This window comes from Chelonia mydas, chromosome 1 (assembly GCF_015237465.2).
Source record: "Chelonia mydas isolate rCheMyd1 chromosome 1, rCheMyd1.pri.v2, whole genome shotgun sequence".
Lineage (NCBI taxonomy): Eukaryota > Metazoa > Chordata > Testudines > Cheloniidae > Chelonia > Chelonia mydas.
The window spans coordinates 306,800,357-306,872,445 of NC_057849.1; the positions used below are offsets into that span (position 1 = coordinate 306,800,357).

At 42.8% G+C, this 72,089-nt stretch overlaps 1 protein-coding gene across 2 annotated transcripts; it reads left to right on the forward strand.

Moving 5' to 3' along the window:
• Nucleotides 1-1,992: 1,992 nt before the first annotated feature.
• On the forward strand, nt 1,993-54,288 carry LOC102931926 (ADP-ribosylation factor-like protein 8B). Of its 2 annotated transcripts, XM_037888989.2 has the most exons (7): nt 1,993-2,343; nt 10,204-10,284; nt 38,428-38,501; nt 46,249-46,342; nt 48,809-48,876; nt 51,256-51,326; nt 52,365-54,288. In XM_037888989.2, exons 1-7 carry the CDS (start codon nt 2,221-2,223, stop codon nt 52,412-52,414), a joined length of 561 nt encoding a protein of 186 aa, XP_037744917.1. In that variant the 5' UTR covers nt 1,993-2,220; the 3' UTR covers nt 52,415-54,288. The 2 variants fall into 2 exon arrangements, with proteins under 2 accessions (XP_037744917.1, XP_037744918.1); XM_037888990.2 differs by lacking the exon at nt 51,256-51,326 and having other exon boundaries at nt 2,036-2,343.
• Nucleotides 54,289-72,089: the final 17,801 nt, after the last annotated feature.

Here is a 72,089-nt window from a genome sequence, read left to right on the forward strand (position 1 = left end):
AAAAACATCTAGTTAACCACAGGCTAGCATGTCACTTCAAATGGGTATCACCAAAACATGAGTCTCAAAAAAGAATCTGAATGAGAGGATAGAGCCTTGTGACCAGAATTGAACAACTGTTCTCTACGTAAGGGGTAGTATGGGAAAAGGCATTCAGCTGGCTATAGGAGATTGACAGAGGGGAGAGGTATTCCAACTGTAGACTGACCCCCAAACCCAGGGGTGAAAGTAAGTCTAGGGACTCACCAGTATGGGGCTGGGCTGGGGCCGGCTCTGGCCCCTGGAAGGGGCGGGGCCTCGGGCAGAAGGGGTGGGGCTAGGGGAGGTCAGAGGCAGCCCCGGCCCACCCTGTACCCGCAAGTGCCTCCTTCCACCTCCCCGGGGTAACAGCAGCAGCCGGGGGCTCTGGCAGCGGTTTAAAGGGCCCAGGGTGGTAGCGGCGGCCGGAGCCCTGGGCCCTTTAAATCGTCCCCGGAGCCCCGCCGCCACTTCCCCAGGGCTCTGGCAGCAGGGCTCCGGGGACGGGGCTCCAGCCGCCACTACCGCCCCGGACCCTTTAAATCGTCCCCGGAGCCTGCAGGAGTGCTGGGAAAGTGGCGGCGGGGCTCCGGGGACGATTTAAAGGGTCCAGGGCTCGCCTGCCGCTACTGCCCCAGGCCCTTTAAATCGCCTTCCAGCCCCGCCGCCGCTACCCCAAGGCTCTGGCAGCAATTTAAAGGGCCAGGGGCTCCAACTGCTGCTCGGAGCCGTAGGCCCTTTAAATTGTGGCTGGGGAAGCCGGTCCACCCCACTACAGCGCACCGGCTCTTGTACCGGGGCATACTGGCTTACTTTCACCTCCGCCCAAACCTAAAGACAATGCCCCCAGCATGGACCCCAGGCCATCACCTGTCACATCACATCCTCCTCCCCCACACTGTACCAGTCTTGTCTATCTTATGTACTTCTCTGGCCCCTATCACTGTAATATCGGAGTGCTTTACAATGTTAATGTATTGATTCTCCCACTATTTTGTGAGGCAAGGCAGGTCTAAAATCCCCATTGTACAGATGGGAAACTGAGGCACAGAGGGGCTAAGTGACTTGCCTAAGGTCACACAGGAAATCAATGGCAGAGTGGGGAACTGACCCTTGATTCTTCCAAGAACTAGGCTAGTGCCATAAGACCCCAAGAACTAATTTGCTTCTGCTGCACAACACCCGTATACAGAGCCAGTGCCTTGCCCCGCAGTGACCCTCCATGAAGACCCACCTTGTCAACCCTAACGATTCCCCTACCCCTCGGTGTCCCCCTTGTGAGGACCCACGCTATGGCCCCCCACATGATCCCCACCTCTTTGCCAGGGCCCAACCCATAAGGATCCACTCTTTCGCTCCTTATGTGACCACACCTCCATCCCGCCACCCACCCTTCAGTAATAAACTCCTTGAAGTAGGTTTCAGAGCAGCAGCTGTGTTAGTCTGTATTCGCAAAAAGAAAAGGAGTACTTGTGGCACCTTAGAGACTAACCAATTTATTTGAGCATAAGCTTTCGTGAGCTACAGCTCACTTCATCGGCTGCATACGAAAGCTTAAGCTCAAATAAATTAGTTAGTCTCTAAGGTGCCACAAGTACTCCTTTTCTTTCCCCCTTGAAGTAGGGTTGCCAACCCTTCAGGATTGTTCTGGAGTCTCCAGGAGTTAAAGACTAATTTTTAATTAATGATTATGTCATGTGATGAAACCTCCAGGAATACGGCCAGCCAAACTTGGCAACCCTACCTTGAAGGGGCCCACCCTATCACCCCTCATATGACCCCCTCAGTAACACCTGCCCTCTGACCCCCTCATGTAATCCCCACCGCTCAATGACCCCCTCCCCCCAGGACCCACCCTGCCAGCCCTCATGTGATTCCCCGGCCCTCACGTGACCCCCCCACCGCCCCTCAATGACACCCCCGCAGAGACCCAGCCTATCACCCCCGGCTCATCCCCCCCCTTTTCCCGCAGCCCACGTGCCGCTGAGACCCGCCCGGCCGCGCCGTCCCGAGCCCCTCCCAGTCTGCGGCGACTCAGCCAGCGGCAGCCTGGGGAGAAGGGCGGTGGCTGGGATCACGTGCGTCTGCCCGCTCAGCTGCTCCGACTCCGGTGCTGTCCCCAGCGCAGCCGCCGCAGCGACCGGAGCCGCCGAGCCCGCGGTGCCGCCGGAGTTGGGAGGCGGGACGGGGGCGCTGGCCGGGATGCTGGCGCTGGTGGCCCGGCTGCTGGAGTGGCTGCGCTCGCTGTTCTGGAAGGAGGAGATGGAGCTCACCCTGGTGGGGCTGCAGTACTCGGGCAAGACCACCCTGCTCACCGTGCTGGCGGTACGGCGCCCGGCCACGGCCTCCCCGCGGCGTGGTTGTCGGTCCCCGGGAGAAGGGGGCCATGGCGCTGGCCCTCCGGCGGGATGGGGGGGGGGGGGCTGTGTCTCGAATGAGGCCGGGGGGGCTCTGTCTTGTGGCTGTGCCTTTAATGAGATGGGAGAGTGTCTGCAGGGCAGGCGGGGGAGCTCTGTGTCTGGATGGGTGGGGGGCGGTGTCTCGGGTGGGGATGGTGTGTCCTTTAAGGAGGCGGCGGCGGGGGGGGAGGCTGTGTCTGGTACCCTGTCACTGGGGTTGCGGGTGTGTGTCTCTCTTTAAGAGGGCAGGGGGACCCTATCTGCTGCCAGAGGGCCGTGTCTGGGATTCTCTCTCTTTAGGGGAAATGGAGGCGGTCTGTCCCTGGGTTTGGATGCAGCAGGCCCCCAGCCCTGCCTGCTGGATGAACCTTGCCTGTGGTTGGTTTCCCCCCTTGGGAGTGAGCCCTTGGGACGGTGCGTAGTAGTACAGTGGTTTGGGGTCTGCGATCCCCTGGGGGGAACGGGGGGGGGGGGCCCGCGAGCAGGTTTCAGGTGGTCTGCCAAGCATGGCTGGCATTAGACTTGCTAGGGCCCAGGACAGAAAGCCGAAGCCCTGCCACAGGGTATTGCAGCTCGGGGCCCCAAGTCCCCTGCCCCAGGCTGAAGCTGAAGTCTGAGCAACTTAGCTTTGTGGTTTCCCCTGTAGTGTGGGGCCCCAGGCAGTTGCCCTCCTTGCTACTCTCTAATGCTGGCCCTAGCCTTTATATGCAGAAAAACAGTTATGGAACAGCTGGGCCGTGAAGTTTTTATAGCCTGTTGGGTGAGGGGGCCCCAGAAGGAAAAAGGTTGAGAACCCCTGTAGTAGTATATGGGGGGAACATGGCTTGTATTTGAGGCTGGAAAGCAGATGGTAGCTAGAAAATTTGGTAGGATTTCTAGTGCCTTGTAGCTGAATGCCTGGCACTGCTCTTCCCTCCTGCTCACCTCCCCATGCCCTCAAGAGAGAGGGTTATTGCCTGTGGTGAAGTCCTCATCCTGTCATAAGATGTTTGTAGCGAGTGGGGGATGGGAAGAACCCTGGGACGGTGACCATTTTGCAACTGCTTTAATATCACACCAACAACAGATGTGAGTTTAAAGTAGGTTAGAGATGAGAAAATAGCTTTTTGATTATCAGGTTCATCTATCTCACTCTGAATCCCCCAGGCAAAGGATATTCGTACATTATACAAAGTCACTTTTTCTACAATAAAATAGTGTTTGTTTTATATAAATCATCACAGCAACACCGCCTATCTAGCCAAAATTCACCTGATAAAATAATGTTCTAGTCTGTCACTGAGACTTTATCACCACCTTCACTGAATCCCTTCAGTGACTCCCACTCATCCATCACATCAAGTTTTAAACTTTTTTCACGTTACTTTCAATAGGTTTACATCAGCTTGTGTGTCAGATCTGCAGTATTATTGTGTCCTCCTCACATGCTGCTGCCCTTAATGTCCTGTTCATCTCCTCTTCTCATTTCCACTTACATGCCCTTTTCCATTCTGTCCCTGTGCTTAGAATGCCCACTCCATATCAGTTTGTCAAGCCACCACTCTTCATATCCAAGTCCTTCCTAAAGATTTGCTTCCCTGATGCCAAAAAGATACACATTGAATATTAGAGCTGTTTGGAACATGGAGTACCTATTTTGTAGGAAATCCCAAAATCTATGTAGAATAGGAATGTAACAATAATTTTTCAAAATGTTCATTGGAGCAAAATTCTGTAAGTTCATTTTGGAAGAATCCAAATGACATTTTATTTAGACTGTGTCCAAACATTTAGTTTTGACTTTATAACATTACATAAAAGTCTTGTTGATTGTAATGGAATATAAAGATTGAAAGATTTTTACTACTATGTCATGGCAGCCAAGGAGCTAGGTAATAGGCAAGCTGGCCAGCAGGTAGCGATCTGAGGAGCTGACCAGTGTTCCTTCTTAATTTTTTCCACATGTGTGCAGAATGAATTTTGTTATGTGCACCAGTATGAAGGTGATGTGTGACCCATCACCTCCATATTGGTGCACATAACAAAATTCATATGGCGGGGGTGGGGCTGAGGGGTTCAGAGTGTGGTAGGGGGCTCAGGGCTGGGGCAGAGGGTTGGGAGGTGGGGGGGGTGAGGATTCTGGGGTGGAGCCAAGGATGGCGGGTTCAGGGCTGGGGCGGAGGGTTGGGGTGTGGGGGGGGGAGTGAGGGCTCCAGCTGGGGGTGAAAGCTCTGGGGTGGGCCCAGGAATGAGGAGTTTGGGGTGCAGGCTGCCTCAGGGCTACAGTGGGGAGAGAGGACTCCTTCCAGTTCTCTCTCCCTGCAGCACCACCTGTGCTGGGGCTGCGGGATAGGCTCCTTTCCCCTGGCTGTGGCAGGTCCAGGCCAGGGCTAGGGGAGGGATGCCTCTTCCCCTGGCCACAGCAGGTCCGGGGCTGTGCTGGGTTGGGGCTGGCGGGGAAAGGCATCTCTCCCCGCCGCAGCCCTGAGCACCTGCGCAGCGCTTAATAGGTTGCTGTGCAGCTTTGAGGGCACTTTGGCAACCTGGCTGGTCAACTCCTTTCTGCCTGATTTCTTTCGAAAGTTTCAATGGACTTGACACATTCGTATGGAACACTTTGATTCCATCAAATCAGCATTTTCTGGTGGAAAATGTCGACCAGCCCTACCTGTCAATATGTACTTATCAGCTAAACTATCTATCTATCTTATCTGTTTGTCTATCTATTTATCTATTGTTACTCAAAGTTAATCTTTCCTTTGTGCTTCCTAATGGATCCCATTGTCTCCATTTTGCCTGTCATTGTTACTTTGATAAATGAGAGAGGGGTAGCTCCCTTTTGTGGACACGCAGCCGGCCAGTTAGCTATAGAATCCCTCTTGGTAGCTGTTCTCTACTTGCTTTATCTGTAAATGGTTAAAAAGTCTGACTGCATGCATAGGTAAAGGAAAGTGAGTGGGCACCTGACCAAAAGAGCCAATGGGAGGGCTAGAACTTTTTAAAATTGGGGAAAAAGCTTTCCCTTTGTCTGTCTTTTCTCTGGAGAGAGGAGACACATAGCAGCAATGCTATAAGAAGCTTTAAGCCAGGTATGGAAAATCATCAGATCATATCTAGAACTACTTATCTGAACTCCAGATATGGGAATGTCTAGGAAAACGCGATTAGAGTTTTCTTTTATTTTTTTATTGGCTCGTGGACTCCTCTGTGCTAACCCCAAATGCTTTTGTTTTGCTTGTAATCTTTAAGCTGGACCTTAAGAAAACCATTCTTGATGCTTAATTATTATATTTGCTCTTTTTAATTCTAGCAATAGCCTAAGTTCCAGATATATTTTCTTTCTTTTTGTTTTTAATAAAATTTACCTTTTTTAAGAACAGGTTTGGCTTTTTTTGTATGTCCTAAGAGGTTTGTGCATATGGTGTTTAATTAGCTGTTGGCAACAGCTGATTTCCTTTGTTTTCTTTCTCAGCTCTTCCCCAGAGGGTAGGTGAAAGGGCTTGAGGGTACCCCCACAGGAAGGAATTCCCAAGTGCGCCTTCCTAGGTTCTCAAAGGGGTTCTGCACTTGGGTGGTGGCAACATCTACCCATCCAAGGTCAGAGAAAAGCTGGAACCTTGGGAGATCAATACCAGCGTGGAGTGGTCAGTATTAATATTTAGAATCCTTGTCGGCCCCCACCTTCTGCACTCAAAGTGCCAGAGTGGGGAATCAGCCTTGACAGTTACTACTAACTTATGTTGCGGTATCATCCATATAGACACTTGATGAGTCAGTCCCTACCCTGAAAAGGTGGCAGTTTAAGAAGACAGAAAACAGAGGAAGCATGTGAGGAAGGGATATAACATATAAGCAAGTGATTGGGGTGGTGGTAAGCACACAACTTCAGTCCACATTTGTTTCTTGTTTTACTTTATAATATGGGGACCAAGGTGCGATGAAGGGAAATGGCAGCGGGGGTGAGATCAGAGGAGGAAGGAAGCAGGATAGAAGAGGAAAAAGATGAAAGGATGAAGAGAAGCATGCAGGTATTGGAGAGTGAGGCTAGCAGTGGGGCCACTGGGAGGGTATGTTGCGGGGAAGATCATCAATCAGCAAACAGAAAAGGACGTCTGCAGTTCAGATTGTAAAAGGCAGTTTGCTAACATATCTGGCATTCAGGTGATCTGATGATATGGGCCTCAGCGGTGCTGCTGTTAGTCTAGTCTCATTCTGCTCGCAAGGGCTTGCTGTGCCCTGGGGAGTTCTTGCTTGGCAAACAATAAATCATCTTGCCGCTTGCAACCATTGCAAAAATGGAAATAGTCTTACAATAAGACAACAGCACCAGTGTAATGATAAGTGCGGGTGTTAGTGCTTAATGATTTACAAGGAGGTCACTTCCCACTAGCAGTGTGTTTATGGTGCTCTGTGCAGGTACACTGGGACTGGCACAAACTCTAAACCTTCTGCTGTAGGTTAGAGGAGAACAAGTTAGCTAAGAAATAACACCTTTTGGTCTTGGGCTGCATTTACATTAGCAAACTCTGTGGCTATAAGTCATCACGTCACAGCTCAACCAGTGGTAGCGATGTTGGAAGTGGAGCACAGACAGGACCCTCAACTTCTTGTTGTCATGTTATGTAATTCTACTCAGAATGGGCTAGACAATATGGTGGTACAAAATGGGCTGGACAATATAGTGGTACTGTGTATGCTACAGTTTCTGCTATTATTATAATCAGTGGAGAGGCAGTACTGAAAAATTACATGTCTAATTTCTGCCAGCACAGATGCAGTCTAAGAAGAATGTTATGAGATGAATCACTTTTAACCATGTTTTCTGATTTGGGGAAGGGCACAGATTGCAGCTATGGAAAAGAACATGTATTGTGTCCTTCAAGTTGGAGATAAGGTATCATGATAGAGAAGGGTTGTTTGGGAACCAGTTCTGAAGTAAACAGTCCATGATAAGTGGTTCACAGTGGATTATTCTTGAATACAATAGACCTGAGGGGATTGGAAGTGTGTGGGCAGGGGGAGGGGACAGGTTGAGTGGGAAAAGAGAAACCATCATGACAAAGGACTGAGTGTATTAAACTCAAACTGTGGTGGACCATAAAACATAGGGATAGGATGTTGTTTGTATTGCAGTAGCTTCAGAGATCCTTGTCAGGGTCCCACTGTGCTAAGCCATGTACAAACATATTGTGAGACAGTCCTTGCCCTGAAGAGCTTGGACAAGATTTTGCCCTGCTCTACCAGTGTAAATCCAGACAAATTCCACTGTATGTAAAGGAGTTATTTGGGATTTGAGCCTGTATTTGGGATTTGAGCCTTTGAGCAGAATCTGGGCCATTGTTAATGGTAAGAGTGACTGTTAATGAAAATAGTCCATGTAGTTAACTCGGGTTTCAGAGTAGCAGCTGTGTTAGTCTGTATTCGCAAAAAGAAAAGGAGTACTTGTGGCACCTTCGAGACTAACCAATTTATTTGAGCATAAGCTTTTGTGAGCTACAGCTCACGAAAGCTTATGCTCAAATAAATTTTTTAGTCTCGAAGGTGCCACAAGTACTCCTTTTCTTTTTATAGTTAACTCAGTATTTGGAGGTATTTAATTCAGTATGCTAAAGCATTTATAAATTTGTAAGCATGTATAACACAGGCACTCAGACTAGATGATCACAATAGTCACATCTGGCTTTGGAAGCTATGAAAAATTCATTTCAAAACCTTCAAGCATCAAGTCTTTTGTCTCCTTCAGATTGTCGTTTGTTTTATTGAAATATGATAGAATAAGGATGTCTGACTGCACACCCCTGAATATTTACAAAAACAAGATATGTATCTTGTTTTATCAGACTTATTCTTTTCACTTCAAGGCTCCTTATAGTGCTTGAAACAAGTAATCTTATCACAACAGATTCCTTGATAAGAAACTAAACTGTAGCTCGTGAAAGCTTATGCTCAAATATATTTGTTAATCTCTAAGGTGCCACAAGTACTCCTTTTCTTTATATGCTAATTGGGCAACAATTAGTAATTCTCCTCCGTCCCCACCCCTCCCAGTCTTTCAGCTAGAAAGTCCAAGATTGTATATGGAGAAGAGAACTATAAAAATGTCTAGCTTGTAACTGTTTCCTTTCTACCATAATAGAAATATCTCAGAAAGATAAAACCAGATATCTAAGTAGGAGACATTAACTGTTTGTGGACCCCAATATATACATTGTATCTCCAAACCAGGGCAGTTATGGCTTTTATTTTATTACGTATGTCTTCCTTTTTAATATGTCTGATGTATACTTTGCTAATAAAAATGGAAGACTTCCTTTCTTAGGATTAACCAAATTCATGGTTTTTAATGGATTCCTGGCATAACTTTCTAGTTTTTTCCCCAAGATTCCACTATTTGAAGAATAATCACATTTCTTCTGGTTTCTCGCTTTGAAAGTCAGTTCAGCATAAAATAATTATTCAGCATATAATATTGAACAAATTAGACCAACATCTTTACCAGAAGATTGAAACTAACTAGGCTTTGTCTGATTTTATTGGCATTCCAAATTTCTGCTTCTGTTGCTGCTAGGCATGTGGTTTTATATAGGAGCACAGGTACAATTGTGTTTAGTGATGATTTTTGCATGTGGAGGCATTTATAGAAAGTGAATGAAGCAAAGAACGAGAGAGGGGACATACAGAAACAAAGGATGGGGGCAAAGCACGGGAGAAAATTTATCCATAAGACTGCCTATAGAGAAGTTTGGTGTCCTGGGAACAATATACCCTGAACAAACCAAGGAACTAACTAATAGGAGTTGTTTTAATCTGAAAGATAGAGAACATTAAAAAAAAATCATCAAGTGAGAGTAACAGATCTTTATTGAAAGTTTTGTGACTTTTTGAGCCCTAGATTAACACTGGTTTACCATAGTTGGTAGATAAAGGATAGAGCGATGGAATCTTATCCTCTCAACCCCAGTTAATGAAGGGGAAAGATGTAGCAAGTCTGGTGTGACCAATGATAACATTGGGAATCAGTCAGTTGTCAAATGGCATAGAAAATAGCTCCAGTGTAACGTTGTTAGTGGGAGAAAATGCCGACTATATTTATTAAAGGTACATTTTTGGAGGTGATGGGTGGAGAGGGCATAATGAGTCCTTTACTTAGGTTGTCATTTTTGACCTCCTCCTGTCTCATGGTCTATTTTAGTGCTTTGGTACTATGGTAAAGTGCGCTTTAAAAAAAAACCTAAGTTCCTTTATTGTAGCAATGGTCATTTCAACTGTGAGGCACTGGACAGGACTTCCCTTAACCTTGTGTATGAGAGAGTATTTTCCTAAAATTTCCCAAATTATCACTCACTCAGCTCCACTTATTGCAGGAATAAGAACCTGAGAGGAGGTGGTGCTTCCAACACCACGCTACTCAAAATATCAGTTATTCCCTGCAGCACCACCCACTTTCACCATTGTTACCTTTGGTGGAGCTGAACCTATGGTAGGAACTTTAGGAGAAATATCCTTTAGTGTTGTCAAGGCCTCATAGTAATCCAACAATGCTGCCCCCAGTTTAGCTAAAGGAACCAGATGAAGTGTGTTGAGAATTTCTTTGACTGCTCAGGATAATCAATCTAGGAACAAGAGGCCAGACATGAGTCAGTTTTCTCACAATGGCAGGACAGTGTGTTAATCAAAGCATTGATTCATATTATTTTAAATAATTTACATAATTCTCAATTTATGTTGTGAAAATGAAAGATTATTTATATTACAAATGATGAATGTATTCTTAATTATATTAATTATAACTTTTTTTTTTGGTTAGTCAGGGCAGTTCACAGAAGATATGATTCCTACAGTAGGCTTCAATATGAGAAAAATAACAAAAGGAAATGTCACCATAAAGGTAAGTGTTCTTGTTTGAATTATACAAAAGAGGAAATAACTATTAAAACCAAATATTTTAGCATGGAGTGTGTGTGTGTGTGTGTGTGTGTAAAATATTTAGTGAGCATGGTGAAAATGGCTGCAGTTAGAATAATTGATGACAGCTGTCATTTTTTGTCGTGTGATATAATAGGATGGACTATTCTTTTTAATAATATTTATTGAGACGTCTTTTGAATATGCACTCTGGTCAGTTATTTCAAGAAACCAACAGAAATATGTTCACTTTTATGAAAACAGTCCTACATAGTGAAGAACACATTATTAAAGTAATCAAGCAAACTTAACTCAGTCTATTTAAAAAAGAAAGTTAAAACTATTTTCTACACCTGCCACTGCATCTCTTTCAATTCTTGTGACTTTTCAATGACTCTTATATGTTTGAACTAATCATCTTCTCTGTGCTCTCTTGCTGTGTGAAAAACAGGAAAAATTTACTTGACAATACAAGGATGTAGTGAATCTGACTATATGAAGAGCTGTCCAATGCACAAATTAAACTGAAAATTATGATTTTTTTCTCCAATCTTTTTCAAATATAGTAATCTTACAGTTAAAACATCAGTGCAGGTAAAAAGCAGACAAGTGTCTAAGATGACAATGTTCTTTTTTAGATGTTTCAGGTGAAAACATGTCATCTTTTTTTCCAATAAATACATTCTTATTTTATTTGTCACTGGGAAGTCCCTGCCATGCCAAAGCCTTCCCTCCATACTTCTTCAAATGGAAGAAGTTCAAAAATTATAGGATGGGCTGAAGGAATTTCTTTTGGTTCCAGCTGATCTAAATTAGAGCAGTATTGAATATATTGAAATTACTGTGCTGTCTCATATGTAAACAGTTAACTGCTACTTCTCCTTTTTTCCTGGACCTGTCTTCTCTGTTCTCCTTCATCCTTTCTACTCCATTTCTTGGAAATTGTCTCTCTTCCCTCTGGATTTGTGGGATTCCTGCACCTGGTTGAAAGCCTTGCCTACTTAGGAAAGTTTGAGAGGGTTTTTCTTTGCTTGTTTTTTAATAGTCTAAGATATTAATTTAAACAGTTGTTAAACTGCCAAAACCTGTCTGTACACTCTTAGGGTACGTCTACACTACGAAATTAGGTCGAATTTATAGAAGTCGGTTTTTTAGAAATCGGTTTTATATATTCGAGTGTGTGTGTCCCCACAGAAAATGCTCTAAGTGCATTAAGTGCATTAACTTGGCGGAGTGCTTCCACAGTACCGAGGCAAGCGTCGACTTCCGGAGTGTTGCACTGTGGGTAGCTTTCCCGCAGTCTCCGCTGCCCATTGGAATTCTGGGTTGAGATCCCAATGCCTGATGGGGCTAAAACATTGTCACGGGTGGTTCTGGGTACATATCGTCAGGCCCCCGTTCTCTCCCTCCCTCCCTCCGTGAAAGCAGCAGCAGACAATTGTTTCGCGCCTTTTTTCTTGAGTTACCTGTGCAGACGCCGTACCACGGCAAGCATGGAGCCTGCTCAGGTAACTGTCACCGTATGTCTCCTGGGTGCTGGCAGACGCGGTACTGTATTGCTACGCAGCAGCAGCAACCCCTTGCCTTGTGGCAGCAGACGGTACAATAGGACTGGTAGCCGTCATCATCATGTCCGAGGTGCTCCTGGCCACATCGGCCAGGAGCGCCTGGGCAGACATGGGTGCAGGGACTACATTAAGAGAATGATCTGGTCAAGTCACTTCTTAGTCCTGCAGTCAGTCCTATTGAACCATCTTATGGTGAGCAGGCAGGTGATACGGATGGCTAGCCGTCCTATTGTACCATCTTCTGCCGAGCAGCCATGAGATGTGGATGGCTTGCAGTCCTTCTGCACCGTCTGCTGCCAGCCAAAGATGTAAAAGATAGATGGAGTGGATCAAAACAAGAAATAGACCAGATTTGTTTTGTACTCATTTGCTTCCCTCCCTCCCCTGTCTAGGGGACTCATTCCTCTAGGTCACACTGCAGTCACTCACAGAGAAGGTGCAGCGAGGTAAATCTAGCCATGTATCAATCAGAGGCCAGACCAACCTGCTTGTTCCAATAAGAACAATTACTTAGATGCACCATTTCTTATTGGAACCCTCCGTGAAGTTCTGCCTGAAATACTCATTGATGTAAAGCCACCCCCTTTGTTGATTTTAATTCCCTGTAACCCATGTCGTCAGTCACCCCTCCCTCCGTCAGAGCAACGGCAGACAATCGTTCCGCGCCTTTTTTCTGTGCGGACGCCATACCAAGGCAAGCATGGAGGCCGCTCAGCTCACTTTGGCAGTTGGGAGCACATTAAACACCACACGCATTATCCAGCAGTATATGCAGCACCAGAACCTGGCAGAGCGATGCCGGGCAACGAGGCGACGTCAGCGCGGTCATGTGAGCGATCAGGACATGGACACAGATTTCTCTGAAAGCATGGGCCCTGCCAATGCATGCATCATGGTGCTAATGGGGCAGGTTCATGCTGTGGAACGCCGATTCTGGGCTCGGGAAACAAGCACAGACTGGTGGGACCGCATAGTGTTGCAGGTCTGGGAATCATCCCAGTGGCTGCGAAACTTTCGCATGCGTAAGGGCACTTTCATAGAACTTTGAGACTTGCTTTCCCCTGCCCTGAAGCACATGAATACCAAGATGAGAGCAGCCCTCACAGTTGAGAAGGGAGTGGCGATAGCTCTGTGGAAGCTTGCAACGCCAGACAGCTACCGGTCAGTTGGGAATCAGTTTGGAGTGGGCAAATCTACTGTGGGGGCTGCTGTGATGCAAGTAGCCCACGCCATCAAAGATCTGCTGATATCAAGGGTAGTGACGCTGGGAAATGTGCAGGTCATAGTGGATGGCTTTGCTGCAATGGGATTCCCTAACTGTGGTGGGGCCAAAGAAGGAACCCATATCCCTATCTTGGCACCGGAGCATCAAGCCAGCGAGTACATAAACCGCAAGGGGTACTTTTCAATAGTGCTGCAAAGTCTGGTGGATCACAAGGGACGTTTCACCAACATCAACGTGGGATGGCCGGGAAAGGTACATGACACTCGCATCTTCAGGAACTCTGGTCTGTTTCAAAAGCTGCAGGAAGGGACTTTATTCCCAGACCAGAAAATAACTGTTGGGGATGTTGAAATGCCTATAGTTATCCTTGAGGACCCAGCCTACCCCTTAATGCCATGGCTCATGAAGCCGTACACAGGCAGCCTGGACAGTAGTCAGGAGCTGTTCAACTACAGGCTGAGCAAGTGCAGAATGGTGGTAGAATGTGCATTTGGACGTTTAAAGGCGCTGGCGCAGTTTACTGACTCGCTTAGACCTCAGCGAAACCAATATTCCCACTGTTATTACTGCTTGCTGTGCACTCCACAATATCTGTGAGAGTAAGGGGGAGACGTTTATGGCGGGGTGGGAGGTTGAGGCAAATCGCCTGGCTGCTGGTTATGTGCAGCCAGACACCAGGGCGGTTAGAAGAGCACAGGAGAGCGTGGTATGCATCAGAGAAGCTTTGAAAACCAGTTTCATTACTGGCCAGGCTACGGTGTGAAAGTTCTGTTTGTTTCTCCTTGATGAAACCTCCCGCCCCTTGGTTCACTCTACTTCCCTGTAAGCTAACCACCCTCCCCTCCTCCCTTCGATCACCGCTTGCAGAGGCAATAAAGTCATTGTTGCTTCACATTCATGCATTCTTTATTCATTCATCACACAAATAGGGGGATGACTATCAAGATAGTCCAGGAGAGGTGGTGGAGGAGGGAAGGAAAATGCCCCACAGCACTTTCAAAGTTCACAACTTTAAAATTTATTGAATGCCAGCCTTCTGTTTTTTGGGCAATCCTCTGTGGTGGAGTGGCTGGTTGGCCGGAGGCCCTCCCACCGCGTTCTTGGGCGTCTGCGTGTGGAGGCTATGGAACTTGGGGAGGAGGGCAGTTGGTTACACAGGGGCTGTAGTGGCAGTCTGTACTCCAGCTGCCTTTGCTGCAGCTCAACCATACACTGGAGCATACTGGTTTGATCCTCCAGCAGCCTCAGCATTGAATCCTGCCTCCTCTCATCATGCTGCTACCACATTTGAGCTTAAGCCCTCTCTTCAGCCTGCCACCTCTCCTCCCGGTCATTTTGTGCTTTCCTGCACTCTGACATTATTTGCCTCCACGCATTCGTCTGTGCTCTGTCAGTGTGGGAGGACAGCATGAGCTCAGAGAACATTTCATCACGAGTGTGTTTTTTTTTTTTTTCTTTCTAATCTTCACTAGCCTCTGGGAAGGAGAAGATCCTGTGATCATTGAAACACATGCAGCTGGTGGAGAAAAAAAAAGGGACAGCGGTATTTAAAAAGACACATTTTATAAAACAGTGGCTACATTCTTTCAGGGTAAACCTTGCTGTTAACATTACATACATAGCACATGTGCTTTCGTTACAAGGTCGCATTTTGCCTCCCCCCTCCCTGTGGCTAACAGCGGGGAACATTTCTGTTCAGCCACAGGCAAACAGCCCACCAGGAATGGGCACCTCTGAGTGTCCCCTGAAGAAAAGCACCCTATTTCAACCAGGTGACCATGAATGATATCTCACTCTCCTGAGGATAACACAGGGAGATAAAGAACGCATGTTGTTTGAACGCCAGCAAACATACACTGCAATGCTTTGTTGTACAATGATTCCCGATTATGTGTTACTGGCCTGGAGTGGTAAAGTGTCCTACCATGAAGGACGCAATAAGGCTGCCCTCCCTAGAAACCTTTTGCAAAGGCTTTGGGAGTACGTCCAGGAGAGCCGCGAATGCCAGGGCAAATTAATCCTTTCACATGCTTGCTTTTAAACCATGTATGGTATTCTAAAAGGTACACTCACCGGAGGTCCCTTCTCCACCTGCCGGGTGCAGGAGGCAGCCTTGGGTGGGTTCGGGGGGTACTGGCTCCAGGTCCAGGGTGAGAAACAGTTCCTGGCTGTCAGGAAAACTGGTTTCTCCGCTTGCTTGCTGTGAGCTATCTACAACCTCATCATCTTCTTCTTCTTCTTCGTCCCCAAAACCTGCTTCCGTGTTGCCTCCATCTCCATTGAAGGAGTCAAACAACACGGCTGGGGTAGTGGTGGCTGAACCCCCTAAAATGGCATGCAGCTCATCATAGAAGCGGCATGTTTGGGGCTCTGACCCGGAGCGGCCGTTCGCCTCTCTGGTTTTCTGGTAGGCTTGCCTCAGCTCCTTCAGTTTCACGCGGCACTGCTTCGGGTCCCTGTTATGGCCTCTGTCCTTCATGCCCTGGGAGATTTTGACAAAGGTTTTGGCATTTTGAAAACTGGAACGGAGTTTTGGTAGCACGGATTCCTCTCCCCGTACAGCGATCAGATCCCGTACCTCCCGTTCAGTCCATGCTGGAGCTCTTTTGCAATTCTGGGACTCCATCATGGTCACCTCTGCTGATTGAGCTCTGCATGGTCACCTGCAGCTTGCCACGCTGGCCAAACAGGAAATGAGATTCAAAAGTTCGCGGTTCTTTTCCTGTCTACCTGGCCAGTGCATCTGAGTTGAGAGTGCTGTCCAGAGCAGTCACAATGGAGCACTCTGGGATAGCTCCTGGAGGCCAATACCGTCGAATTGTGTCCACAGTACTCCAAATTGGACCCGGCAAGGCCGATTTAAGCGCTAATCCACTTGTCAGGGGTGGAGTAAGGAAATCGTTTTTAAGAGCCCTTTAAGTCGAAATAAAGGGCTTCATCGTGTGGACGTGTGGTGCAGGTTTACATCGATTTAATGCTGCTAAATTCGACCTAAAGTCCTAGTGTAGACCAGGGCTTATTCTGGTATGAGTACCTTTTTTTTTGGTTTAGTTTGGTGGGTTTCATCTAAACCAAAAAAGCCACTCTTCTACTAGAATAAGTGTGTCCACATGAGTGGGCTATAATGGTATAGCTGTATCAGTATAACTGTCAAAACTTTCCCATGTAGACAAGTTCTGTGCTTGTACAGCACCAAGTACAATGGGTTCCTGGTCAATGACTAGGACTCCTAAGTATTAAAGTTATACAAATAGGAAATAAGACTTTAAACATTGCATTTCAATGTTTTAATATTTTGCATTCAATTTTTAATGTTATTAACTTGTAGAATAATCATAGGGCGAGCTGTTAGGTCCCAGTATATTGAGGTTACCTAAACAATTGCATTATAAAAGATTCTTGCCAACTTTTTCTGAGAAGATCTAACATCTCAGTTTTTGCAGAAGGCCTTTGAAATTAGGCAGAATGAAAGCTCTCAAGCTATAGAAGTGTCCTTTTTTTTTTTTTTTTTTTTTTAATGGTCCTTGAAATTCTGTTCAATTTTGGCTGAGATATAAACTTAAATATCACAATCTTTCTGCTGTGGTTTGCACTTGTGGGGAAAATTTTGACAGCATGCCAAATAAATAAACATGAACATTCTAAGGCTGGGTCCACACCAAAACACAGCAGCTCTCAAAGTTAGGAAATGTGAGCTTTGCAGTTGCCTGTGAAACCTTAAATCTGCCATCTTGTGCATAAACTTTATAATACAGCCTTTAAATTACATGACCACAAACTTTTTTTCTGTACGATCCCTGTCTTTGTTAGTGCAGCGGATGGATGAACAAGGGGCAAGGGGAATCTGGTATTTCCTAAATACCAAGTGTTTCAGTTTGCAACCTAAATAACATTCTTTCAGCATAGGGGTGGCTTTTTTGGGAGTATATGATACAATGTATATTACATGAACACAATAGCAGAATATAATACAAACTAGCCAAATCTCTTTGAAACAAAAAAGTTCCCTCTGAAGATATGACAAATCTTAATCGATTTGTTCCCCAAAATGGGGAACAGTCTTCCTTATTTAAAGTTTTGAGCAACAACCACATTCTGCTATAATCATAAGGGAATATGTGCTATTTCAAAATATTTCAGAAATACAAAATACTATATTTTTGGAATAAAATGCCTGTTTTTTTTCTTCATATTTTAGAAAGAAGGGTAAATGTTGGGCGAGTTATAGAACAAACTTCCCCAAGTTATAAAGAAGGGAATGATCCTATTCTATACTGGGAAATGCTGTGGGAATGCTCACATAGATATTGGGAGCAGCCCAAGAAGAATATTTCTGCTGGCCAGAAGAATATTTCTGCTGTCCAGTTCTCCTAAATTTCATAGCTTTCCCAGAGTTGGGATAGAGACTGGATGAGCCATTTACCTTCACAAACAAGCACTTGTCATGCCGTTCTGTTGTATGCTATTTTCTCAGATACCAACTTTTTCAGCAACATTGTACTAGACTTCATTCTGCTTCTATCAGTAGCATGACTCAGAGCAGGTCTTCCTATTAGTGGTCTGCGGCAAACATGTGAGAACTGGTGGCAGTTTGTGCAGATGAGATTGATGGCCAGATAAACTTAGTAACTTTGGTGTGGGACTGTCTGAGCAGCTAGCCAAGACTAGCATTACCTACAGCAGCAAGCAGTACTCAGAAAAGATAGAGGAGCTTAAGCTCCTCTATGACAAGGCCTGTGACAATAGTAATAAGCCTGGAAAATATGTCTGGTCTATGGAGAATTGGACCAGATCCTCAGAACTCATCCCTCCAACCAGCCCAAAGTGCTATAAGGTTCATTTCATTGCAATGGTAAGGGACAAAGAGGATCAGAAAGAAAACACTAGCTCCGTGAATCAGAGGAGAGAGAGAGCCAACTGGGGGGTGTCTAAAAAACACTACCAGAAACTATTTTGGGGGACCTAGGATCCAGAGACAGCGGAGGAAATAGCAACTGAACTGGGAAGAGGAAATAGTGGTTGAGGGACCATCACCTGTGTACAACAGGTATACTGCTTTTTATTCTAAATGTGTACCATGGAGACTGACTTTGTCATCCCCCCATCCCTGACTTGTGTATTTGTTATTTTCAGGGGTTTTATGGATGCTACCATTAGGATAAATTAAAGGCTAGCCATAACTTCACATCAGTGTCACTACCTGTCATGCAGCACTTCCAGCCATTACTTCCCTCAGCTTAAACCGTTCTCCTTACCTTCCCCTTCCCCCTCCACCCCTTCTTCATGTCTACAGCACAAGTAGCAACTGCCAAGCCCCTGTTTGTCCCACCTGGTTCTACTGCCCCACAGTCAGCATCACCCTTGGTAATACTCAGCCTTTGGCTACATGATCTCGCCATCCCCAGTTAACGTGGAAGTGCCCAGATGAACATGCCCAGCGGTGCTGTGGCAGGTCATGTGTCTGGACTGAAAATGTAGGACAAGAACAGAGAAAAAATATTTTTCATTTGAATAGAAACTGCATTATAAAAAAATATACGGATAGGAAATTTTTTGAAAGATTCTTCGTATCAGTCACTGTAGCTAAAATACTCGCATTGCATTGCATGTGCCAGGCCATTGCGCCTTATTTAGCAATCACAGTTCACTTTTTCTGTTTGATACATGAAGTATTCCCAGGCATTGTGAGAAACAAAGGCTAATTAGGGGGAGCTGCTCAGGCTTTTAGGTTCACCAGCTGATGTCCACCAAGGTCCTCAAAGGTTCTATACCCTTGTTTGCTCATTGAAAGTAATGTGGCTGAGTGTTCTATTTATACATTTTATTTTTGATTAATTGTTTTAATAAAATCGCAAAAACATCCCCAAAGCTAAGATACTGTTAATAATATTCAATAATACTAAGACTAAAGCAATACAACTTTCAAATAAAAAACAAATCGCGGTTTACTCAACAAGTTAGCTTCAATACTGGATTGGAATTAAATAATCAAATTAGTTAGTTGTAAGATTAATACAAGAAGTCTAAATTCTAAGAAGGAATTCAAGGAGGTGGCAGTCCATTTGGCTATATACCCGTTATACGAAGTTTACCAAAATTGGTTGTATCTATAACTTGAAGATGGCTAAATATTTTGATAGTGAAATGAAATTATTACTTTAAGTCTAAACCACTATCTTAGAGCTTCTTCCTTAGATTTCAGTTGCCGTGTAGTGGCTAACCCTTTCCTGCCCTACCCCTAAACAGAGATAATACAGCCCAGACCTAAAAGAACACTAACAAAACTCTTGTTTAGCAGTTGACAGCTGAGAGCTTCAAGTTTCTTAGGACACTCAAAAGCAGAATGCCGAGCACGCTTTAGTGAATATCTTTTGAGATTGTTTTAGGGCCGCTTAAATCTAGGGAACTTTCCTTATGGTGCCTTCCCTAGGTGGCTTTTTACAGGCGCTCATACACCCATGCATAAACAACCCTACCTTTCAACCCTAAAAACTAGAGAATAAAAAGGCTGGGATGTCTCCCAACTAATAAAAACAAAGACAAAAATAGAAAAAGTAAAAATAAGATACTGAAGATTAGGGTTTCTTTATTCATGGTCAGCAGTTTACAATAAATCTGACCCAAAATTTTATAAAAATAACTGGAAAGGTCCTAGCAACAACCAGCCATTCAACATTCATCCATCAACAAAATTAAAAACAAATTTGAACATATTATGACCAGATATTGTTCTTGCAAACAATACAATTTAGTAATCTTGATATTTATGACCTGGGTCAGAAATCAAACAGCTTATCTTTGAAAGTGTCATGTTGATAAAGAAGCTGCTTAAAACCTCTCAAGAAATAAAAACAACTAAAGTTTATAAAAGGTCTCTGTTCGCATATATGCTATTTCTCTCACAGGATATTATGCTAGAAAAGTGTCAGTTCACTTATTCCCCCAAACCTAATAGTCTATCTTTCTTGTCTATTTTCAAATATTAATTTTTTAGAAATCTAGTGGAGATACTAATGAATCTGAACATTATTTTTGCTCAATTTTCCGCAATTATGCCCTAGAACCTTTCATAAAACGAGTGTTTGACTTTTGTAATCGAGGCAAAGTTCCTTCCATCCCCACAGAAACTTGCACAGCATTTCCCTTCAGAGAGCTGATTCTGTACTGTCACCTGTATGAATAATTCTAGTACGAATTTATCGATCTTTCCCCTCTCTCCCTTTCAGGTGTGTTCTGCAAACTGGGTGGGGGTGTTTTTCTGAAGCTCCTGTTTGCTTGCATTAACATTTTAGTCCTGTTACACTCACCACCAGCTGTCCCCTTCAAAGATGTTTTTTCCCACCTTCGAGGATCGCTTTCTGATAACAATCTAGCACCCCCAATTACCCCTATAATTATGTGCTAATTTTAATTTTAGGTCCTTAAAAGTTCTAGGCCAAGGAGAAAGGGTATTGGAATTGAAAACTGAACTGAAATTGTTATATTTCTGTGGTTAATTGTGGTCATTTCATCTTTCACTGAAATTGCCATGGCAGTGCTATGGACTTCTCTGAACAGTGGTGGGGAAAGGAAATGAGAGTCCCAGTGATGAAAGCGTTATGAAACAGAGGGCCAGGGAACAAATCGAGTAAGGAAGACCTACTTCTGGACACACACACTGACATTAATGGGACTCTGAATGTACTGGGTCAAGGAACCCAAAAAGAAGATTTAGGCAAGAGGACAGGGAATTGATGCAGGACTGTTGGGGCCTGAGAGGGAAATTGATTCTGTTGAGTATATGAGAAGTCAAGAAAACCTGAGTGCCTAAGTGGAAAATAACCACAGGGAAGGGTACTGGAGTGAGTGAGTGAACCCTGAGGTTGGTGGGAACATGGAAAGATGTGGGGGAATAGAGGAGCCTGGGGGTGGCAGGCAGAGGTATTGAGGTGAGGGGGCCCAGAGTGGGGAGATGTTTGGGGGAGGGGGATAGAGGGAAATTGAGGGAGACCCACAGAAGTGGATTAGAGGGAATTGGAGAGGAGATGTGTAGCTAGGATGGTGGGGTGGCAGCTGTGTTGCCAGCTCTTGTGGTATTTTGGTGAGTCCAGCAACTTTGCAGCGTGGGTACTGGTCTATTGCAATCTCATTGGAAGATCCTGGGAACTCTAACATTTTTGCCTGAGCTGTAACTGATGCTGCAGTTCTGGCTGGAACCACCAGAGGCAGGCACTGGCAGGTAGAGCTGCAGTTCTAGCTGTTGCCAGCAGAGGGGCTGCCCCTCCACTTGCTGTGGAATCTGCTCCCTCAGTTGAGCTGCTGCCTATGCAGTGCATGGAAGCCCCAGGGGAAGGCAGCTCAGGGAACCAGTGCCGGATTAAGGTATAAGATAACTAAGCTACTGCTTAGGGCCTCACAATATGAGGGACCTCTAATAAAGAAAAAACTGACTCCATTTCAAATTTTATCAAAATCGGTTGATGAATAAAGGAGATATGGGAAAAAGAAGATGCTCTCTAAATATAGACATTTTCATTCAAATATGACAAATATACACTACACAAATACCCAGACCCTTCACTAATTGTTCATTATTGACAGGCAGGAGGCTGGGGCTGAGAAAAAAACAAAAATTGCACTTGTAAAATTAGTGTTTCTATGAGTAAGTCTGCTATCAGTCTCCTAAGGCAGTGTTTTGTTGGCGAGCGGCTACTGGTAAAATTCTGACCGTACCGTCATACCTTAGTTAAATAAATAGATAATCTCACTGCCGATAAAATCGAGAAGAATGTGAGGGCAGAGATGGCAGTGTTGTGAAGCAATCCTGCCAAGCTCGTATGTTAGTGTGTTCTTTCTTCTTTTGATCAGTACATATGTACAATTGCATATTTAGTGTGCACGCCGCTTCCTGCTTCATGAGCTATCCAGGCTTCACATGATTGAGTTTGCAGGTGATCGTCTTATGGACTTGGGTCGAGTGGATCTTGAGGATAAATTTGTGTTGGCTTCCCTCCGTCAGTTTCGGGAACTTCACAGTAAATATCCGAGAGTGCTGACGAAAGGATAGAGGGTTTTGAGAGAAATGAAGAAAGATATCATATATATCAAAATATTCTGAGTACTTGGTGAGCAAGTTATTTCAAACTATGTGCATGTATGATTTATAGGCTATTAAAGCCTATAATAATCATTATATTTGCTAGAATATAGGCTAGTTTTTCTCATTTTCTCATTGCCTGTCTAGAGATTACCGGTCTTTTTTCTAGTACATTCTTTGTCTCTTTCGTGCATATAGCTTCTTGTCACTCTGTATGTCTGAGGTGTTTACTCAAGATTAATTAGTGGTCCTGGGGAGACAGAGTATAGAGAAGCGAATGTGAAGAGAGGGGTCTGCCTAGAAAAAAGACTGAGATTTTCTGCTCGCCAGGTTTGGAGTGCACAAGAGAGCATACTACCTATAATATATTATGTAAAAATTCTTATATAGACTTATATAATAGAGTTATATAGACTGGAGTATGGTGTCCAGTTCTGGGTGCCACGTTTCAGGAAGGATGTGGACAAATTGGAGAAAGCCCAGAGAAGAGGGACAAAAATGATAAAGGTCTAGAAAACATGACCTATGAGGGAAGATTGAAAACATTGGGTTTGTTTAGTCTGGAAAAGAGAAGACTCGGGGTGGGGGGGAGAGAAGAGGGCGGGGACGATTACATAAATGAAAACTTATGTAAAAAGTTGTTACAAGGAGGAGGGAGAAGAATGGGTTTTCTTAACCTCTAAGGATAGGAAAAGAAGCAATGGGTTTAAATTATAGCAAGGGAGGTTTAGATTGGACATTAGGAAAAAAATCCTAACTTTCAGGGTGGTTAAGCACTGGAATAAATTGCCAAGGGAGGTTGTGGAATCTGCATCACTGGAGATTTTTAAGAACAGGTTAGACAAACACCTGTTAGGAATGGTCTAGCTAATATTTAGTCCTCCCATGAGGCAGGGGACTGGACTAAATGACCTCTCAAGGTCCCTTCCAGTCCTATGATTCTATAAATCACATATCCTATGCATAATAGATTGTATTTTTAAGTATGGCAAAAGAAAAATCCCAACAATTCATTGTTTTGTAGCAAAAATTAAATTGGAATAAACGTTTGTAAATATATTTTATATATAGCCTGAATAAACTTTGTGTTTCCCTAGCAAAATTAATCAAACATTTTTTCATTTATTCATGTGAAAAGAATAATAATTTTCCTTATTCATGGTGTAAAAAAATTATATATCCTCTCTTGTTTTCCTGTGAGCACATAGACAAAATAGCACTAACTTTCACAGAAATATCCTGGTAAAATAACACAAGTTTTCAGCATATATAATATATATATATATATATATTAATAAAAATATTATTTTTGTTGTATAGATATATAAATCTCAATGTTTATAATATAACATTAAATTTTTTACTTGTTACAATAAAAACTTTCTGCTACTAATTTTAGTACCAATCTTAGATAATTCAGCATAACCTTCTATAAAAACAAAACAAATCAGTTTATTGGAAAAATACAACCTGCATACAATTTTCTGATGGCTTGCTTATTACCTGGGTGTAATTCATATCAATATAACTAATAGTTGAGCTTTAAGCTTATGGATTATCCGCATCCCATATCCTTTATTGCCTCTTGTTGCCATCTTATATCCTCTAAGAGTCTCATTACGTATTCAGACAATGAATTCCACAATTTAAATGCCCCAGCAGAGAAGAAAAAATTCCTGAACTCTTCTAGTAAACTGTATTATTTACTGTATTTTTTATTTAGTATTTGTGTATATTGTATTATTTACTTACATATGCAATTAGTTCAAAGAATTTGTCTAAAATTGATTTCTGTCATGTCATCGTTACAGAGAGGGCTACTGAAAATGAAGATTATTCTGTTTTTACAATTTAGCCTTTGTATAGATGCAAATATAAAGCTTTCATGTTTTATATATTCAATGTCCTTTCTGTGAAAATAATAAATTCTTTTTTTTTTTTTTTTTAATGGTATGGGGCTTCTTATACTTAAAATCACACAATCATAGAATATTAGGGTTGGAAGAGACCTCAGAAGGTCCTCTAGTCCAGTCCCCTGCTCAAAGCAGGACCATAGCTTAGGGCCTCAGCGTGTCATAATCTGGCCCTGGTTGGAACAGAGGGGTGAGAGAAGGAAGTGATCCTAGGTGTGTGTGCTTCCCATCTTTACATCCTGTGGGGATCCAGTTCCTTTGCTGCAACTGAGCTACAGCACGGAATGGGCCAGGCAGCGGCCGTAATGGGGAGTGGAGAGGGATCTGGGCAGGGATAGTGATTTGGGAGGAGGAACTGAGCAGTGTGTGCCAGGATTGAGGGGAGAGAAGGTGCTGGGACAAGGCCAACATCTGGTGATGGGGGAGGCGCAAGGCTGGGTCTGTGCCCAGTGGAAGTGGAGAGCATGAGACAGAATAATGCCCATTGGATGGAGGGGCCTATAGGGAGTAGGGCATGGATGAAGAACCACAGAACAGTGTATGGGGAGGGGATCAGGGAAAGGTGTTGAAGTGTCCCACCTATCAACTAGGAGTAAAAGGAAGTAGGTCCTCCCAAATGTGAAGTGTGCGCGCACATCTCCCCCCTCCCGTACCCCCACGAGTTCAGAAAATAGACCAAAAAGGCAATGGGAGTATAGCTCAAAAACCGTGAGTTTTGTAATCTCATGATTTTTTTTTTGTTTTTGTTGTTCTGTCATGACTTTTCAGCTCAGGGGTAGTCAGTACTGGACTAGGTAGAAGTGGGTGGATGGAATAGGGGGGAACAAAGCAAAGGAGGAATTTGAGAAGGAGAGACAGGGTGACCAGAAGTGCCCCCCACCCCCCCTTCCTGATTCCTATCCTATATAATGAGGAATTTTGTGGATGAACAGCTAGGGCTTGGGCCATCAGAATGTAGTGTTTGGTCTTGGGGTTATGGAACAGAGAAATATGGGATTTAGGGAGAGAATGTAATTGATGGAACTGGGGCACAGAATAGACTAATAGCCACTGGGGCACAGTGGCTCTCAACCTTTCCAGACTACTGTATCCCTTGCAGGAGTTTTGCGTACCCCCAAGTGTCACCTCACTTAAAAACTACTTGCTTACAAAATCAGACATAAAAATACAAAAGTGTCACAGCACACTATTACTGAAAAATTGTTTGCTTTCTCATTTTTACCGTATAATTATAAAATCAATTAGAATATAAATATTGTACTTATATTTGAGTGTATAGTATATAGAGCAGTATAAACAAGTCATTTTATGAAATTTTAGTTTGTTCTGGCTTCACTAGTGCTTTTTATATAGCTTGTTGTAAAAGTAGGCGAATATCTAGATGAGTTGATGTACCCCCTGAAAGACCTCTGTGTACCTGCCCCCAGAGGTATGTGTACCCCTGATAGAGAACCACTGGACTAAAGACTGAGAACTGAACTGTTGGAGGGGGAGGCACACAACGGATGAATTTCAGAGAAGAATTGGGTGGAGGTTCAATCTCAACTGTCTCGGGCCTCTTTGCCCTGCTGAACTAGGCTATGGGTGGGGGGGACAGAGAGTGAGTAAATCCTGAGTTCGGCCCCAGAGGCAGGAGCGGGAGAACTACTCGGTAGACCCCAGACCTGAATGGGGGGGAGCAACTGTGGGCATGTGGAAAAAGTTGTGAATAGAGCCCTGCGTGGGTAGAAATTTATACCCGTGAATGCAGATATCCTTGGATAGAAATCGGTATCTGCAGAACCGCAGGGCTTTCCCAGGAACCACAGCGGTGAAAGGAGCAGAATGTGGGGCTGCCACTCCCAGGAGCCAGCAGCCCGTGCCGGCAGTGCCTCCAGCACAGCCCACTGGGACAGGCACCAGGCTCACTGGCAGCTGTCCCTGGTCACGCTCTTGTGTTCAAGCGGTGCACACGCCCCCAGACAGGAGATGCAGACAGCTGCATAGAAGGGCAGGGGCAGGGACGGGGCTAGAGGTGGTACAGCCGTGCCAGCAGAGCTGCTGACTTGGGGCGCTGGCTCCATGTTCGGCTCCTTTCACTGCTGTGGTTCCTGGGAGAGCCCTGCAGTTCCACGGATACCAATTTATATCCACATTTGCGGATATAAATTGGTATCAGCACAGGGCTCTAGTTGTGAACTGTCCAGGATAGCTCAAGCTGGCATTGCCAGCCCTCCTCCTCTGACTGCTTAACTACTGCTGCAACAACTTCTCGTTCCCATGGAGTATATAGTGCTGTGAGTCCTGCTGCCTTTTCACTGTTGTTTAATAATAAAGACCTCATCTTTGCTTTAATATACATTATTCAAAACTCAGCAGACAAATTGATAATCACTACATTAATTACTGACCCATCTCTGTAGGCCAACAGCCCTTCCTGTCCTGCTTTCAGTCTCCCAAATAAAGCTGAGCGAATAACACATTTTTTGGTTTAGGGTGGCCAAATTTGCAGGGGAGGAGCAGGGGAAGAGATGGGGGATGGATAGGTTCCTTTTGAACCGAAACTGATGGGTGGTTTTTTTGTTTTTTTTCCCCCTGAAATGAAAATGCAACAAATTTTTGTTCGAGTTGAAATGAAATGTTTTGAATGTCCAAATCGACACTTCTAAATGAAATGAAATTTTGAAATGGTTCTGCAGATTTCTTTTTTTTAAATGAACTTTTGGCGCTTCTGAAATTTTTATTTTATTAACTGAATCGGCATCTCACTGGGTTTATATAATCTAGGAGCAGTTTCATGAGCCATGGCAAAAGTGGGTATGCATTGTCACCCCAAATCAATGTGGGTTGAGGCACCATTAATGTCAATTTTGTTTAATGGCAATAGAGTTTCCTTTTGTCCCCTCTGAAAAGTCCAGTTTTTGAAAATTCTGGCAGCATGCCCTTTTTCTGGCCACCATACATGTCCATGATGATGCACTAAGATCTGCATTGACACTGAGTAATACCGCTTTCTGTTAATGTACTCTTGGCCTTTTTTTTCAGGAGCTTTGTATGCTCAGCTGTTTTTGAGACTCAGGCCCTAAATGTGTTTCCATTTGATCATTAGAGAAGAGTATCATGATTAAATTTTAAAAATATAGTGCATAAAGTGTGTGTCTGGGAAAATTAATCTTGTTTCTCTCAGAAGTAACACAATATTGCTTATCTTGTTACCTAACTGGAAAAATGTCATAAAGTTAGGGCTTCATCCACCTACAGAAGATTGACGGCAGGGTTCTTCAAAGGGCCAGGAATTATTTCAAAGAACATAGTGTTCTCTGATGTATTGCCTGGTGGAAATGTTGTCATGTGAAATACTGTTTTCAATGTATACAGAGCTAGTCATAAAAGGAATCTACACTGCAAAAGGTGAGATGATAGACCATTAAGAAGTACATCTGGCACATCATTTGCATCGAGCAGGGGAGTGTATCTTCCACAGCAGCTAATTTGGCTAGTACTAAAAGAAGGCATCTCTTATTAGATACCCTATATACCTATCCACAGACATGATTTGAAGGAAATTTCTATTGTTACTTTAATTTAACTGCTTTTTCCCATTTCCTTGACAGTGAAGTTGAGTATTTCCTGAGTGCTATTCCCACTGTGCTAGATGGACAGTTACTGATAATTACTGCCTTTATATTGTGACTTTGGGAATTGGCATTAAATATTATAGGTGTGCCTAGGACCTCTGTAGAAGCATCTTATTCCTCCCTACTTGTCAGTGTACAGTATAATGTTGTCAGAAATTGCTGGTGTATGTTGTCCTGTGAGCAGCACACTAGAAATCTGTGTAATCTCTGCATTGTTCAAGGATTTAGTCTCTCCCTGTGGAGTTTGGTTCCCATCTCTGTTTCTACAAGATTTACTGTTTTTACTTCTGAAAAGTTTTTTTTTGTTTAAACGCTGTCTGGTTGCAAAGATAACCTTCTGAGTAGAAATAAATGTGGTTGTATGGAGGCAGACATTGAAAGAACAGCATAAGAAAAAAAATACCCTTTTCCCTCCTGCAACTTTCTATTACCGGTCAAATCTTTCCACAATAAACGCTTATCAAAAAACCACCAGTGTATTGAGTCCCTAATCCACCTACAGCTTTCCACACTCTTAAGCCTGCCTCCAACTGCATTCCTGCTCCCTTGCTAAAACTTTCCTGTGCACAAAAGGGAAAGATTTTCCCCTTAAACCTGTTATTCAGTCTGATAGCTGGAATTTTAAGAAAGAGTTTTACGCCCAGATAAAGTATGGAAATTGGACAAGAGGGATTCCTGTTTTTGAAGAATTTGATTTAACAGATCAGTGTAAGGACACTAAAAGGAATGGTGAATTTAAAGCATACTGATTATCCTAACTTGCTAATTAAAACATTAACTAGTGTTTGTACTGGACAGCCCTCTCAGAATATGAAACACTTCTTATATGCTAAGAATTATTACTCCACAGAAACAGGAATGAATGAAACTATTTATTTATAAATTTCTGTGGGGAATATGATCTGCCTCTGAGATTTAGTCTGAACAACATCTGCTTAATGTGATTTAAATATCCCCTTTAGCAATGCATCCACCTAGCAAAGAATCTTCTTCCTTATTCTACTCCTGGGGGAATTCTGCACCTGTGCATAATTAATAAGCCATGCGTACTTTTAATTTTTGCACAAAAAAAAGCTGTTGCTGAAAAATTGCTGCAGTTCCACCTTTTGCCCACCAGCGGGCACTGTGGCAATAGAACACAGCAGCTGTTCCCAGCCAGCTAGGGGGGAGAGAGTCTGCAGAACCTTCCTCACAGCGCCTGTAGGGCCAGGTCGGGAGATGGGCTTTGGGGAGACAGTGTCAGGCTTCTGGGAGGTCAGATGGGTTCATAAGGGCTAGTGGGGGAGGACAGACTGGGGCAGGGGCTGAATGGGAGTGGAGGCACAGGGCCACATGGGGCGGGGATGCAGAGCCACTTTGGGATGGGGAGAGTGGGTGTCTGAGTGGGAGTGGAGGGACACTTATGCCTGATTGAATGGGAGAGGCTAGGGGTCAGCCAGGGTCTGCATGGGGGAAGCTCCCTAACAGTCCCTCCCCACCCACCCCCAAAAACCTGTTCCATACTTTTCCCACCCATACCCAGCAACCCTCCAAGTTCACGCCTAAGCTTCTTCCCAGCAGTTATTTCCCTCTCACTCCTCTGTCACCCCAACTCTCCCCAGACTTTGCACTGATTCTGGGGAATGCGGGAAATATGGTTCTCTATTGTAGTTTAAATGAATCGTTACTCAGAGTTCTATATTAATATGCCTACTAAGGAATCTGTTTTTCAAAAAACATTTTCTGAATCTTTTTTGTTGTCTGCATTGTTACAGACATACTTGCTGACGGGTATTTTGAAATAAATGACCAAAAATAATTGAAACTGGTGTGATTATATTGTGTTATTTTTACAAATACAATATGCAGAATTTTAAAATCTTGTGCACTGAATTTTTAAGTTTTTGTTGCAGGATTTTTAATTTTTTGGTGCAGAATTCTCCCAGGAGTAGTATTCATTTTGGGCATACTCCAGGGCATTTTCCAGTTCTTCAGCTGTGCTGGTCAACTTGGGATAATATTGCCTATAAAATGTGGCCATTCTAGTCATGAGGGATCAAAGAAGACTGCAGTAACAATTTAAAGTCTAATCAACATTTAATATCACCTAGCGCAGTGGTTCTCAACCATGGGTCCGGGGCCTCCTAGGGGGCCTTGAGAAGGTTTCAGTGGGGCCTGTCAGCAGGGCCAGCATTAGACTCACTGGGGCCCAGGGCAGAAAACTGAAGCCCCACCGCATGGGGCTGAAGCCCAGGTCCCTGAGTCCCGCCACCTGGGGCCGAAGCCTGAGCAATGTAGCTTTGTGGGGGCCCCTGTGGCATGGGGACACAGGCAGTTGCCCTGCTTGCTACCCCCTAACGCCGGCCCTAGCTTTTATATGCAGAAAACCAGTTGTTGTGGCACAGGTGGGCCATGGAGTTTTTATAGCTTGTTGGGGGGGCCTCAGAAAGAAAGGAAAAAAAAGAAAAAAAAAAAGGGTTGAGAACCCCCGATCTAGACAGTCTGATTTTTATAGTGAGTTGTATCTTGTGCTATTCAGTCATGGCTTCCCTCCTTTACCAGTATAAACCCAACACATATGTTTTCCCTGTATCAGCGGTCCCCAAATTGTGGGACGGATCCCCCTAGGGGGGCACAGGGGAACGTTTGGGGGGTGGGGGTGCTCGGCAGGAGTGCCACCCATCCCTGCACTGTCACCAGGTCTGCTCCAGCCCCAGCTCAGGCCCGAGCCCGAGCCTTGGCTCCTGGGCCCTAGCCTCCAACCCAAGGCCCCGCTCCCAAGTGTGGCCCCAGCTCCCGACCACAACTCTAGCCCCACTCCCAGCTGCAGCTACGGTGGTGGGGAGGGAGAGAGACATGAACAGGTTCCATTACAGGTAAGGGAAGGCATGACTGAAAAAAACTGGGGACCACTGCCCTATACACTGAATACTGTGATGCAAAAATGAGTTATGTACTCCGCATACAGGGCATGCACAAGAATACATTTCTATGACCAAGTCGAATGTATGTCTTGAGTCACCATCTAAGCATGTATCTTTAACCCATGTCTTTCCTCCCTTTTCCTCTTCCTGGTGTATGTTATATCCTCATTTGTCTGTCACATCTGTCATTTGAATTGTGAGCTGTTTGGGGCAGAGGCCTGTGTTTTCTACGGAGTACCTACCACAGTTGTGGGCTCTGTAAAATGATAAATAAGCATAAGAAGGATGGTACTAGTATGAACAATAGTTACCTAATCATTTTTATTTGGATAGGTAAAGGGGTACAGATGGCAGTTCATACACTACCCATTTTTCTAGTTAATCAATTTTGTCTGTTTTCTTTCCCTATTAGCGATAACGTCAGTGTCTCCAGTTATAGATTAAATGTTTTCCAAATCCTATCAAATACATTCGTACCATTTTGCATCCTGTGTGCCATTCTCCAATGGACTGCCAACAGGTTTACTGAGAAAACTGATTCATACTCAGTTGGAGATAACTTATCTTTCCAGTGTTTCAGGATGATTCTGCTGATTAGACTAATGCTCATATATCTGAAGAAATATTTCATAGATCAGGTATACTGTATCACTGGATAGGGTGGAACTGATATCTTTGTATCTCAGATTCTCATTTTTACTCCAAGCTACAGCAATTGAATGGGTAAGACAGAGTCCATCTGGGCAAAAATTACATTGAGGAAGAAAACTACTGGAGCCTCCCCTGGGATAGTACTTGGGGTGTGCTATAGACCGCCGGGATCTAATTTGGATATGGATAGAGCCCTCTTTAATGTTTTTAATGAAGTAAATACTAATGGAAACTGCCTGATCATGGGAGACTTTAACTTCCCAGATATAGACTGGAGGACTAGTGCTAGTAATAATAATAGGGCTCAGATTTTCCTAGATGCGATAGCTGATGGATTCCTTCAGCAAGTAGTTGCTGAACCGACTAGAGGGGATGCCATTTTAGATTTGGTTTTGGTGAGTAGTGAGGACCTCATAGAAGAAATGGTTGTAGGGGACAATCTTGGTTCAAGTGATCATGAGCTAATTCAGTTCAAACTGAACGGAAGGATTAACAAAAATAAATCTGCAACTAGGGTTTTTGATTTCAAAAGGGCTGACTTTCAAAAATTAAGGAAATTAGTTAGGGAAGTGGATTGGACTGAAGAACTTACGGATCTAAAGGCAGAGGAGGCCTGGGATTACTTTGAATCAAAGCTGCAGAAGCTATCAGAAGCCTGCATCCCAAGAAAGGGGAAAAAATTCATAGGCAGGAGTTGTAGACCAACCTGGATGAGCAAGCATCTCAGAGAGGTGATTAAGAAAAAGCAGAAAGCATACAGGGAGTGGAAGATGGGAGGGATCAGCAAGGAAAGCTACCTTATTGAGGTCAGAACATGTAGGGATAAAGTGAGACAGGCTAAAAGTCAAGTAGAGTTGGACCTTGCAAAGGGAATTAAAACCAATAGTAAAAGGTTCTATAGCCATATAAATAAGAAAAGAAAGAAAGAAGAAGTGGGACCGCTAAACACTGAGGATGTAGCGGAGGTCAAGGATAATCTAGGCATGGCCCAATATCTAAACAAATACTTTGCCTCAGTCTTTAATAAGGCTAAAGAGGATCTTAGGGATAATGGGAGCATGACAAATGGGAATGAGGATACCATATCTGAGGAAGAAGCGAAACTCGAACAGTTTAATGGGACTAAATCGGGGAGCCCAGATAATCTTCATCCAAGAATATTAAAGGAATTGGCACATGAAATTGCAGACCCATTAGCAAGAATTTGTAATGAATCTGTAAACTCAGGGTTTGTACCGTATGATTGGAGAATTGCTAACATAGTTCCTATTTGTAAGAAAGGAAAAAAAAAGTGATCCAGGTAACTGCAGGCCTGTTAGTTAGACATCTGTAGTATGCAAGGTCTTAAAAAAAAAATTTGAAGGAGAAAGTAGTTAAGGACATTGAGGTCAATGGTAAATGGGGCAAAATACAACATGGTTTTACAGAAGGTAGATCGTGCCAAACCCACCTGATCTCCTTCGTTGAGAAAGTAACAGATTTTTTAGACAAAGGAAATGCAGTGGATCTAATTTACCTAGATTTCAGTAAGGCATTTGATACCGTGCCACATGGGGAATTATTAGTTAAATTGGAAAAGATGGGGATCAATATGAAAATTGAAAGGTGGATAAGGAATTGGTTAACAGGGAGTTATTTAAGCTCAGTACCAATGTGGACACAAGAACAAATGGATATAAACTGGTCATTGGGAAGTTTAGACTTGAAATTAGACGAACGTTTCTAACCATCAGAGGAGTGAACTTTTGGAATAGCCTTCCAAGGGAAGCAGTGGGGGCAAAAGATCCATCTGGCTTTAAGATTAAACTTGATAAGTTTATGGAGGAGATGGTATGATGGGATAACGTGATTTTGGTAATTAATTGATCTTTAAATATTCATGGTAAATAGGCCAAATGGCCTGTGATGGGATGTTAGATGGGGTGGGATCTGAGTTACTACAGAAAATTCTTTCCTGGGTATCTGGCTGGTGAATCTTGCCTATATGTTCAGGGTTTAGCTAATGGCCATATTTGGGTCGGGAAGGAATTTTCCTCCAGGGCAGATTGGAAGAGGCCCTGGAGGTTTTTCGCCTTCCTCTGTAGCATGGGGCACGGGTCACTTGCTGGAGGATTCTCTGCTCCTTGAAGTCTTTAAACCACGATTTGAATACTTCAGTAGCTCGGACATAGGTGAGAGGTTTTTCGCAGGAGTGGGTGGGTGAGATCCTTGATGATGCGTTGGAGAGGTTTTAGTTGGGGGCTGAAGGTGATGGCTAGTGGCATTCTGTTATTTTCTTTGTTGGGCCTGTCCTGTAGTAGGTAACTTCTGCATACTCTTCTGGCTCTTGTCAATCTGTTTCTTCATTTCAGCGGGTGGTCATTGTAGTTGTAAGAATGCTTGATAGAGATCTTGTAGGTGTTTGCCTCTGTCTGAGGGGTTGGAGCAAATGCGGTTGTATCATAGAGCTTGGCTGAAGACAATGGATCGTGTAGTGTGGTCTGGATGAAAGCTGGAGGCATGTAGGTAGGCATAGCGGTCAGTAGGTTTCCGGTATAGGGTGGTGTTTAAGTGACGGTTGCTTACTTGCACCATAGTGTTCAGGAAGTGGATCTCTTGTGTGGACTGGTCCAGGCTGAGGTTGATGGTGGGATGGAAATTGAAATCATGGTGGAATTCCTCAAGGGCTTTTTTTCCATGGGTCCAGATGATGAAGATGTCATCAGTGTAGCACAAGTAGAGTAGGGGCATTAGGGGATGAGAGCTGAGGAAGCGTTGTTCTAAGTCAGCCATAAAAATGTTGGCATATTGTGGGGCCATGCAGGTACCCATAGCAGTGCTGCTGATTTGAAGGTGTACATTGTCCCCAAATGTGAAATAGTTATGGGTGAGGACAAAGTGAGAAAGTTCAGCCACCAGATTTGCCGTGACATTATTGGGGATACTGTTCCTGACGGCTTGTAGTCCATCTTTGTGTGTAATGTTGGCGTAGAGGGCTTCTGCATCCATAGTGGCTAGGATGGTGTTTTCAGGAAGATCACCGTTGGATTGTAGTTTCCTCAGAAAGTCAATGGTGTTAAAGCTGTCCACAGACATACATAAGAGATTGTAACTGAAGTCACCAGTTTATTGCTTGTATTCTGTCATTTCTGCTATTTTGTTTAATGTTTTATTTTCCTTTTCTTTAATAATAATAGCCATGATTAATAATTGTGATTATTTTGCTTAGTCTTGATCACTGTGTCCTCTAAGGTATGTAAAAGAACTCCTGTGACTAAGTAGTGGGAGTCACCCCACTGAGTTGGCTTTAAGAGAAACAATAAAAGCTGACCTAGCATTTCTTGTTTCTCAGGACTAAAATATCTTTACTAATTTTTAAAATAAAATTACTTGTCATCCAAAAATTTAAAATTACCCTTTTTCTACCCCACATAAGGTAGAAAAAAGAGTCCCATCTGCTCCTGGGGGTTATCAAACCAGTTCCCCTTCCTTCATTGGGAAAATAATCTACTCCAGATACCTTCTGGAACTCAAAAATAGAGGAGGATGGAGACCAATCCTGGATCTCAGAGCTTTGAACACATTCATCCAAAAGCAGAGGTTCAGGACAGTACCCTACCAACAATAATACCATTGTTTGACCCATGGGACTGGTTTGTGGCCCTCCACCTTCAGGATTCATATTTTCACATAGTGGTGCATCCAACTCACAAACCCTTCTTGCAGTCTATTGGCAATGAGCACTGTCAGTGGTGAGTGCTTCCTTTTTGCTTCTCAACTTGCCCAAAAGAGTCTTTATGAAGGTCTTCTCAGTAGTGGCAGCCTAACTACAATTGGGTATAATGGTCTTCCCCAGTCCAGATGAGTGACTCTTCAATGGTTGGTCATTCCTTGAGGTTCAGTCCACAACCAACAAGGCCCATGCCCTTTTCTACTCACTGGTGCTGAGGCTTAGCATGGAGAAATCCACTCTGATACCCATTCAGTGCATTGAGTTCATCGGGCCACTGTGGATTCCATGATTGCCAGGGCTTGCTTACCTATGGACAGGTTCATCACTATGTCCAACCTGATCTCCAGGCTCCAGCTGAGCCCCCAAGCCATAGCGAGTACGTGGCTGCAATTACTGGGTTGTATGGCAACCTGTACATTCGTAACACCTCATGCCAGACTGCATTCCTGATGTCTTCCAGCCTGGTTCAGGACTGTCTACATACTGAACAAATACAACTTGTCCGAGTGGGTGCAAGAGTCCTTACAGAGTTTGTCCCACTCTCACATCCTACCCCAATAAGGATTATAACCACAGATATCTCCCTGTTAGGCTGAGGGACTCACCTCCAGGACCCTATGGCTCAGGGCAGATGGACTTTTCAGGAATCTGCCATACACATCAGTTCATTGTTCATGCAGCCACTTATTACACATAATGGAGGGCAAGTTAGTCAGGATCATGACAGACAACAGAGTGGCCATGTATTACATAAACCACCAGGCAATAAAATTGTGGAACTGGTGCATAAATCACCAAGTAGGTATACTGCTGAGATGTCGATCAGGTCTGCAGAACCATAACAAACACATTTTGCTAGGATCACGAATTGGAGCCAAACAATCCAATCCTATAGGAAATATTCTTCACTTGGGGGATTCCTGGAGATAGACCTCTTTGCAAAGTGCCACAAATTTTGCTCAAGGGGAGGACACAGCCACGGTTCCCTAATACAGTGGTCCCCAACCTGTGGAGCACACTCCCTAGGGGGTGCATAGAAATATTAAGGGTATGTGGTGGGACCCAGGTCAGCCCCCATGGGGAGCAGGAAGGGAGTACCACCCATCCACGGCCTTGGTTTCTGGTCCCAGCCTTGGTTGCACTCCTGGATGTGGCCCCAGCCCTGGCTCCCGGCCCTGGCTCCCAACCACGATTCGGGGGAGGGGGAGTGGAGCACTGCTCTAGTGGAGATGCTTTCCTCATCTCTTTGCCACAAATTTTGCTCTATGCTTGTCCCCCCACACTGTTGCTTCTTCAAGTCTTGAACAAGATAAAACAAGAAATTTGAGATCATCTTCATAGCACCAGCTTGGGCAAGGTAGATACGGTTCTCAGACCTGATTCGTCTGTCATTATGGCCACCTCTTCTCGGACTTCTAACAGCAGACCTAATGACTCTGGGATCAGGGAGACTGAGCCACCACAATATCCCCATACTACATCTTGAGGCCTGTCTCCTGGAGGTTCTTGGGCATAGAAATGGATTGATCTTTCAAAGTATGGAACATACTGTTGAATAATAGGAAACTGTCCATGAGAGAGACTTACATGCAAAAATGGAAGCAGTTCCACTCCTGGACAAACCAGCAGGCATTGTCTCCTTCCAAGTCACGTCTCAGTCACATATTTGACTACCTGCTGAGTTTAAAAACCTCAGGTTTGTCACTCAGCTCCATCAAAGTCCACCTAGCAGCTATTATAGCTTTTCACCTATCTGTTGATGAGGTTTCAGTGTTTGTGTATCCCATGATGTCTAGGTTCATTAAGGGCTTCACCAACTTCTTCCCACACATCAGAGACCCTGTGGTGCCTTGGGACCTTAATCTCATTCTCAGTGTCTTAAGGAGACCATGCTAAAACCCATAAAGACATTCACTCCTCTGTTTCTCTTTCAAAACCTCCTTGCTCATAAGAGAGTAGTGGATTAGGAGCCCTTGTGGAGGATCCATCCTATGTGGTATTTTACCAGGACAAAGTGACTATGCCCCCATCCTCATTTCCTGGCAAAGATCTCCTCTGGCTTCCGTATTAACCAAGACATTCAATTGTAAGTCTTCTACTCTAAACCTCACAACTCTAGGAAAGAAGTTAGTCTTCACGCTTTGGAGCTCTCATGGTCTACCTACAAAGAAATATGCCCTTTAAGGCCTCTCTTAAGCTTTTTGTCTCTTTCATGGACACAATGAAGGCAACCCCTGTTTCCACCCAAAGACTATCAAAATGGATCTCAGTTTGCATAATGTCATGCTAAAAAATCTCTGGCGTGTGATGCTCCTTCTAGGATGGCTGCCCATTCACCAGGGTGCAGCCCACCTCTATCGCCCTGTTTAAGAACACTCCCATCGCAGACTATGATAAAGCTGCCACCTTGGCATCCATTCACATCTTTTTGCAGCACTACACTATTGTGTATGCTTCCAGGGCAGATGCAGTCTTTCAAATGGCTGTTCTTCAATCTGTACTAGATTGAACTCCTCAGCACCTGTCCCCATAGTTTGGACACTGCTTGAGAATCACCTGAAGTGGAGTACCCATAGGGACAACTACTCAAAGAAGAAGGAGAGGTTACTTACTTGTACAGTAACTGGAGTTCTTTGAGCTGTTTTGTCCCTATGGATGCTCCACTACCCACCCTCCTTCCCATCTGCTTCAGAGTCTGGCAGGATTTCATCTTGGAGAAGGGATTCAAGTGTCATCGGGTCTGCTGTCCCCGCTATACCCTCAGATTGGGACATGAGACTGTACAGGGGATGGACCACTCAGACATTGCTACCAAAATCTATGATCAGAGGTTCATGGGTGCACACCCCTGACACGGAGCACCCATAATGACAAAACATCTCAAAGAACTCCAGTAGCCTTTGCTTCCATTGAAGTCAGTGGGGCTACTCACATGCTTACGGTTAAGCATGTGCATAAGTGTTCGCAGGATTGTGGCCTGGGTGATTATTTTCAACCTATTAAACTCTTTTAAGTAGAATGTATGTATATTTGAGCTTTTCTTTTCATGTGGTGAACTGATTAGTCATATGTCTCATCACTGAGTGGTTCTCCAGCTTTGCAATTGACTATCATTTTCTTTCTTCTTCCGATTGTCTTGACCTCATATCTTTAAAAGCCTCGTCAATGATCAAATGTGAAAGCTATTGAGATAATAGAGGTAGCCAGATTAGTCCATCATTACACTGGCTCATTCTCCTCCCCACCCAGCTTTTTACTGTCTGTACTTCATGTCATTGGAGGGCTAATGCATCCTTTCTTCCAGTCTCCTTACCCTCACACATAACGTTGTTAATGTGATTGAACAACTTCATCTTTATAGACATTAAAATTTAACTTAAGACTTCTGTTCTAATTTCTAAATCTCTGTTCATGCTAACGGTATATTCAGAATAACATCGGAAGCCTTTTTTCCCCTCCAGGTATGGGACATTGGGGGACAGCCAAGGTTTCGAAGCATGTGGGAGCGCTATTGCAGAGGAGTCAATGCAGTTGTGTAAGCTTCTTCATGTATCTCTTTACAAATCAATGATTTAAATATTTTTTGTAATATTGCCAACTTCCACTTTCAGTCCCCTCCACCTACAGATATTTCTCAATCATTTACCTCTTTTGTGTGACTGCCTGCTTTCCATCATGGTTATATGTTGAATTTAACTTGGTAGACAGTGCTTTAAACCTTAAAACAAAAAAAGCTTTAAAACATGGAGTAGCTTTTTTCAACATTTAGTCTCTGGCCCCAAAAATAGAAGAATTAACCATACTTGTGGATACGATTATGTTACAGAGGTCACTACTGTCATAGAATCGGTGAATTTTGCCATTTGTTTCAGTTTGACGCTGCGAGAATGCCTTAAAATGCACCATTCCATCCCTGTAAAACTGTTTAATTTTTTTACTTGTAAGAACTAGAAGCATATGGAAAAAAAACCAAAGTAAACTTACTAACATTTGTTTGACTGTAAACAAAGTGAGTGGTGGTGAGTGCAGTCTTCCAGCAACAGTAACTAAGAATGTTACATCATGTGGCCTTCATTGAATTTCACAAGTAAGAGTCATGCATCTTGTAAAAGAAGGGGTTATAGCGATTAATTTGAAATTAGACTAGGAGAACAACAGCAAACAAAAAAAAATTAGCAAAGTAGCAAAATTAAGCGCTAAGCAGTAACCAGAGCAGTACATTCCGTGAAAGTGGAGGAAAGTTATTTTGTATGTCATGCAATGTACCTGTTGATTTTATGAGAAAGGCTGGCTGTGATAAGTATAAAGAAAAGGAGTACTTGTGGCACCTTAGAGACTAACCAATTTATTTGAGAATAAGCTTTCGTGAGCTACAGCTCACTTCATCGGATGCATACTGTGGAAAGTACAGAAGATCTTTTTATACACACAAACCATGAAAAAATGGGTGTTTACCACTACAAAAGGTTTTCTCTCCCCCCACCCCGCTCTCCTGCTGGTAATAGCTTATCTAAAGTGATCACTCTCCTTACAATGTGTATGATAATCAAGTTGGGCCATTTCCAGCACAAATCCAGGTTTTCTCCCCACCCCCCCCACCCCCCCCCCCCAAACCCACTCTCCTGCTGGTAATAGCTTATCTAAAGTGATCACTCTCCTTACAATGTGTTTGATAATCAAGGTGGGCCATTTCCAGCACAAATCCAGGGTTTAACAAGAACGTCTGGGGGGAGGAAAAAACAAGGGGAAATAGGTTACCTTGCATAATGTCTTAGCCACTCCCAGTCTCTATTCAAGCCTAAGTTAATTGTATCCAATTTGCAAATGAATTCCAATTCAACAGTCTCTCGCTGGAGTCTGATTTTGAAGTTTTTCTGTTGTAATATCGCAACTTTCATGTCTGTAATCGCGTGACCGGAGAGATTGAAGTGTTCTCCGACTGGTTTATGAATGTTATAATTCTTGATATCTGATTTGTGTCCATTTATTCTTTTACGTAGAGACTGTCCAGTTTGACCAATGTACATAGCAGAGGGGCATTGCTGGCACATGATGGCATATATCACATTGGTGGATGTGCAGGTGAACGAGCCTCTGATAGTGTGGCTGATGTGATTAGGCCCTGTGATGGTGTCCCCTGAATAGATATGTGGGCACAGTTGGCAACGGGCTTTGTTGCAAGGATACGTTCCTGGGTTAGTGGTTCTGTTGTGTGGTATGTGGTTGCTGGTGAGTATTCGCTTCAGGTTGGGGGGCTGTCTGTAGGCAAGGACTGGCCTGTCTCCCAAGATTTGTGAGAGTGTTGGGTCATCCTTCAGGATAGGTTGTAGATCCTTAATAATGCGTTGGAGGGGTTTTAGTTGGGGGCTGAAGGTGACGGCTAGTGGCGTTCTGTTATTTTCTTTGTTAGGCCTGTCCTGTAGTAGGTGACTTCTGGGAACTCTTCTGGCTCTATCAATCTGTTTCTTCACTTCCGCAGGTGGGTATTGTAGTTGTAAGAATGCTTGATAGAGATCTTGTAGGTGTTTGTCTCTGTCTGAGGGGTTAGCAAATGCGGTTGTATCGCAGAGTTTGGCTGTAGACAATGGATCGTGTGGTGTGGTCAGGGTGAAAGCTGGAGGCATGTAGGTAGGAATAGCGGTCAGTAGGTTTCCGGTATAGGGTGGTGTTTATGTGCCCATCGTTTATTAGCACTGTAGTGTCCAGGAAGTGGATCTCTTGTGTGGACTGGACCAGGCTGAGGTTGATGGTGGGATAGAAATTGTTGAAATCGTGGTGGAATTCCTCAAGTGCTTCTTTTCCATGGGTCCAGATGATGAAGATGTCATCAATATAGCGCAAGTAGAGTAGGGGCATTAGGGGACGAGAGCTGAGGAAGCGTTGTTCTAAGTCAGCCATACAAATGTTGGCATACTGTGGGGCCATGCGGGTACCCATAGCAGTGCCACTGAGTTGAAGGTATACATTGTCCCCAGATGTAAAATAGTTATGGGTAAGGACAAAGTCACAAAGTTCAGCCACCAGGTTAGCCGTGACATTATCGGGGATAGTGTTCTTGACGGCTCGTAGTCCATCTTTGTGTGGAATGTTGGTGTAGAGGGCTTCTGCATCCATAGTGGCCAGGATGGTGTTATCAGGAAGATCACCGATGGATTGTAGTTTCCTCAGGAAGTCAGTGGTGTCTCGAAGGTAGCTGGGAGTGCTGGTCGCGTAGGGCCTGAGAAGGGAATCTACATAGCCAGACAATCCTGCTGTCAAGGTGCCAATGCCTGAGATGATGGGGCGCCCAGGATTTCCAGGTTTATGGATCTTGGGTAGTAGATAGAATATCCCAGGTTGCAGTTCCAGGGGTGTGTCTGTGTGGATTTGATCTTGTGCTTTTTCAGGGAGTTTCTTGAGCAAATGCTGTAGTTTCTTTTGGTAACTCTCAGTGGGATCAGAGGGTAATGGCTTGTAGAAAGTGGTGTTGGAGAGCTGTCTAGCAGCCTCTTGTTCATATTCCGACCTATTCATGATGACAACAGCACCTCCTTTGTCAGCCTTTTTGATTATGATGTCAGAGTTGTTTCTGAGGCTGTGGATGGCATTGTGTTCTGCACGACTGAGGTTGTGGGGCAAGTGATGCTGCTTTTCCACAATTTCAGCCCGTGCATGTCAGCGGAAGCACTCTATGTAGAAGTCCAGTCTGCTGTCTCGACCTTCAGGAGGAGTCCACCTAGAATCCTTCTTTTTGTAGTGTTGGTAGGGAGGTCTCTGTGGATTAGTATGTTGTTCAGAGGTGTGCTGGAAATATTCCTTGAGTCGGAGACGTCGAAAATAGGATTCTAGGTCACCACAGAACTGTATCATGTTCGTGGGGGTGGGGGGGCAGAAGGAGAGGCCCCGAGATAGGACAGCTGCTTCTGCTGGGCTAAGAGTATAGTTGGATAGGTTAACAATATTGCTGGGTGGGTTGAGGGAACCATTGCTGTGGCCCCTTGTGGCATATAGTAGTTCAGAAAGTTTAGTGTCCTTTTTCTTTTGTAGGGAAGCAAAGTGTGTGTTGTAGATTGGGGACAATGTATACCTTCAAATCAGCGGCACTGCTATGGGTACCCGCATGGCCCCACAGTATGCCAACATTTGTATGGCTGACTTAGAACAACGCTTCCTCAGCTCTCGTCCCCTAATGCCCCTACTCTACTTGCGCTATATTGATGACATCTTCATCATCTGGACCCATGGAAAAGAAGCACTTGAGGAATTCCACCACGATTTCAACAATTTCCATCCCACCATCAACCTCAGCCTGGTCCAGTCCACACAAGAGATCCACTTCCTGGACACTACAGTGCTAATAAACGATGGGCACATAAACACCACCCTATACCGGAAACCTACTGACCGCTATTCCTACCTACATGCCTCCAGCTTTCACCCTGACCACACCACACGATCCATTGTCTACAGCCAAACTCTGTGATATAACCGCATTTGCTAACCCCTCAGACAGAGACAAACACCTACAAGATCTCTATCAAGCATTCTTACAACTACAATACCCACCTGCGGAAGTGAAGAAACAGATTGATAGAGCCAGAAGAGTTCCCAGAAGTCACCTACTACAGGACAGGCCTAACAAAGAAAATAACAGAACGCCACTAGCCGTCACCTTCAGCCCCCAACTAAAACCCCTCCAACGCATTATTAAGGATCTACAACCTATCCTGAAGGATGACCCAACACTCTCACAAATCTTGGGAGACAGGCCAGTCCTTGCCTACAGACAGCCCCCCAACCTGAAGCGAATACTCACCAGCAACCACATACCACACAACAGAACCACTAACCCAGGAACGTATCCTTGCAACAAAGCCCGTTGCCAACTGTGCCCACATATCTATTCAGGGGACACCATCACAGGGCCTAATCACATCAGCCACACTATCAGAGGCTCGTTCCCCTGCACATCCACCAATGTGATATATGCCATCATGTGCCAGCAATGCCCCTCTGCTATGTACATTGGTCAAACTGGACAGTCTCTACGTAAAAGAATAAATGGACACAAATCAGATGTCAAGAATTATAACATTCATAAACCAGTCGGAGAACACTTCAATCTCTCTGGTCACGCGATTACAGACATGAAAGTTGCGATATTACAACAGAAAAACTTCAAAACCAGACTCCAGCGAGAGACTGTTGAATTGGAATTCATTTGCAAATTGGATACAATTAACTTAGGCTTGAATAGAGACTGGGAGTGGCTAAGTCATTATGCAAGGTAACCTATTTCCCCTTGTTTTTTCCTACCCCCCCCCTCCCCCCAGACGTTCTTGTTAAACCCTGGATTTGTGCTGGAAATGGCCCACCTTGATTATCATACACATTGTAAGGAGAGTGATCACTTTAGATAAGCTATTACCAGCAGGAGAGCGGGGTGGGGGGAGAGAAAACCTTTTGTAGTGGTAAACACCCATTTTTTTCATGGTTTGTGTGTATAAAAAGATCTTCTGTGCTTTCCACAGTATGCATCCGATGAAGTGAGCTGTAGCTCACGAAAGCTTATGCTCAAATAAGTTAGTTAGTCTCTAAGGTGCCACAAGTACTCCTTTTCTTTTTGCGAATACAGACTAACACGGCTGTTACTCTGAAACCTGTGATAAGTATATTGGAAGTGCAACTCATAAGCGCAATGAGAGGCATTACAAATGGATGAAGATAGAAATTTAAAAAAAAAGCAGAAAGCTGTTTAATACCAAGACCGAAGAGCAACTTTACAGGAGAAATGTAGTGTTCTAGTTAACAGAAGTCTTCTCTGCTGCAAATATGCCCCTGAATACCCTCGACAATCCAAAACTGTGAGAAGGTTTTTAGAGAGCAAGGTAGGTATTATACCAAGTGCAGATCAACTTAGAAAGTTTTACCTCCCCAAAATGTTTGACTGACATTTTGAAGAATTTAAAAGAAAAGTTGCAGTCCTGTGAATGAATTAGCATTGTGGCAGATGAAACTACCAATGCTGAAGAAAGGTGCGTGCTTAACATTCTTGCCGTCCCATTCCCACAAGCAGTGATAATGCAGGTGAACGCAAGCTGGATGTTTTTTTGTTACACTGTAAAGTTTTGGAAGTAGTTGATTTAAAAATAGTCAGCTAAGCAATACGGGAAATTGTTGAAAAATCCACAATACCGTTTGATTCCATCACTGAGTTTGTGACCGATAATGCCACCTACATGGGAAAAGCTTGGGATTGAGGTTTGAAACCTTTGTTTTTAAATGCTGTATATCTTACATGCATGGCACATTTGCTTAACCTTCTGGGCAATCTGAGGAGAAAGATACTTTTGAAAGTAAATGAATTAGTTGTGGCTGTGAAACATGCTTTCACTGCCTGCCCTGCCAGAAAAGCCCAGTTCTGCATGTTTCTAATGGAAATAGCACAAAGTCCTTCCATCTTACCAACCCCCATAATAACCATATGGAACAGCTGGGTCAATGCAGCCCTTTATCAGATTGGACACACTGAGGATTATGTTTCATATTTTTTACAGAGGAGAATGGTTATAGCAATAGTTCAGGTTTTCAGGAGATCGTTATCCTTGCCAATCCGCAGCATTTATTGAAGAACTCCAGGCTCTAAAAGAGTTTGCACCCCAAATCATGAACATGCTTACAGCTTATGAAGAGCTCACAGTTCATGCTCATGAAGTCAAAAATTAAGTGTGTGACCCTGCATTGTGGGTAGAGAGCTGCTCTGAATCTTGCCAACACCCAGCAGCAAAACCAGCACTCTTGGAAAGCTCAAACAAAAAAAAAAAAGGTGTCATACATGGACACTGACTCAACCTCCCACTGTCACCCATCTGCTGCCGCTTTCTTCGTGCATGCCATGTATTTGAGCCAAATCAAGCAAAACACCTTGAGGTTTGTGAAAGCACAGAATTTGAAAATATACCATTGTTTGAAGACAAAATTGCTGCACTTAGAAGATTGGGCTTACTGTGGAGCAGTTCAGGAATTGAGGAAAGAGGATGTTTTCCAGTTCTAAAGAAGTATGATGGCCAGATTCCCAGCTCTGTCAGCAGTTGCCCTGCGATACTTAGCATTACCAGTCAACGATGTTGATGCCAAATGCTCCTTATCCTATTAAAAATGTGCTTGGTGTCATTAGACACCACATAAAAAATAACTTCTTATACCAAAATTGCAACAGTTTGTACAAGGGACTTAACAAAAATAACTGATTCTTTTTAGTAATATAGGTTTTCATTATTTTTGTTTGAAAATTGATTGCACACAATGCATATATAATTTCAAAATAGTTTACTTTGACAAGGAAATGAAAATTATTGCGTTAACATTACACTGTAATACTTTGTTAAATTGTTAGGCAATTTTTGTTGCCGTGACCATACTCTGATTTTGTACATTTTTACCATAATTGTTCCATGAACGTTGCCTAATTTTACTGTGACAAAATCATATCCATAATCATACTAAAATTCAACAAGAAAAATCTACTTGGTCACTAACACTATCTTTTGTGTAAAAGTGGGATCATTTTCTTAACCCAGTCATTCTTGGTCATATGCAGTGAGTTAAACCGATGGCCAGATTTTGGAGGTTGGGAGAAAATTTCTCTCAAATGGTCTATTGGAAATAACATTGGAGCATTAGAAGGATATACACTTGTAGAATTTAGGAACCTGATCCAAATCCCATTGATGTTAATGAAAAGGCCAGGCCCAAAAATCAGGCCCTAGATGAAGATCTATTAAATTATCCAGTCAGTCCCCTCGCTTGTGCAAGATTATTCCCTACACTTCAATTATTCCTGGAGATTTTGACTCTCACATACGTATTTGCCGGGTGCACATGCTTCACATCCGTTTGCCCGATATAGTTTAGTAGGTGGTGGTTCCTTATGCTTGGAGTGTAATACTGCCCATCTCCTGCCAACTGAGAAGGTTACTCCAAAGAAATCTTTTTTTAAACTATGTTTGGATCTGACAAGTCATTCAGTAAAAGGACGTGGCACATGTATATGGTATATTTTGCACATCCAGCATCCTTTGTATTGCAGTCACTTACATTTTCCAGAAATTTCTGTCTTCCCACAACGTGTATTTAATTTTCTTTTTTTCTTTATTCCCAATTGAAATAGGAAAAAATTGATATTTTGAAAATCATCTGCTCAGTGGGGGAGGAGTGGGTACATTGGACACATTTCAGATATTTTTAATAATGTTTTCTATGTGTAATGGATAAAAGTACAAGTGACAATTTTCCCATTTTAGTTACATGGTGGATGCAGCAGATTTAGAAAAAGTAGAAGCTTCGAAAAATGAACTTCACAGCTTAATAGACAAGCCACAGTTGCATGGAATTCCAGTAAGTGTTTTTGAGTTTTTGTATTTATGTAATTGGTCTGCTATGGTGTCATTGATATTCAGACATGAATAAATGGATTTATTTACTTACTTAATTGTTCACATGTGAATTTAGACTTTGTAGCTTGAGTCTGGGATTTTCAAAGAAACCTAAGGGCCTCCGACTCCCAGTGAACTCCCATTCCCTGAAGCCTTTGAAAATCCCAGCCCAAATGTGATGCAGGTTGGCTACACAACACTAGAACTGGTTGGACATTTTTTTCACTGAAGTGGTTTTTTGATGAAAAATGCCATTTTTGTCAAAATTGAAAAGTTGCATAAAACACATCCATTTCAATAGAATTTTGTTTAGAAAAAACAGAAGTGAAGCTTTTTAATATGTTGAAATGTAGTGTTTTGACATTTTCAGAATGAACTGTTTTGATTTTGTTTCAAAATTACTTTTTTTTATATTAAATTAATTTTTTTTTAAAAAAAGGTCAAAATCTGAATGAAGTGCTTTGATCGACCTGAACTATTTTTTGTCAGACTTTTATTTTCCAATACATTTAGAAATGTTGTGGCTTTATTCCTTTTCAGAATGGAAAAAACCTCAAAATCACAGAATTTCCCACAAAACATAAAATCCAGTTCTGTTTTTGTGAGAATTTGTGACAGTTTTCCACAGAGCTCTGGTTATTATCACATGGTATCACTGCTACAGTGTGCGTTTGTACATCTTCTGGTGTGAGTGTCAATAAAAATTTGGAGGTGGATTGAGCCTATTAAATTAATTGCACATAGGGCATTATCAGTTGGTAATACTTTTCAGTCAGTACCAGTGTGGGCCAGATTTGAACTGGTGACCCAGAGATATTAGTAGCAATATCTTAAGATGTATGAGACTTGTCTTTGTAGAGGCTGGTTAGCAGAACTCAAGCATGAAGTAGTCTTCTGCTTCTACAGGTCAAGGAAGATGTTGGCTGCAAAATAAAAAAATGTAAATAGAAAAAGGAATGCAAAAATTAATCTGTCCTCAAGCAGGATCTTGACTTTTGGCAAAGAATAGTGTGAGCTTGAAGCACCATTAAGTAACTGAGGAGGTGGAATTGAATGTTTTGTTAAAGATAATTTGCAAATTTAGAATAGGTTATCCTCAGCCTTATATCATTCTTCTGCCTGGATACTGATATCAGCAAAAGAGGACATGGGGCCCATCCACAGAGATGATGTTTTGGGAAGGAAAATAGATTGTTCTCTGACCCAGGACAAAGAGTATTAGGAACGTAGGGCTATTGCTTGGCCCCTGCGTATTTTCTGTGGGCAGCTACTTGCAGTTCTGTCCAGTCATTGACGTAGGAAAATGCTAGCTAAAAGAGAGCTGGATGAGAAGGAGTAGACAGGTAGACAGTAAACTGACATCCAAATCATTGCAATAAGATGAGATTTGCAGAATGAATCCAGGCAAAAAATCTGATTCCACCCACTATTGCAACAGAAAGATTTGAGACCCCACTCTGTAACCTCACTGCATATTATTGGACCAGTCAACTAGGGAAGAGAAAATAGAACTGCAGCCAGGATTTACAAAGGACAGGGACAAAAAAGTAGGGAGCTCCTATTTCAGTTTTTCATCAGATTTCCCCATACTGTTGTGCCCCTTACCTAATGAGCATGAGGAGATTGAAAGGGATCTGAGATTTTTAGCAGTGCATAATGAAGTTCCCTTTCCTTTTGTGTGCTGTTATATCACAGTCTGTGGGTCCACCTAAATTTTTAGGTTGCAATAGTATGTCGTTTTTACTTATTAGTTTGTTGCAAGTAACTAGTATTGAACTATTCTTTATTTACTGCAGTTATTCCTTGGCATAATAGTAAGATAGTGTTATTAAACCAAGGATGACAATGAATGAATTTTAATGTGTTATTTCATTTTAATCTGGACTTTTACTTGCAGTTGTGACATACATTAAAACAGTAATGTGACCATGATTTTAAAACCCCTCCATCTTTTATTTTGTCTTCCATTAAAATATACAGGATGTTTATCCAGTGTTAAGTTATACATGGTGCACTTTGTATTCTTTATGCAGTTCTGTGAGCACAAGCATCTATTTTATTTTATTTTTTCTTACATCTCTTACCTAGTTCTAAATGGAGGCTCCTATGACTGCTTCTGCATGGAAGGGATATGGGGAGGGGGAGGGAATATGGAACTGGCTGCTTTTTGTGTGCCTAACTTGAAGTACCTTAAAGGGTTGTAATTTTCAGCCTGTGAGTGCTCAACCCTTTGTGAAAATCGGACCCTTTTAAGGTGTGTTCCATCTGGAACACAAATGTCACTAGTCACTTTTGAGAATGTAGGCCATCATGTCTTAAATATTTAGGTGTTAAAGGTAATAGAATGAAATTATCATCGTAAATAGTTAATAAAATATAAAAAAATTACATGAAATTTACATTAATTTGAATGTGAATTATTTCACAGGTGCTAGTCCTTGGAAATAAAAGAGACCTTCCCGGTGCACTGGATGAAAAACAGCTAATTGAGAAATTGTAAGTAGCTGGCCTATCTAAATAGTTGTCGCATTCTGAAACACTGTTGTGTAAAGGCAAAATCATTGGAAGCGTGCTACAGTGACAGATTCTATTTTACATTCTCAGATGCTCCACTTTTAGCTGCACTGGCATCTAAAGTAGCAATGGTTGATGACTGAGGAAACCACTATTGAATCTTTCCCTCTGATAGTTTCAGTTGTATAAAGTTGTTTCAGATATCTTTTTTTTCCCCATCACTGAAGATGCAACTAATGTAAAGAGTAATGTTCCTTCTTACGCTATCCAGGATGCATTGTAATGGCAGTTTTATGCTTGACTGTTGTTAGAAGAGAGTCATTTGAAACTATTGTCTGTAAACTTAAGCAACTCGATATTTTTGGCATACAACCAAAGCACATAGTTTTTGATTACTGAAACTTGCTTAAATTATTACAGTGGGTAAGGGAAATCTACTTTTGTACAAAGAAGTCTAATACATAGAGACCTAAACAAATTCCTGGCCATGAAAAATGGGTCATGGACCATGAAATCAGATCTCCCCAGTGAAATCTAGCTATTGGAAGGAAGGGGGAGGGAGCAGGGCTCAGGATACCTAGCATGCACCGGACTCCAGCTGCTAGTCCCAACGGGGCTGGGGAAGGACAGGACTTTCTCTTCCTCTGCAGGGACTGCTTCCAGTGGGAGATCAGACCCACCTCTGGGTACCTCCCACAGCTGCAGGAAAATCCGCAGCAAGGTGGGTCTGATCAGTGATGAGCTGCCAAAAGCTGAAGAACCGGTTCCTTCAGTCGCTCCGGGTCTTCGGCGGCACTTCGGCAGCAGGCCCTTCAGTCGCTCCGGGTCTTCGGCGGCACTGAAGGACCCATTGCCGAAGGCCAGGAGCAAGTGAAGGACCCGCCACCGAAGTGCCGCCGAAGACCTGGAGCGCCGCTGGGTGAGTAAAAATTAAAAAGGGATTCTCAGGGGAGCCTCCCCAGCAGAGAGCTCAGGTGGGCCGGACAGGACAGTCCCGCGGTGCGGATGTGGCCCGCAGGCCGGAGTTTGCCCACCCCTTTAACAACTGGTTTAAACCGGCTTCAAAATTTAACAACCGATTCACGCGGCTCCAGCTCGCCCCTGGGTCTGATCTCCTTCTCTCCCCGCCCCCCCGAGAGCAGCCATGCAAGGAAAGAGGAAGTCCCGTTCCTCCCCAGCCCCACCAGGACTAGCAGCTAGGAGCCCCTGTCTGGGACGCTCACAGCAACATGGGGGAGATCAGACCCATCTCCAGAAACCTACCCTAGCTGCAGGAAGCTCCATGGCTGCTGCCTTCTGAGCCCAACGGGCAGCAGAGAAGTGAGGGTGGCAGTCCCGCAAGCCCTTTTTGGGTCGGAATCCCCATGGTTACAACACTGTGAAATTTCAGATGTTTACATCTGAAACCATGAAAATGACTAATTTTAAAATCCAATGACCACGAAATTGACCAAAATGGACCCTGAATTTGGTAGGGCCCTGCCAATACAGCAGTAATTTTACTTAAATAAGTTTGTGCATCAAACCACATTTTTCATTTGTGGGATGCAATCCCTTTTGAAAAAGAATTCAGAGAGGAAGGATGGTCCAGTGGTTAGGGCACTAAGATGGGACTCAGGGGACCAGAGTTCAATTCACTGCTCTACCAAAGACTTCCTGTGTGACCTTGGACAAGTCACTTAACCTCTTTGTGCCTTAGTTTCACATCTGTAAAATGGGGATAATGGCAGTTCCCTACCTCACAGGGGTGTTGTGAGGATAAATACATTATAGACTGTGAGACACTCAGACATTAAATAGTGGGGGCCATATAAGTACCTAAAAGAGACTAAAAATATTATTTAAAATACAGATTTTTTTTTCCCCCCCACAGGCAGCATCCACATTTATACAGGAATCTTAGATACCTTAGTTCTTAACCTAGTAAACTTCGCATGGTGTTGTGAACCTCCCAAAGATTGCTGTTGAGCTCCTTTGAATACTATTGTTGCAAAATGTTGTAAACTCATAAAAACATTGGTTTCTGATACAAAAGGGTGAAAGTTTACCTTTTAAGACAAGGCACTGTTTCCTAGTTACTACTAAGAAATATTGTCTCAGACATATGGATGCCTACTCTTTTCTATCTTTCTCTATTAAACCTGGCTTAATCAGAAAGGCTTTGAAGCCCTTAAAACATTTAACACTTTAAAAAATGCACTTATTGTAAGCAATAGTGGAGTTTTAAAGTTGCATGTCAGAGGTTAGAGTTTGGCCCTTTGAATACAAATTTGCAAACGTAACTTAGTGGATTGTGTGGAAAATGCTTGGGTTTGGTTTTGTGGAGTAATAAAACTACTTAATGGAATTTCCTTTCTATAGAAACCTTTCAGCTATTCAAGACCGAGAAATCTGCTGCTATTCTATTTCCTGTAAAGAAAAGGATAACATAGGTAAGCATGTTATTTTGACAATACTTTCTGTGCACTACTTACATTATGATTGAGATTTTAATGGGGAGTGAGCATCCAACTCCCTTAGGCAGCTTTATAGCTGAAGACTTTTTGACCCAAGCCAGCTATTAAAGCAACCCTTCAAAACAATCTAGAAATTTTAGGAAGCAAATAGACTAGTCAGACAGACATTTAGTTCTGCAGAAGATCATTAAATTAGTTTAACTGAAGCCTTGAAGATGCATCTTAAACATAAACTAAATATATTATACAACTTGTGGTACTTGCAGACTGTTATTTCCTGGATAGAAAGATACCAGTATGTTATCTAATTTAATAAACTTCTGATGGATACTGGTCTTGTACGCAGCCGTCAAGTAGATGTTACCCCTAGGGGCTGCTGCAGACTTTTAAGCTTTAAGTCCTCTGTACTGGAATGTCCTTGAGTTCAAATACATCCCAACTAAGCGCTAAGGAGTTCACTATTTTCCAGATCACTTATTTAAATATTGGATGTTTTTCCATTCTTTAGCAAAATAGTGCCAGACCCTCAGCTGGTGTAAATCAGTGGAGCCCCATGGACCCAATGGAATTATATCGATTTACATCCGCTAAGGATCTGCTTGACTCTTCTATCCTACACAAAGCTGGAGAAGAGCAAGGCAAGGAGAAGTAATCCCTTGTCCTCAGCAGAGCAATAGAAATCATTACCACGCCTTAACCCAGTACTCCCTGCCCCTCCTCCCATGGAGCCTGATAAACAAACAGGGGAAACTGTGGGAACTCTCATCTTGAGCATATCACAGCTGGGGATGGGTCACGTGTAAAGTGCCCAAGACTGTAAGCTACCTGTGAAGGTCTTGGCCTTGAAACATACCCCAACAACACCCCAAAAGCTTGATGACAATTTTCTTCTCTCCCCACTCTTTTGAAATGGATATAAAGTCAAATGTGAGGCTTCTGGTTTTTTTATTGTAACGACCTTCTAGCATTCTTATGTCCCTTCATAGATTATTTGTTTTTTATCTGTCCTTGCAGACATAACATTACAGTGGCTTATTCAGCACTCCAAATCAAGGCATTGTTGAAGAAAACTTTTGCTGAAGATAACTTTTCTTTCCAAATCTCACTGGTCCCCACCTGCTATACACTATTGAAAAGATAAGGAATGAAACTAAATACTACCAGGACTCACTTTCACTAGATTTGTTAACAAATGTAAAATTTCAGTCAATTATGGCCTTTAAAAAACAAACATACAGACATCCAGAAGGTCTGTATGTCTGTCCTAAAAGCCTTAATATAAAACTGAAAAAAATCAATACTTTTTCTGAGCTGGAATGTTTTGAGTTTATGCATGTGAATTGTCAACTGTTCAGTAATTTTTTTAAATATGAAGCTGAATAAACTGCACAATAGAAACTGGTGTGTCTTATTGTAAGGCGTATTGCAGAGATGATAAACATATGCGCACAGTATTTATGGTTATGTTGCTATTAATATCTATTTTCAATTGCCAATACTGAGTTAGTTAGTTCTTGAATATTCAAATCTTCCTTTTTTAAAAAAAAAGAACGTATCAATCAAAATGTTGTTTAAATGCCCAGATGTGGAAAAGAGCTGTTTAAGAATTTGCACATTTATAATAGGGTACCATAGTCTCATCATAAACATAAATGACTCATATTCATTTGTCTGTTTTATGTAAAAAAAAATCACTTTCTCCACGTTGTGGCAAATCCCACTCCACACTCTAGTAGCTGACATTGAGTGTGTGACTGCAGTGAAAGTGATGTGATGTCCCACCACGTGGGTGGAACAGGATGCCTGGCTTCATGCAGGGAGGTAGATGTATTAGATCCCTACAACAGCTGCCCATCAGCACCAACATATAGAGAAGTAGGCCAGAGCGCATGGATCTATGACTGCACAGGCTGACTAGCCATTCTACCCTTCACACCCTGCGATCTATTGGCCATTTCCTCCCTGAGGCTGCAGTAGCATTCCAAGTGGTTCTGGTGCTGTTGTGTGGCCTATAAGTGGAATATTCTTTCCCTCCCTGGCCCCTGCAGAACTCTCCAGCACACAGCCTAGTTACTTGGGCTCTGTACTGGGATTAGGATTTGCTCCTTTGCCAACAGGCTAAAGAAGCAGTTAATTCTTTTTATATTACTGTATGTACCTTATTATTCTTCAATCCCATACATTAGTGATATCCCCCTGCCCTGAAATGCATTCTTATGGAACCTGTTGCATATGTACACAGATCAATATGATTCTATTAATGGAACTTTAAGGCGCAAATAGTGAGTAGACCTTCAGAGGTAACCAAGAGAGCTGACCAAGGGCTACATCTTTCCTTTAGATGTTTGCAGGTGCAGCATGGAGAAAAGCTATTGGGTTTACTGGTCTAAAGATGGCACGTGGAGAGATGGCTACAGCAGTCAGCATAAAGTTGTTATATGTTTGAGCACTACTGAAACATTATATGTACAAATGATATAAATGGTAATAATTTTGATGCAGCTTCAGTTTGAAGATGCTTTTTGGATGTAGCTTTAGTGAGTCATTCCCAGTACCATGCTAAACAAAGCTGATGGAATCTTATTTTACTATCTACCAGTGCCACTGCAATCAAGATTGGCTCTTCTGTCAAACCCCCTATTTTCAGGGGCATATAGCTTGTTTGTAAATGTTTGCAGCATGCTGGTATTTGCATGCAAAGTCACAGTCTGGAAACCATTTTGTCTAGCAGTTAAAAGAAAATAATGTGGCCACTTTACAACTTTGAACAGGAAAAACAAAAATGCAAGTGTCTTGGGCTGGGGTATTTTTGTTTTCTTATAAACAACCTTGATTCCAAACTTGGACAAGTAACTGTAGTCTAGTAGTCTAATTGCCTTTGGTATTTTGAAAACCAGCACTAGTGACAAAACTAATAAATCTTGAACAGTGATTACCAGCCATGCTCAGTTTTTGTCTTTTTAAGGGGCGGGGCTACTGCTGCTGCTGGAGGCAGAACCTCAGCACATCCCAGAATCATGTTGTGCATGCCACGAAGCGAGCCGCAGCCACGCCAAAGGTCTCCATCACTACCAGGACTGTGCTGCTTGTCACGAGGGGATAACTCCCTGAGAACGTTCTATGCTACTGCTTCTGCATGGGGAGTTCCAGGGGTGTGTATCCATCCCTGCTGTTCCACTCATAGTTTGGGGACATTTCAACCACTTCACTGCAGGAGGCTTGGGTGTGGTTGCCCCACTGGATTCTTTGCTTGCTTGACACCTGGTGGCAGCAGCAGCTGCCGATCTACGTAAGTAACGGGTAAGGAGAGGCAGCGCTTACTTTCCACCTTCCCCCTACTTGTGGTTGGTTCTCATTTCTTTACTCAGAGAAACTAAGTGGCATGCTTATTATGTGCAGCACGCATCCTCCTTCGCAAGCTGGAGTCAAGGCTCTTCAGAGGGAACAGGCTCATGTTTGGAGCCAGCTGAATGAATCCCAGAGAGCAGGGGGTGTGAATGAGGGACTTGATGATTAAGAATGTCTCATTATACAGCATCTACTGAATTCCTTCCCTTCCCCCCTACTGCGTGAACTTGTTTCTGAGCCCCAGCCAGCACAGTGCAGACACTGGCCTTGCTGTCCCCATTCAAAATATCCTGTCCATTTTTCTTCCTTAAGGATAACTTTTCAAAGTGGGCTTAATTGTAGATGGGCTTTTATTGTCACACACAATAGCAGGGCTAGGGAGATAGGGTGCATCTGACTGTAGAAATTGGCATCATCCTGTTTCTGAGGCTATACACAAACATACAAGATCACAGAGACTAGATAATAAGACATAAGGGTGCAGAATAAAAGACTTAAAAGGGGTTTCAAACAGCTTCCTGAGAGTACTCACCCCAACCAGCACCGAGCTGGTGTTAGTGTTATACAAACCCGCAGCCCCAGCCCCTGGTGTGAGAGCCATATTAGTGTCTTTCAGGGGCAGGCTGCAATGCAGAGCTCTGTGGCTACTTGCTGCTTACTTGAGCTCACAAGAGACTCACAATGAGAAGCTTACTGAGTTTGAGTAGCCTCCAAGCTGCTCTTATACTGGGGGCTGGGCAGGGCCCTGAACAGCCCAGCATGCAGGGAGCACAAAAGTGACTTAGGCACATTTTGTTTGTATGTATTGTATAAAGAAATTCTGTAAACTTAGAACATAAAATTGTCATTAAATGGTATGGGGGAAAAAAATCAAAGGAAAGTCAAGTTACCAGGCACATGAAACAACCCTGCACAATTGCAGCAGAGAACAGTGAATCAGAAATAATTTGTTTCTGAACAAGTCATTTTGTAAAATGCTGGTACTTCAGTCACCTAGGCAAAATAGTAAACTGAATAGCTTTGTTATATGCTCTAGTAGAGCGTGTCCTAACCAGCTCTTAGTGGTCTTCATAGCAAGCCTGTAGGACAAGTAATGGGTTCATGTGTAAGTGGCCAAATAAATTAACTAACTCCCAAAACAATATAGTAAGGTATAAGTCTTTCCAGTGATGCCAGGGGGCAGCTATCCAATAAACAGCAGCAAATAAGGCTTATTTTAGCTGCAATGCGGAAATGATGTTTCCCTGGTTCGTAGGTTTTCAAACTTTTTCACCTCTTCTCTCATTTGCAATCACATAGCATGCCAGTGATAACTACAGCAATTTCTTATATTGTACAGTAATATTAGGAGAGTTTTCAGTATACAGGTATGTCTTTCAATGCATTGATGAGATGCATAAATGCATTAATGAGAAAGAGAGCCAAGTCTGGGTGACCAGCCATATTTCTGTGGACACCAGAGGCTCTCAGGCCAGTGTTGGAGAACTTCTGCTCTGGACGATTCCACGTTCCAAATGAGGCTTTTGCTGCGATGTGCTGGAGCGAGCTGGTGAGGGTCCACCAGTGAAACTGAAATTCCACCAGTGAACTGACGAGAGTGAAGTGATTTCCCTGTCTCTGAGGGGAGTTCACCCTTTCAATACTGCTTAATCATCCCTAGCCGAGACAGTTGATCCCTGGGGCTCATACAAACACATTTGGAAAAGTTTTGTTGGCCACTGGAATGGACCAGATTGCACCAAATGGTAGGTAGCTTCCAAATATGGCCCCAGAAGAACATAACTCATCTCCCTTCCAGTTCCACAAGCTGAGCGCTATGTGATGCTAGCAATACCCTCAGTATACTTTTCAGGAGCAAAGTATGAACGTTTACAGTGAAGTGCACTTATAATAAGTGTGTTGGCCAAGCTGTGTCATCTCATTCCTTGGTTATTGTTACATGCAGATGAAGTGGAGAGTGTTTTTGTTTAAGTGGAAAACATGTTAATAAACTTCTTCAATTCTTCCTCCATTCTCTGTGCAGACACATGCAGTTCTGGTATGCAGCCTATTGTCCTTGGTTAAAGGAAGGGAATTGTGGGAATCTCCTTTTGACAATATTGGCAGCACTTCACTGGATTTGTGCTGACTGCCTATCAGAGCTCTGTTGGGTCAAGGGACTAGCATTGCATGGTAGTCCAAGCACAAACGATACTCCATCCATTGAGTCAGGTCGCTCCCTCCTATGTTAAAAGTCAGGAGACTCAATCCCTAATTAAGCATCTTCCTCGTACAGTTTGTCCCCCTTTGGAAAAAGGGCTGGTGCCAATCCCAAGAAAGTGGGACCAGGGGTGCAGTGGTCCTGTTCCTCTGCCCCCTGCCTTTCCTCCTCCCCTAGCTTCCTGATAGTGCCACCCCAGTGAAGTCATTCTAAAAGGGACTCATCCTGACAGCAGTAGCAGCCCTCTGGGACTGTACTTTCATTCTGAGTAACCTCTAGGGCTGGAGGTGGGCGGGGAGTATCATACATCCTCTCGATGCACCTACTCTCCTTCCACTCTCCACCCCACATGGACCCTAGACAAACAGAAATTGTGGGAGGAGATGGTGCTGTGATTATGATGGAACTCCTCTGGTGTATGGAGGACTTTCTTGTGGATAAAAGGGAGGTAATTTGGCCCTTTGATGCTCAATTGCCTTCTCAGTCATGGATTAACTAGGCAAATGAATGGGTATATGTCAAATTGGGGATTGGTCCTGCTTTGAGCAGGGGGTTGGACTAGATGACCTCCTGAGGTCCCTTCCAACCCTGATATTCTATGATTCTATGAAATGTATACCTGTAAATGTACTGGCTTGCAATACTAATGTAACCCCACACCTCCTGGATGTGGTGCTCTGTCCCATCTAGTGGCACTAAGACCATTTAGAGAGAGATTAATAACACTTGTAACATAGACTCTGGTCATCGGCAGGTGGGATCGAACGTGGAATCTTTGAAGCTTAGTGCATGAGCCTCTACTGCATGAGCTAAAACCCACACAGACTTTAGTTAAGTCTGTAGCAGACTTACTAATCTCTCTCTAAGTGGTCTTGGTGCCACTAGATGGGATAGAACACCACACCCAGGAGGTGTGTGGGTTATACTAAGACTTAACTCTTAAGAACAAACTGATAAACTAAACACCACTTACCAAGAATAAGATATGAGACATGAGTTTGTTAATTTGTTTTTAAGGTCACGGATAAACAGAGATACAGATTAATGTTCAGCTAGCATAGTGTACAATTTCAGCAAGCGGGGTTTTGATAATTTATCCTTTACATTTATTTTCAATACTATGGGCCAAAGTTAGAGGCTTGGGTCCACATACAAAAGTGCACCCTTAACGGCATGTGCAGTTACTGTGACTGAGTACAAATACGGTAATAACATGTGAATAGATAGTTGAGCACCTGACTAGCTGTTTAGATAAGCTGTGTAAGGGTAGGCTTGAGGCCACCTTTTTGGAAATACGGTCCCATGTGCAGAAGAACCCAGCATGTCTTCTCTGTAAAAATTAATGTAGATTTACAATGCTACATAAATTATTTGCTACTATAAGTATTTATTTTAATTTATTGCCAATCCATGAAAATAAGCACCATCAACATTCTCTGGGTGCATTTACCGTAGTATGCACAAGGCCACAAAATCCAATAGTCAGCTCAACTAAATTGCCCCTACATTACTGACATGTTGTCTTCACCATACTCCATCTCAAAACAAAATCTCACTCCTTTAACCTTCAAACGCCACCACAAAAACCACTCCTCTGTCCCCTCCCAAATACTTATGAACAAAGGTGGTGGAATGCAGTGTGTGAGGAAGGCTAACAAATCCAGATTCTGCCACCTCAAAGATGGGAATGAGTTCCAAAGCCAAGGAGCATTCAGACAATACCATGCTAGTGGTTCTTTACATGATCTCAGATCCAGCCATATGTCAGGGAAAAGAGAGGAACAGCCTACACTTGCTCTTCAGCTGTGAAGTGTTTCTTAGGTTGTGCCATAAAACAAGCTACTACAATCAAGAGACAGGCTGGGAGCCATGTCCGAGCAGAAAAGTGGGTGTAGAACATGTCTTACACAGCATTTACAGACAGGTCCCAAGATGCTGCAGTTCCACCTAAGGAATGGGGAAATGGCTTGGCCAAAACAGGAAATGGCTTTGCCCATCCCCACCAAACTACCTTTAAGGATTGGGAAAGATGCATTACACTGTACACAGATACCCCAGTGCAGGGCTGCCTCAGTGATGAAGAATGAATGAATGGGAGACCAGCTTCCTTTCTTGGTTTGGGGAATAAATGTCCTGTCTGCCTTGTTCCATGTCTGAGTTAATGACAACTCACAATGGTCGAATAACAGGCTCAATTGGAATTATTTAATCAAAGATTATCAGAGATTAATACAGCACTATGCAGAATACAGAAGGTATAGATACATTACCCCCTTTATGTGATAATACGATAAAGAACTGGCTCTGTGTCTCTTCTTCATTGTAACTGGAGGGACAGAGCATATTCATTCCCCAGCTACGTTCCAATACCAGTATCATTATATAGGGTTTTCAAAGAAAGAAAATATGGTCCGATTCTCAGTTTACCTTATTTGTGTGAAGGCATGATTATTTACAACTGAGAGGACTAACAAGTGTGTAATGTATTTCAGTGGGTCTTTCTTACCCCATAATTATTCTTGTCTCTTGATTCCCCAACAGAAGATATCTGGCATATATACACAGCTGAAGAGCAGGTCTAGGCTATTCCTCTCTTTTCCCTGACATACGGCTGGATCTGAGATCATGTAAAGAACCACCAGCATGGTATTGTCTGGATATATATATGGTTTCCCAGACTATCTGTACTTCTATGGACATGCAGGCATCCAGGATTATTAAGTACCGTCTAGCACATAGAATTCCTGAATAGGGTAATTTATGGGCCTTAGAATTCAACATATTCTTTGTTAATCTCCTAAAGATTCTAAAGAATAGTTAATATGTAAATGAATAAAATATACAGAAAGTGAAGGACTAAAAGGGTTAATAATTACTAACAGATACTAACATCCTGCTAAGATTTTTTTTTGCAGCAGAGGTCAGACACCAACGTAATATGTAGGAAATGGGCCCCCGTAGCTCCCCCCCTTTTTTTAAAAAAAACCCTTTTATTGTTTTATTTTATTACTAATAATCGTTATTGTACTTCTTTCTCAACCACAAAGGCGAACTTCATCATCCCATCTGTCACTCAGGCCTGTAAACTGGAGGTCATCTTTGACTTGGACTTCCCTCGAGGTCTTCACATCCAGGCTACATCTAAGTCTTGCAGATTCTCTCTCTCTAAGACACAGTCTTTCCTAGCCATTTATACAGCTGAAGCTCTTGTCCAGCATCATCCCCTTGCATCTCAATTACTGCAGTGTTTTTTTTCTGGTCTTCACAAATGCAGTCTTGCCCTGCTCATACCCATATCTATTTCTTTGACTATGTCGCCCATCTCTCTGAGACCCTCCACTGGCTCCCTCTTCTCTATCATCACTTTCAAAGCCTTTCACAACCTATCCCCACCCTACGTTTCATCGTTCATTCAGTATAGAAAGGTTGACTCCCATATCTGATCTGCCCAGGATATCAGCCTCCATTGTCCTCTTGTTAAATTTTCAAGCTTTCTCCCATGTTGCCCCTCACACTTGGGGAAAGCTCCCTGTAAACACATGAAAAACTAACTCATTATTCTACTTAAAATCTATCCTTAAAATTTTCCTTTGCTGTGATACCTACAGAAAACTCAACAGTGGCTAGACAATATTAGCACACTTGACAATATATGCTAAGACCATAGCCTATCATGCTGACCAGTATGATCTCAGTGTTCTTTGTACTCTTCCATCTTTATGTATCCATCTGTGGTAGCTTGTCTTAGCTTGTAAGCTGTTTGGAGCAGGTATTGTCTTTTTATTCTGTGTTTGTATAGTGTCTAGCACAATGGGGTCCTTGCCCATATACAGGGCTCTATGAGAACACAAATAATAAGAAAGCATTTGATTTTCCCCTATATGCCGAGGCTTCCTTAGTGTTATGGCCCAGAGTATTTGGGTTTCTGAAGCCTCAGAAATCATGAGCTTGGACTATGGGGTTTAGTTCTTTAGTTCTCTGAATACAGGAAAGAATAAATGGAGCCACCATTTATGCAAACATCCATATTTGGGCATGGAATGATACTTTTCAGTTAATATGGAGAAGGTGAAATTATTAATCTACAATTTGTGAGTCTTCCTTATGTTTCCTACAAGCAAATACCAGTGTATAATGTCACCCTCTAGCACGCCTGTGCAGTTTCCATTAGTCTATCTACTGTTTAAAATGACCCTGTGATCAAATAGACAAAAGTTAACATGCCCATCTTCAGTGTGCTCACATTATGGAAGAGTGAAATTATGTGACCTGTTCCAATCCTTTTAAGCAGTTCCTCAAACTTTCCATGATGTGCTCTATCCCTCCTGCTCCTCTTTCCCATGTAACTGGAAAGGTCTCCAAGTCACACGTAATATACAGCCATTTTTCACACACTTGGTAAAGCCACACTGCATGCCTCACTTGTATCAATTATACAAAAATTAGAGATGACTGGCTCATAAATACAGGCAGAATAGTTTTCTTAATGTTGCAAGAAAGCAGCACTTAACCAACAGTAGACAGCAGAGTATCTGGTACTGGAACCAGATCCATTCTTTTGAGGACCTGTTGGCACACTAATGGCAAAATAAATTGCAACATGCTTGTGCCTTTTCCTGCACCATCAAGACATCTCTAAAGAAATCCAAGAGTTAATCTAACCCCCATTTACACTTTATTTGCTGTTACACTGCTCCTTGTAATAATTTTTTCCAGCAAAAAATGCAGCAGAATCGTCATGCCCTTTTTTGCCTGAGTGTGTGTGTGTGTAATCATCAGAAAATATATCCCAAGTGGGGTCACACATCCCTGAAAATTCAGGGAAAAGATAAAGAATTCTGAGAATTAGGAATCCTTTCTTCCTGGGGAATTATACTTCAAAAGAGCTTTGTTTGCCTAAGGCTTTTCTTACTGATGTATATTATTGGGTTTTCATAGATGGGTTTTCATAAATCCGGAATTGTTACACTGGCCTAACTGGATCAAAAATAAAGTTTAAAAGCTGCAGTTCAGTTCATCTTAAATTTACCATAAAAGAGGGAAGCACTAATAAAATAAAATAATACTGGAACTTTTAGAAAAGGATTTCCAATTAAGGCTACTGTAAAAGAAAGACTCAAAGCACAAAGAAACAAAGAGTCAGAAACCAGATCTAATGAAAGACTGAGCATAAGGCTTTTTCTGGAATATCAGTTTCACTGAAACTGTAAATTAACAAATCGATTTCTTTATACAATGGATTAAACATTAGTGCTCAGCAGGAGTAATTTTCTTACTGCACAAAGCAGTGTATTGATATTTATTTTGCTTAGTTTTAATTATATTTAGGGAGTTGTACTTAGAGTATTACAGTGGAAGACTTTTCTTGAGGAGGTTTAAAGAACTGCCTTACATAATGCAATAAAGATTTTGGGCTAGATCAGGCCCCAGGTTTTGTATCTTTAAAGACCCACTTCTACAACAATGCTTATGAGAAATGACTCAGTAAAGACATTTATTTAAACAAAAACAAAGGAAAACAAAATTTTCTGTTCTACCATATTACACTCCAAGCTTTCTTGAGTAACTATGCGATCTCTCTGCAGTATCTTCTGTCCATCCTCCCACAATTCCTTCCTGCTATCTTGATACTTTCTTCATCCCAACATGTCTGAAATAAGATTGTAAACTCTTTGGAACAAGGGCCCCTGTCTTCTTATTTGTAGCATAAAGCTTTAGCATTTGTTTGGATGCTGGGAAGTAATAAATAGCATCCAGCAAATATGGGTTTCTGCTTTTAATTTTAGAAGAATTATACCTGATAAAGATCTTTTTGCCTCCATTGACACATATTCAAGGAAGGCTTTGTGGCATTAGTATGTATCCTACAGAAAACTATGCAGAGGAGACTTGGGGAAATACTGGGAAAGGATTTGCAAAATGTTATTGAAACAGATGCTGAGACTTTGTTTCAGCAGGTTTTTGTGACCCCTTTTGTTGGCTTTTACTAACATTTGTGACAGCAAGAACACAAGCATAACTAAGGAAAGAGGACATATTGGAAATTATTTTCTTAATGAGTTTATTAATGTTTACGATGACTTAGTTTCCAAACAAGTATTCCTTTATTAGTTCAAAGGCCACTTGGTATTGATTATATCCAAAATATCAACATATGTGTATACACCCCAATATTCTATATCCTAGCAACACTAGAGCTAGAAGCATTGGCCAAATACTCACCGCTGGCTCGGGCCTGGAAGACACCTTCCCATCATGGCATGAGTCTAGAGGGGCAAGGAAAAGCTTTGACAAAGAATCCCTAGAAAGCCTTTTGTTTTTCAGACACAATAACATACAAACAATGTCATTGCTGGTTATTGGATCTTAGCTAAAGTCAGCTGAAGAAGTTTAGGGCTGTACTCTGCTCTCTTCATGGTTTTTCTCCTTATCTCACTTTGCCATATTTTTGCCTCACTAGTGGACTAAGCATTTCTAACCAAATTATTTACTGCACCTGATGCCCAGTTAGCCATGTTTTCTTTATTTCTATTGGTCAGTCCAAACCTTAAATAAGATATCACTGGTGTTTCCAGGCTCACTACATGTTTTAACACAAACAATCCTTCTTTCTCATGAATTCATTCTTTTTGATCACATGCTTTGGGCCTATCATTCATGCTAAGATCCAAACTCAGTTTAAAACTATAGTTCACCCACGTCTAATATGGTCCTATACTCCTACAGGACATGTCACACATACTTATTTCTGAAAGCTATTTGGCTTTTAGAGTCATCCAGTCAGGGACCAGAAGCAACACACAGTGCACCACAGTGCTTCTCTGTCCTGCTGCCCCGAGAGGGCTGGGATCAGGTCACTTCCTGCTCACCAGTTCCCCCCAAGACCATTGGTACTGAGGGAACCATAGTATTGCCAACCCAAGCATTCAAACATCATGAGTCATCCGCCATTATCACCAAAGATCCGGAGATTGGCTTAAAAATCAGGAGAGCTTTAAAAGTAGTACCTTGGGGTTCTTTTCATTGGAGCCTTTGGGAGTCACATTTTTAAGCCTCTCTCTTCAACCAAGAGAGCTAGAAGCTTACTTTAGAAAAGAAAGAAAAGAAAAGACTGAGATTATCACACAATCCTTTGACTATGGAAGCTGAGGCTTACCCATTTCCCCCCCTCCCCCCCTGAGACCTGAAATACTACTACTAGATTTGACAACACTTGAACAGTGTCTGGTGCTTCCTGAGCATAATGGGCCATCAGCAACTGGCAACCCACTCCAAAGACCCGTAGGGAAGTGAGAGGGAGACATCAGGCATCTCTGAAGAAAACAACAGTTAGTAGGGGCCCCAGGGTCTGTTTGGGCACAAAGGGTGATGGTGGGGGAGAACGAGGGACCCTAACTGAGGAAAATGCAAGAGGCTATCCAATCAGATGAAGGAAGAACGTTCAACAGGGTTTGTGAAACTCACCACTGTGCAAACTTTCATCTCACTGCTCAAGTGGACATTCAAGTTCAGTCTGAGTAGGTTCAGTATGAATGTTTTGTCCAGTCTAGGATAAGAACCTACAAGCCATTCCACAGCCCAGCACACACATTGCTTTGATAAAAGCTGAGCAGTCCTGAAAATGCCTAGTAATCCACAGCCAAGAGGCCTTAAGCATCTGACTATCCAAGCCTGCTGTATGATTTTTCCTAAGAATGGAAATAATATCCATTAGGGAAGCACTAATGCCTAATGGGTAGGGCATTAGAGTGGGACTCAGGATACCTGGGTTCAATTTACTACTCCTGAAAGACCTGGGGCAAATCACTGCACTTCTCTGTGTCTCAGTTTCCCCATCTGTAAAATAGGGGTACATGATATTGACCCCCTTCGTAAAGTGCTTTGAGATCTACAGATAAAAAGTGCTATACAAGTGCTAGGTATTATTAATTATTATTTGCATGGGGCCAGATGATTTTTTAAAAAGGGCTTGATCCTGTAGACCTTACTTGTAAGCAGTCCCATTAAAGTTTTCAAGATAAAGCTCTAAGATAGAAAACCAAAACATGAGTTTGAATTGCATGTGCCTTTTTTGTTCATGTAGTGTAACCATGTTATCATCTGGTATTGAAAGGGTATTTATATAGGTTTCATCAACCAAGATCAAACCATTTTTATAAATGTTTGGTTTCTATCAGGCAATGTCATATACAGTAACGCCTCACTTAACGGTGTAGTTATGTTCCTGAAAAATGCGACTTTAAGCAAAATGATGTTAAGTGAATCCAGTTTCCTCATAAGAATTAATGTAAATAGGGGGGGCTAGATTCCAGGGGAAAATTTTTTTTGCCAGACAAAAGACCACACACACACACACACACACACACACACACAGAGTGTAAGTTTTAAACAAACAATTTAATACTGTACACAGCGATGATGATTGTGAAGCTTGGTTGAGGGGGTGGAGTCAGAGGGTGGGATATTTCCCAGGGAATGCCTTCTTGCTAAATGATGAACTAGCAATTGGCTGAGCCCTCAAGGGTTAACTCATTGTTGTTAATGTGCCTCACACTCTCAGGGCCGGCTCTAGGTTTTTTGCCACCCCAAGCAAAAATTTGCCCCCCTAACTCCGAGAGAGTAACTGCCCAAGCAAAAAAAAAAGAGTGGCCGGGACGCCGCCCCTGGCATTGTGCCGCCCCAATCGTGCTTGCTTTGCTGATGCCTAGAGCTGGTCCTGCACACTCTACAAGGCAGCACGAATGGAAGGAGGGGAGACAGCATGGCCGACTGAGACAGAGACACACACCCTGTGTGTGAGAGAGAGATGCACATTTCCCCTTTAAGTGCACTGATACCACTCTTAAGTACACTGCCTTGTTAAGGTAATCAGCAAGCTGAGACTGCTGCCAGGAAGCTCCCTCCATCCTGAGCCCTGTCGTGTGTCCCCCCTGTGCTATGGAATTGGGGTAAGCGGGGTGCAGGAGCAGGGGGACACCCTGACATTAGCTCCCCTCCCCAGCAAGCAAGAGGCTCTGGAGAGCAGCTCCAAGGCAGAGGGCAGGAGCAGCACACGACAGTGGAGGGGAGGGACAGCTGAACTGCTGGCAATTGATAGCCTGCTGGGCGGCTGCCGCACAGGGAACTTAGGGGAGCGGGGAGCTGATATAGGGGCTGCCAGTCCACCCTGGTTCCAAGCCCCCACCAGCTAGCTCCAACGGGCTGCTCTTCCTGCAAGCAGTGGACAAAGCAGGCAGCTGCCAAAAGACGTTATAAGGGATCATTGTGCAATTTTAAACGAGCATGTTCTCTAATTGATCAGCAACATAACAAAACAACATTAACCGGGATGACTTTAAGTGAGGAGTTACTGTACTTGATATTATCCACTTGACTTGCCAACAAGAAATGCTCCTTTTGATGTATGCAAACGTAACTGATAGACAAGAGAGCTCTGTTTGACTCAATTGAAGACACTGGGTTTTGCTGGCAACTGGAGAGGTTTGGACCCTGCAGTGTTTATTAAACTGGTGAACTGGATATTGCTGAGTCAGAACCTTCTAAATTGCTTTGGGCTATGAAGGGGGAGGTGTCCTCATTTGCTCTAGCTTTCGGGTCATTTACAGCCAGCCAAAGAAAATTCTCTTGCTCTAATTAAACGAAATTTGTTTTGTAAGCAAATAGGCTGCTGGTTTTCTTGCCTCTGTTAGTTTTATTTCTAATTTGTAGCAGAAATTGGATTTTTTTAAAGAATGATTTAATGTGCAGAAACCAATGGTCCTCCTGTTAAATATACTATACAAGCTCTGGTGAGTGATGTGTTATGTGCCTTATGATCCTTAGAGGGAGAAAGATAAACTAAGATATTTATATTATACTTCACAGCCAAACTGTAGTAGTTATGTAAAACAAACTGCAGCCTGCTCTTGATTGTGAAATCGGAGTTGAGGACAGATGCTATATCGATATATTTCCAGGATAGAAAGGCTGAGTGCAATAAAGATGAACTGGTTGGCCAGAATCATTCACTTGTTCTATATGCCACCAACTGATTTACCTTCATCTTTCTCCTCCTTGTGATTAATACTGGGATTTGCCATTGCCTTTGTGCTGAAAGACCCTGAGTCAAATTTAAGATATTGCAACAAAATAAATTTATTTAAAATAACATAAATCTTCGATAAGCACTGGGATTCCTTACGTTTGTAGGTTTCAGAGTAGCAGCCATGATAGTCTGTATTCGCAAAAAGAAAAGGAGTACTTGTGGCACCTTAGAGACTAACAAATTTATTTGAGCATAAGCTTTCGTGAGCTACAGCTCACTTCAGCAGATGCATTCAGTGGAAAATACAGTGGGGAGATTTATATACATAGAGAACATGAAACAATGGCTGTTACCATACACACTGTAACGAGAGTGATCACTTAAGGTGAGATATTACCAGCAGGAGATTCAGTATTTTCCACTGAACGCATCCGATGAAGTGAGCTGTAGCTCACGAAAGCTTATGCTCAAATAAATTTGTTAGTCTCTAAGGTGCTACAAATACTCCTTTTCTTCTTACGTTTGTAGGACTTGCTGGACTTTATATTCCTCTGGTAATTTTTTGGAGGTTAAACTTAGTCCATTGTCATTCAGTGGATATAGCACAGACCAGCTTCTGCCATTAAACTTCCTCAGAATGCTCCCACTCAGATGTAAGTGTCAGAAACTACCACCCCTTAAATTCTTCTGTGATTATAATTTGAGAGACACTAAGGACCAGGTGAATTCCCTGTGTTCAGATAGTGGCAGTCCTTTTCCCTGCTTAATAATGAATGATGTGATCAGTATAATGAAGGTAAAAGGACTTATTTTCTACTCACAATTCTTTTGGGGGCGATAGAAGCCTAAATACCTTTGAGGATCTGGGCCTAAGTTCTAACTTTAGCTATCAAAACTAATCTAACTCCTATTGAAATTAAGTGTAACTTTTACTACATTCCTTGTGAATTATTTGTCCTTACTAAGGACATTTAACATCACATCATTCAGCTCCCAAATAAAATTGAAAGGACTATTTCTCAGTCATTGAATATCACAAATCTTAGTTTTCAGAGTAACAGTCGTGTTAGTCTGTATTCGCAAAAAGAAAAGGAGTACTTGTGGCACCTTAGAGACTAACCAATTTATTTGAGCATAAGCTTTCATGAGCTACAGCTCACTTACAAATCTTAGTGGAAACCTTTTGCATGCTCTTTGTAAAGTAACAGCCTTTTGTCAAACAATGGGAGGCGATAGTGCTGAAGTTTGGAATTGGAGAGAGAGATTCCGTTGCTCTAAGAACAATTGACTTTGTTTGTAGTGTGACAGTGTTGCCCTAACATTTGGTTTAGGTTTTTATCAGTGCCCAGACAGACTTCACAGAATGGATATCAGAGGGATGATGCAGATGCTTCAGCCCTAAGAGAATGCAAGAAGCCAGAGGTTTTTGACGGAACAATACATCACACTGGTTCAAACCAGAAGTAATCCCTGTCTGGGATGGTCTTTTATTGAAACAGTCTATAGCACATTTCAGCTAAACACAAATAAAGGGTCCTGGGTATCTTCCCTCTCGCCAGGTACTAGTGACAATTATGCACAGCTAAAAAAACGACTAAAATTAACAAGCCTTTGTCTGATGTTGGTTAGGCAAGAGCTGAGGAAAGGCTTCATTTTTCTGCTAAACTGTTAATTTTATCACCTCAGCCTCCCACCCACCTTCTCCCCATTTGTCTGTTTTGACCACCTGTAGTGTCCTGTCTGGCACCAAGACTGTAAGATCAGTAGGGCAGAGACTGTCTTTGTTATTTGGCTGTACAGGACTTGGCACAGGACTTGGTGGAGTCCAGTCCCTGGCTGGAATACATAGAGGCTGCTGTAATACAAGTAATGAATAAAAATAATACAGATAATTTGTACTCAGCCAGCTATTTTAAAGTCATCCAGTCACAGGAGCCTTACACTAGTCTCTCCCTTTAAAATTCCTCTCCTGAGGAGAGGCCCTTTTCTTAGAGAAACAGAGGACAGGGAGCTATGCTAGTGGCCTCCTATTCCCCCTCCCCCGCCCCCCATGTTAAGTGTAGTTATTCTGAAAGAGAGACAAAGTGTTATCTCAGATACATAGGAATTGCCATACTGGATCAGAACCATGACCCAGCTAATCCTGTTGTTTGTAAGTCACAATGCCCAGTACCAGATGTGTTAGAGCAATGTTTCTCAATCTTTTCAGGTTGGAAGGAAAAAATGTTCAACCTCGTTTCTATAAAAGAGCAAAAAATGTCTCAGCAATAACAATGATAAGCCTATGTCATTTATTTGTTTTTGTGTTTTGAGAGGTTAACTGAGAATAATTGACCTTGAAGGGTAAGGGTGTATGGGGTAGGGAGATTTTGTTTGCTTCAGATTGTAATCAATTTTTCAGTGTCTTGTGATCCCTTTGATTGCCCTTCATGAGTCCCCCAGAGGTCATGACCCACCAGTTGAGAAACATTGTTTTAGAGGAAGGTGCAATGAAAACCAGCAATAGGCAATTATGGAATAACCTACCCAAGGACAGTTTCTTTTTAATCACTGTTCGTTAGAGACAGATTTGTGCTCTGACCCCTGAAGGTTTATAAACTTCCAAAATGCTTTCTCTTTTTAATCATATTATCCATATAAATGTCCAATCCTTCTTTTAATGCTGCTAAGCTCTTGAACACAATGAAGTCCTGTGGCAATGAGTTCCACAAGCTAATGGTGCATTGTGTGATACCCCAAAAGTCCTGTACATCTCTAAAAAACCTCTATACCCATTACAGGGAACTTTGCCTCAAATGTTAGTGCCTTGTCCAAACATTTAATTTTTGGAATGAGGTAACAGATTTTTCTTTACTGAGAGAAATTAAGCTCTTTAAATACTACTGAAATTCTAGGTTGATGGGGTGAAATCCTGGCTCCGCTGAAGTCAATGGCAAAACTCCCATTGACTTCAAATTGGTTGGATTTCACCAACCATGTCTTTGATAATTTGTGCCAAAGTATGATCAGTTCTTAGCTGTTGGAGGGCAGATAATGAGATTGTCTATTTTCCATTTCAGAACAGACTGCCAATAATTGAGGCACATTACAGAACTGGAGAGATTCCATCTGGAGAATAAAAGAATATGTTTTCTGTTTGCTCCAACTAATTAACAAGGACAAAATTCTCCTCAATGTCTGTATCCGGAGAGCAGAATATGACCAAAGGCTGGTTTTTCTATTAGTGCCATAACTACTTCTGACATTTTGATTTATTTTTATTTTTCAAAATATGGTGGTGTTATCTTGGTGTATGAAGGAGTCTTTAGTAGTGAAGGGGGAATCTGAAAAGGTTTGGAGGTTCAGCTAAGCAGAACAAGTTTCATTGCTTCTGAATTCATCCAGACCTCTTTGGTTTAGTAAAATGGCAGGAAATCTTACAAGCTGAAGGCAGTGAGGGTTAATGGATAGGACTGGATTCTATTCCGAGCTCTGTCGTGACTTGACCTCCAGTTCAGCAAACATGCACTGCATATTAGTATTGTTACTGTGAACTTTCCGTTTCTTCCATTGTCTGCTGCAGCAGAAATCAGGGAGAGAAGAGTCAGGCAAAAATAAAGTTAACCAACCCTTTTCCAAAAAGAAAAGGAGTACTTGCGGCACCTTAGAGACTAACCAATTTATTTGAGCATAAGCTTTCGTGAGCTACAGCTCACTTCATCGGATGCATACTGTGGAAACTGCAGAAGACATTATATACACAGAGACCATGAAACAATACCTGCTGGAAAGTGGGGTGGGAAGAGCTTTTGCTCCTTTTCTCTCCCAAGCCAATTGTGACTAAAGGCAGTAACCATCCGTTCAGATGGCATTTGGGGGTCTATGAAGCCCATGTTTGCAGCCTCTCATCCTTCTCATTTGGGGACTTTACAGACATCCAAGTCAATCTTAGCGTGTATTTAAAATCAAGTTTTAGTCATTTTGTTCACAAGGCTAGCTTTGAAAATATAGATTGGTCCCAACTATTGAAAGTCTGTCAGGCTGACGTTTCATGGCGTCTCCACGATATAACAACAAGTCAAAAAGTGAGGCCATTTCTGAAAGCAAAGCAATTGATGTTTTGAATTTTGAAATTTCATATTATTTTTAAGGGGAAAAACATGTCCAGCAGCTCTATAGATAGGTAAAAAAAAAACTGGAGAGAAGGAGCTGGATGGAGAAGAGTGTGGTGAAATATTGCTAAAACTTAGCCAGTCTTTCCTGTGTGTTTTTCAATTTTTTTAAAAATGTGCATGTGTGGACGGGAGGGATTGGACTTTGCACCAGCTGTACGTGATATTTACATTCATTCCAACCCCCTCCCACACCTGCCCTTTGAATCCCATTCGCCACAGCTCTCTGGGTTTTGGAGTGGACCCAGGCCCCCTGTGTGGCCATAGAGGTTGCTCAGTCCACCACTGATGGCTCTAAGACTTCTGGCTGCTAGCCAGCAGTGGAGCAGCCTCTCACTTCCACAGGAGTATTACGAAGGTTGCTGACTTGGGCAAGCCGGCAGTAAGATGCATACAGACAGGTCTTTTATTAACCAATTAAAGGCAAAGAACTTGACAGGCTCTCAAGTAAGCTTTTGCAATCCCCCTAAAGCCTGAGAACAGTTTACTACATTCCTTAACCTGAGGGCCAGTACCTGGCCAGTTTTCTGGAGAATGCAGCAAAATCAGTTTTTAGCAATTTTAGAGTGACTTCAGCTAATTATCCACCTGTGCACCTATCAGTTAGCCCCGGCTGGTTTTCTCTGCCTAGTCACAGTGATCATCAGGAAGTGACTGCTGTACCAGTGAGGATTCTCTGAATTTCCTTAGCAGCACAACTCCTAAAAGCCAAGTCAAATGATTCCCCTTTCATTAGGGAAGCTCTCAAAGTTCCAGGTCATGCAGACTGCATCTTCCACTAACTGTGGAGTTCTGCTTCCAGAGCACAGTACAGGAGTGGAAAACAATAGCAACAATGACAAACAAAAACCATCACCACAAGAAACCACCATCCTCCACTAAAAGGGATGGGTTCCTCACTATCTGAGGCAGTGTGTAGAAAACAAAAAGCTACAATAGATTGGAGGCTGCGGATGGCAGGTAAGTATCATACATGTGACCATTTGTCCCAGTAAATAACTCTAGAGCAGAAGTGA

Excerpts from the sequence above, each read along its gene's own strand:
- LOC102931926 (XM_037888990.2), top strand. The coding sequence starts at position 2,221 with ATGCTGGCGCTGGTGGCCCGGCTGCTGGAGTGGCTGCGCTCGCTGTTC. Across the intron at positions 10,285-38,427 it reads AAGGAAATGTCACCATAAAG|GTATGGGACATTGGGGGACA; the intron begins GTAAGTGTTCTT and ends TTTCCCCTCCAG. Across the intron at positions 46,343-48,808 it reads CACAGTTGCATGGAATTCCA|GTGCTAGTCCTTGGAAATAA; the intron begins GTAAGTGTTTTT and ends ATTATTTCACAG.